At 46.0% G+C, this 72,089-nt stretch overlaps 2 protein-coding genes across 2 annotated transcripts; both read left to right on the forward strand.

Annotated features, from left to right (window-relative positions):
- Positions 1-20,061: 20,061 nt before the first annotated feature.
- LOC122932120 (protein ALP1-like) lies at positions 20,062-22,536 on the forward strand. Its single transcript, XM_044286364.1, has 2 exons — positions 20,062-20,152; positions 21,649-22,536. Exons 1-2 carry the CDS (start codon positions 20,106-20,108, stop codon positions 22,526-22,528), a joined length of 927 nt encoding a protein of 308 aa, XP_044142299.1. The 5' UTR covers positions 20,062-20,105; the 3' UTR covers positions 22,529-22,536.
- Positions 22,537-35,928: 13,392 nt separating this feature from the next.
- Positions 35,929-55,709, forward strand: LOC122932129 (thioredoxin-like). Its single transcript, XM_044286376.1, has 5 exons — positions 35,929-36,137; positions 41,185-41,289; positions 46,963-47,022; positions 49,547-49,612; positions 54,564-55,709. The coding sequence occupies exons 1-5, from the start codon at positions 36,114-36,116 to the stop codon at positions 54,639-54,641; spliced, it is 333 nt and encodes a 110-aa protein (XP_044142311.1). The 5' UTR covers positions 35,929-36,113; the 3' UTR covers positions 54,642-55,709.
- The last annotated feature ends 16,380 nt before the right edge of the window (positions 55,710-72,089 follow it).

The raw sequence follows: 72,089 nt of genomic DNA on the forward strand, positions 1-72,089 counted from the left end.
AGGAAGACCAAGAGTCACCTCTGCTGCGGAGGATAAGTTCATCCGAGTCACCAGCCTCAGAAATCGCAGGTCAACAGAAGCTCAGATTAGAGACCAGGTCAATGCTACACAGAGTTCTAGCAGCAGACACATCTCTAGAACAACTGTTAAGAGGAGACTGTGTGAATAAGGCCTTCATGGTAGAATATCTGCTAGGAAACCACTGCTAAGGACAGGCAACAAGCAGAAGAGACTTGTTTGGGCTAAAGAACACAAGGAATGGACATTAGACCAGTGGAAATCTGTGCTTTAGTCTGATGAGTCCAAATTTGAGATCTTTGGTTCCAACCACCGTGTCTTTGTGCGACGCAGAAAAGGTGAACGGATGGACTCTACATGCCTGGTTCCCACCGTGAAGCATGGAGGAGGAGGTGTGGGGGTGCTTTGCTTGTGACACTGTTGGGGATTTATTCAAAATTGAAGGCATACTGAACCAGCATGGCTACCACGGCATCTTGCAGCGGCATGCTATTCCATCCGGTTTGCGTTTAGTTGGACCATCATTTATTTTTCAACAGGACAATGACCCCAAACACACCTCCAGGCTGTGTAAGGGCTATTTACCATGAAGGAGAGTGATGGGGTGCTGCGCCAGATGACCTGGCCTCCACAGTCACCGGACCTGAACCCAATCGAGATGGTTTGGGGTGAGCTGGACCGCAGAATTTAGGCAAAAGGGCCAACAAGTGCTAAGCATCTCTGGGAACTCCTTCAAGATTGTTGGAAGACCATTTCAGGTGACTACCTCTTGAAGCTCATCAAGAGAATGCCAAGAGTGTGCAAAGCAATAATCAAAGCAAAAGGTGGCTACTTTGAAGAACCTAGAATATTACATATTTTCAGTTGTTTCACACTTTTTTGTTATGTATATAATTTCACATGTGTTAATTCATAGTTTTAATGCCTTCAGTGTGAATCTACATTTTTCATAGTCATGAAAATAAAGAAAACTCTTTGAATGAGAAGGTGTGTCCAAACTTTTGGTCTGTACTGTATATTGTCAAATTATTTAGTTTTGTAGACAATTGACATATCAATTGTGACACAGTAAAGTTACAGTGTTAACGTATTAAACATATAAATGTATTAAACATATTAAAATAACAAACAGTGTACTGTCCTTAAGCCACATCTTGTCCAATCAATTATTCAGTGTTTACATGAGGAGTGTGTTGTCCACAGTTGCCACATTTTTGTCTACTTTAGTATTGTATAATACCCTGTAGGATAGTATTTTTTCATAGGCGTGTGTAGTATTGAGTACCACCTCTACCTCTTTCAAATCTGGAGGTTTTGGTTCCCTCCAGTGCCGCACCACTACCAGTTTTGCAATCAAAAACACATAACCTATTATGGTTTGAGCAGGCACTAGAAAGGAGTCAATTCCCAGGAACAGGAGAGCCAAACCCGGAGAAGGTTCCACTTTGTAACGCAACACCTCAGACAATAAGGAGAAGACCGCATCCCAGTATGGGAGGAGGACAGGGCATGACCATAAGGTGTGGAGTAGTGTTCCTCTATGGCCGCAAAGGCGCCAGCAGTTGGGCGAGGAATTTGGAAAAATCATATGCAGCCTATCAGGCATGTAGTACCAGCGCAGAAGAGTTTTCATAGCCGTCTCATAGTGGGTTGTGCACCTAAATGTACTAGAGGAAAAGAGGATGGTCTTACTCCAGGATTTAGCAGTGTGCTCCTTACCCATCTCCCTTTCCCAAGTTATGATAGGAGTTATTTTCACAAATGTTGTGGCTTGTGATAAAGTATCATATATTGGTCTCAGTATTTTAACCCCGGGAGAGGTAAGTTTAAAAAGGGTTATGATATCAGTATTAAAGGAAGGAGGGGTCTTATGTTAAGCGTTAAGCAGGTGTCTCAACCTCAGGTTTTTGTAAAAATCCCTATTTGGGATTCCATAAGTCTCATGCAGATCTGTAAAAGGACCTCAGCGTCTGTTGAGAATACAATTGTTGTATTGTGTCTATCCCTTTATGTGTCCAGTCAGCGAGAGATATGTTGTCTATTAATGTTTCTAGGGATTCCAAAGGAGCTATTGGCATGAAGTCCCATGATGAGTTCGCTATCAAGGAGTGGAATTTGCGCCATAGCTCTATTGAGTGTTGTACTACATATGACTCGTTAATTTTCAGATTTGGATCTAGCACCAAGCCAAACAGTAAGGCTTTGAAGTTTCGGGTCGGAATTACATTTTGTTCAATGTGAACCCAGTGTTTGTCGGTAGTTCCTGTCCACTAGTCTTTCAAAATGGATAGGTTGGCAGCTGCATAATAGTGATATAAACACAGCAGTCCCATCCCTCCCCTCCCTCTTCTCCGGGTCATCAAAGTGTAAATGATCCTCGGCTTCCTACTCCCCCAAATAAACCTATTAACTGTTCTACAGTTTTCAACAGCAGTTTGTAGTTATGGGGGTAAAGTATCGACCAAGTTTTAGTAAGGTGAATACCTAGGTATTTTATCTCTTTATCTTGCCAATCCAACTGGAAGGCAGATTAAATTGATTGGAGAATCTCTTGGGGGAGATTTAGAGGCAGAACCTGGGACTTAGATGCATTAAATCTTATAATATGACAAAGATCCATACCTAGAAATTATATCTAAAGCTCGCTGTAGCGAATTAGTTTGTTCGGTCAGGGTAAGGATGATGTCGTCCGCATATAGAGATATAAGGTGTTCCCTGCCCCTTATATTGATTCCCTTGATATTTTCATCAAAACGGAGGTGCTGGGCCAAAGGTTTAACAGTCAGCACAAATATCAGCGGAGACAAAGGGCACCCCTGGCGCGTCCCATTCCAATTTGAAAAGGTTCCGAAAGAGCTCCATTAGAAAAAACTCTGGCTGTTTGGTTATTGTATAGGTTTTGAATCGCCGAGAGTATAGTCCCCTTAAAGCCCATGTGACGTAATACCGAGAAGACGAAGGACCATTTAATACGGTCAAACTCCTTCTCAGTGTCCAGCGTAACCACCACCATGAGGACGCTATTTCTCCCCATGTAGTCCAAGATGTTCAAGACACGCCTAGTATCATCAAAGGCCTGTCAGACTTCACCAAAAAAGGTATGACATGTGACAATCTGGAGGCCAGTATCTTTGCATATAGTTTAATATACACGTTTAAAAGGGATATAGGTCTAAAGTTCTGGGGAGTATCGATTAGCTTCCCCGGTTTGGGCAATGTGACTTTTAATGCCAACGACATCTCAGACAGGAAGGGGACACCCTGAGCGGCCTGCTGAAACACAGATTCCAGGCATGGGGTTATCAATGTGGAGAATCTTTTATAAAATTCGCTTGAAACGCTGGGCCTGGGGATTTCCCAGGGGGCAGTGTTCTGATGGTGCAGAGAATTTCTGCTGTGGTGATGGGGGCACAAAGAGAGGCCAATTGTTGATTAGTTAAGATCGGTAGGTGTGCATTATCTAAGAAATGTTGTGTCAACGTGGTCATAATATCGAGAGGAAGTTGTTGGTTCTCTATATTATAAAGGGTGTGTTAATATTCTTTAAATTGGACAGTTATGTCTCTAGGGTCTGTAAGTTTAGCTCCAGTGGTCGGATGCTTAATGTAAGGGATTCTAGACCGCGTATGCTGGAGCTTTAATTTGGAGGCTAAAAGTTTGCCAGCGTTATTGTTTTGTGCATAGTGTTTAGCTTTAGTCTTAGCTAGGACCCGTTCATAATTATGAAGGAGCAAGTTTCTTAATTGGTTGCGAGTGTTCATTATGGATTGGGAAGTGGCGAAAGTGGGGTTTTACTTATTTATTCTCTCAAGCTTATGGAGTTCGCCCAATAGTGCATTTTGCTTTTGTTCCCTAGATTTCCTTTCTTTGTGGCTGATCATCATCAGCATTCCCCGTAAAAAAATGCTTTGTAAGCCAGCCATTCAAAATACACATTAGATGCTGTGCCTCTGTTAAACCCAAAGAACTTTGTGGTGGGATTTTCTATTTCCTTCCCCTATGTAGAATGACCCAAGAGAAAGGCGTCATTTCTCCATATTTTCTCTGGGTTGCCGTCGGCGCATGATCTGACCACTTGATTAAATCAATGCAAGATTTGCAACTTTTGTACAGTAATGCACAATCTATTAAAAATAAGTTCATGTGAGAATATGTTCTATGAAATTCTGAAAAAAAAAAAGTAAAATCTCTTTCTGTGCTATGTTGGGCTCTCCATACATCAAAGAGTTCCTCTGAGTGTATAAATAATGATAAGCCATTATCTACAGATCTAGTGGAGTTGCTAGTGTCTATTGAGGGGTCCGGTATGCAATTAAAATCTCTGCATAGTAACAGGCTATCCTGTTTTAACTTTGTTGACTTTCCTCATAAGCCTATGTAGGAATGAAATTTGTCTGCGGTTAGGCGCATACAAATTGGCGATAGTGTAGATGTTATTATACAGGGAACACACCAGAATCACATATCGACCTCTGTGAAGGTAACTGTATTTATGATAGTGATTAAAACTCCTCTTCCCTTTTTTTTCAGAGTGTGATTGTAGGATTGTTGGAAAGGAATGGGTGTTTCAATCTATGTGCATCTTTTCCCATAATATGTGTTTCTTGTGCACACAAGATATCGGTGTAATGTAACATCGCCTCCTTCCACAGATAAGCTCTTTTCTGTGGATAATTTAGACCCTTCACATTAAGTAATATAAAGTCGAACCCCATTAGGTCGGTATAAGGACACTTGGGAGAATATCAGCACAGGACAGTACATACAACTGTAAGCAAACATAAAAAAAACTGTGTAAACTGCAGAACATAGGGGATCATCTTAACTAAGAGTCCCTGGGGAGTGTAGGAGTAGAAAGGATACAGGACGCAGCTCTAGGCTGCTATCAGCAGTGTGGGGGTATAGTCCCGGTGTGTTACCAGAAGGAGGGTGTACGGCTTTTCCTTTGCACCCAGTTATCTAGCAGGAGCTAGATAGTGAAGTCAGCCCAGTGGATAGGTTGTAGATAAGTTTCGCTGCCGGTCTGTGTTCCTCCGAGGTGATTTCTGAGGTTGAGTCGGTTCAATTGACGCTGGATTCAAGTTCCAAGAAAGTAGTAGTTTTCTCCCGTCTTCTAAGGTTTTGATTGGTCGTGAAGTGCCATCTTTAGTTATTAGGATCTTCACTGAGTATCCCGTACGGTAAGGAACGTTGTTTTATTTCAGCGTGATAGTAATGGGAGCCAGCGATTTCCTCTGGCAGAGAGTTGTAGCTGAAAGCTCTGTATAGAGCTTGACGGTTTGAAAAGGGTCTGGTAGGACTGGCATTTTCCGGGCAGCTGGCAGTATGGCCTCTTTAGCATGAAAGAAGTGCACTCTAGCTAGTGTGTCCCTAGGGATTGTTTCTGTCAGATGAGTAGGTCTAGGGACCCTGTGTGCTCGGTCTATAATCACGTCTTGAGCTGATAAAGTGGGTAATAAAGACAGGCTGCAATCAATCTGTACGGCTCTATTAACACAACCTTATGGCTGAAGTACCCTGGATGCGGACCGAAAACAGCAGGTCCAAAATACACGGGCACTGGCAGTGTGACCTCCGTGCTGCTGTGCAGACCTATTAACATGAATAGGTACATGATTCACAAGATAGGCCATGTTGTATATTTTGCTATCTTTTGCCTTGTGCGGAGGTACGGATATGAAACCCTTCCGCAAAAGATAGGACATGGCCTATCTTTTGCCGTATGTTGCGATCGAAGATCTATTAAAGTCAATGGGTCCAAACTGCAGCACAGAGTTGACATGGCACAACAGCCATACGTCATCTAAATTGGGCCTAATTGTAAGATATTTTTTTGCTAATCTACTGGGTAGAGACCAGCTGAGATCAAGACTACCCAGATACAAGACATGGATAGACAATGAATCCAGCTTGCTAGCCGTCTACAGCATAACCTCAGAAGCATTGGGAGGTGCTGACTAACCCCTTGTTCTGTGCAGATTTACAGCGCTGGAGGTGTGGCACTCCGGCAAGTCGTGCACTCCTGATTAGCCTGTCTGCCCCATAGGCTGATTTTAATTAGTTTCAGTATAAAGCTGTGGCCTGCTCTCACTACATTCATTGGAAGCTGTCTGGCACAAGGAAAAGGTATGGAGTGGGATCGGCGTGCCTGTTGGTACCTGCATCCCTTGTAAAGTAATGGAGGTCATTTTGTCACCAAAAATTGTAAAAGGCAGAGTGGACCCAGCATGCATGTGCATCAAACACTCCCTGAATTTTATGGCAGCCATTATGGCACATAACAGGTATTATTTAGTGTTAGGACCGGTCTTACAGAGATCGCCTTGACGACCGGCAGACGGGCTCAGATAATTATCTACAAAATGTATTTGCCAAGCACAGGGGCGTACATAGAAATCACTGGGCCCCATAGCAAGAATCGAAATTCGTCCCTCATTCCCCGTTTAAAGCCCCTCCCACTACCCATTCCAGGCCTCTCTCTTTGTTCCATGAACTATTCTTGCTGCTGCGTTTTATAATTTATGCCTTCAGGGCCGGATTGTTACAAAACAGCCCTGGCATTACAAAATGGGTATAATAGATGCAGTGTGTACAGATGTATAGAGTATACAGCAGTGTACTGTTATGTGAGGTATGAGGTATAACAGATGCAGTGTGCACAGGTATATACAGCAGTGTACTGATATGTGAGGTAAGGGGTATAATATATGCAGTGTGTACAGGTATATAGTATATACAGCAGTAGACTGATATATGAGGTATGACCTGTAATTTATACCTCATACCTCATGTCAATACACTGCTGTATTTACTCTATACCTGTACACACTGCATCTATTATACCTCGTACCTCACATATTACACTACCGTATATACTATATACCTGTACACACTGCATATATTATACCTCGTACCTCACATATCAGTACTCTGCTGTATATACTATATATCTGTACACACTGCATCTATTATACCTCGTACCTCACTCACATATCAGTACACACTGCATCTATTATACCTCCTACCTCACATATCAGTATACTGCTGTAGATACTATATATCTGTACACACTGCATCTATTATACCTCATACCTCACATATCAGTACACTGCTGGATATACTATATATCTGTACATATTGCATCTATAATACTGTGTAATATATGCAGTGTATGTGTATATACACACTATATATATATATATATATATATATATATATATATATATATATATACACACACACACACACACACACACACACACGTCCTATTAAAAAAAATTAGCATATTGTGATAAAGTTCATTATTTTCTGTAATGTACTGATAAACATTAGACTTTCATATATTTTAGATTCATTACACACCAACTGAAGTAGTTCAAGCCTTTTATTGTTTTAATATTGATGATTTTGGCATACAGCTCATGAAAACCCAAAATTCATATCTCAAAAAATTAGCATATCATGAAAAGGTTCTCTAAACAAGCTATTAACCTAATCATCTGAATCAACTAATTAACTCTAAACACCTGCAAAAGGATCCTGAGGCTTTTAAAAACTCCCAGCCTGGTTCATTACTCAAAACCGCAATCATGGGTAAGACTGCCGACCTGACTGCTGTCCAGAAGGCCATCATTGACACCCTCAAGCAAGAGGGTAAGACACAGAAAGAAATTTCTGAACGAATAGGCTGTTCCCAGAGTGCTGTATCAAGGCACCTCAGTGGGAAGTCTGTGGAAAGGAAAAAGTGTGGCAGAAAACGCTGCACAACGAGAAGAGCTGACCGGACCCTGAGGAAGATTGTGGAGGAGGACCGATTCCAGACCTTGGGGGACCTGCGGAAGCAGTGGAGTGAGTCTGGAGTAGAAACACAGGCGTGTGCAGGAAATGGGCTACAGGTGCCGCATTCCCCAGGTCAAGCCACTTTTGAACCAGAAACAGCGGCGGAAGCGCCTGACCTGGGCTACAGAGAAGCAGCACTGGACTGTTGCATGTCATTTGGAAATCAAGGTGCCAGAGTCTGGAGGAAGACTGGGGAGAGGGAAATGCCAAAATGCCTGAAGTCCAGTGTCAAGTACCCACAGTCAGTGATGGTCTGGGGTGCCATGTCAGCTGCTGGTGTTGGTCCACTGTGTTTTATCAAGGGCAGGGTCAATGCAGCTAGCTATCAGGAGATTTTGGAGCACTTCATGCTTCCATCTGCTGAAAAGCTTTATGGAGATGAAGATTTCATTTTTCAGCACGACCTGGCACCTGCTCACAGTGCCAAAACCACTGGTAAATGGTTTACTGACCATGGTATTACTGTGCTCAATTGGCCTGCCAACTCTCCTGACCTGAACCCCATAGAGAATCTGTGGGATATTGGGAAGAGAAAGTTGAGAGACGCAAGACCCAACACTCTGGATGAGCTTAAGGCCGCTATCGAAGCATCCTGGGCCTCCATAACACCTCAGCAGTGCCACAGGCTGATTGCCTCCATGCCACGCCGCATTGAAGCATCCTGGGCCTCCATAACACCTCAGCAGTGCCACAGGCTGATTGCCTCCATGCCACGCCGCATTGAAGCAGTCATTTCTGCAAAAGGATTCCCGACCAAGTATTGAGTGCATAACTGAACATAATTATTTGAAGGTTGACTTTTTTTGTATTAAAAACACTTCTTTTATTGGTCGGATGAAATATGCTAATTTTTTTAGATAGGAAATTTGGGTTTTCATGAGCTGTATGCCAAAATCATCAATATTAAAACAATAAAAGGCTTGAACTACTTCAGTTGGTGTGTAATGAATCTAAAATATATGAAAGTCTAATGTTTATCAGTACATTACAGAAAATAATGAACTTTATCACAATATGCTAATTTTTTTTAGAAGGACCTGTATGTATGTATGTATATACATACATACATATACACAGCAGTGTATTGATGTGAGACATACAAGGTAAAATACTATAGATGCATTGTTTACAGAAATATGTGGTCAGTTATACATTATGGTCACTGTGTGTGTGAGGTACATGAGGTAGTGGTCACTGTATCTGTCTGAAGTATTATACATGAGTGAGCAATGAGTAAAAACAGGACATAGAGGGGGGGGGGGGGGGGTAAATGATGAGAAGTGGAGGGCCTCTCTTACCATTCCATTCCAGTCTGTATGGATCAATGCAGAGCTGATTGTGAACTTCTAATACTCGCTGTTAGGGGTTGAAGGACCTGTGATGATGTCATCATAGGTCCTGGCAGATGCACTGTTCTAACCTGGGAACTACACTTTACACTGTGCAGTCCCCTTACAGGACCTGTGATGACATCAAAGGTCAATTAGCTTTAGAAAGATAGACAGAAGTAATTAGGGGGCGGGCCCCTCTTCCTCACGGGCCCCATAGCAGCTGCGTGGTCTGCCTATATGGTAGGTACGCCACTGGCCAAGCATCTCACTTTATAAATAAGCATAGCATTAGCACTATAATATTTTTTGTGACTATGGCATTATTATACTTTATCTGGTTTGCAGGGTGCTGCTGCCTTGTCCTTTTTTCCCAGCCCAAAAAAAGGGAACAATATAAAATAGCTTGGAAATGTTGAATAAAATCTAATTTTCACAAGTCACCAGATTTGACAGGTGGTCCAGCTTTATTCAGAACCTGCCAAATATGTTATATAGACGTGTTCTTTAAGGGAATCTGTCAACAGTTTTATGCTGCCCGATGCAGCAATGGCAAAGCTAAAGAGAACCCCTTATGGCTCATTGTGATGAGCGATGTTATAATTGTCCATGTTCTGTCCGCTAAGAACTGATTTTCCTTCCATGCTGAATCAAAACTGTATTTTCGTTCAAGTGGCATCAGTACATCATCTGTTTTTTAACATCTGTCAAAAAAAAACAGAAGACTGCTTACCCAACGTCTCCTAGCAACCATCCGTGAAAAACGGACTATCTGAACTAGATGATGTTCGAAAGTTTGCAATTTTAGACGGACCTATTGGCTTGAATGAGTCTACTGTGAAAATCCTAAATAGTGCATGCTGCAAGTTTCTCTGATTGGACCAATGGCTCATGAATAAAATTGGACATGTGAATTGGACTATTGACTTTAATGTGTCAGTGTTCAGTCTGTGTGCTGTCCGTTCTAAACATGGATACCTTTCAGTATGGGGTCTTTGTTCCCACCACAGGGTGGCAGATCGCTGTCCTCACATCGCAGCACCATGGGTCCCAGTACTGGCTTACCTTGCAGGAGACGCATCCGTCCTCACTGCCAGGTGTCATCTGATGCGCTATAGCATGCACGCACGTTCCTCTCCCTTTCTTATAGGAGTAGGCAGTTGGTTCCTGATTACCGTCCCCACCCGGAGACGGGACTATTTGTATTTAAGGCACCTTGACTCATCATTAAGTGCTTGTTGCGTGGTTGTTGTACCTCTTGACTCCCGCTGAAGTGGCCCACTGTGTCTGGATTTCCTGGATTCTGACCTCTGCTTCATTTGACTACGCATCTGCCTGCCGTCTGTTTATTGGATCACCTGGATTATAGACCTCTGCACTGTCTGACTACGCATCTGCCCATCGCCTCCTGTAAGTCCGCCCGAATCCTGACTCGGGACTGCCTGACAACGTGACTGTTTATATCTGCATGCTGTATTGCTCTGAACTTTGTGTTGCCTGCATCTGTCAAGTGACTTTTGAATACTGTCTGCCAGTAAAGACCATATGTTCCTTTACTCCGCCTTTGTTGGACTCTGTTCACACTACTGCAGGTAGCTGCATTCTGGGTAACTGGTGCAGACACCAAGGTCCTGACTCAGCAATATTCCCAGTCCTCTATCAGCTGACAGAGGATCCACATCCTCTGGTCGTAACAATACCCCATGTATGTGATAATTACTTGCCTGAAGGAGCCCCAAGTCCTAAAGACACAAAATTGGCTGGACCTTAAGAAGTTAAAGAAGACAGGCAGGATTATGATTAGCAGTGTCAAATGGTCTTGGTTTACATTTTAATAAGCAGCAATAATTAAACTCTATAATCTCATACAATAATGATAGTAACATACTTGATTATCACATAAATGAAGCAAAGCAGAACAATTATGCAAATATAAAATAACCCTACTCACCATTACACAGCAGTTCTTGTAACACTCATTAGCTTTATGTTTCCTCCCAACATATACTGGTAAATCTTATCTTATATAGTGTTTATAGTCAACCTACTCTGCTACTACTGACTTCCATGTTATGCAAGTTTCAGTACTAGTTTCTGCTTTTAAAAGGGTTCTCCTGGCTTTTAAAGGGCTAATTCACAGGACCATATGATTAGGTCTGCACCTGTTCTGCAATTTTGCAGAACCATTCATTTCAACTGGGGCTGCAAAAGATGCAGACAGCACACCATGTGTACTTCCATTCCGTGTTCCCATAAAAAATATAGAGCATATAGTATCCTTGTCCGCAATAATAGGCATCTTCAGTCCTGTGGAATAAAGATTGAGATCTTATTTAACCGCCTCCGGACCGCCTAACGCAGGATCGCGCTCCGGAGCCGGCTCACTCAGGCACAGTCACACATCTACGCGTCATATCGCGAGATTTCCTGTGAACGCGCGCACACAGGCACGCGCGTTCACAGGAACTGCAGGTAAGCGAGTGGATCTACAGCCTGCCAGCGGCGATCGTTCGCTGGCAGGCTGTAGATGCGATTTTTCTTTTAACCCCTAACAGGTATATTAGACGCTGTTTTGATAACAGCGTCTAATATACCTGCTACCTGGTCCTCTGGTGGTCCCTTTTGCTTGGATCGACCACCAGAGGACACAGGCAGCTCTGTAAAGTAGCACCAAACACCACACTACACTACACTACACCCCCCGTCACTAATTAACCCCTGATCACCCCATATAGACTCCCTGATCACCCCCCCTGTCATTCATCACCCCCCTGTAAGGCTCCATTCAGAGGTCCGTATGTGTTTTGCGGATCCACGGATCGGATCCGCAAAACACATACGGACGTCTGAATGGAGCCTTACAGGAGGGGTGATCACCCCATATAGACTCCCTGATCACCCCCCTGTCATTGATCACCCCCCTGTAAGGCTCCATTCAGACGTCTGTATGTGTTCTGCGGATCCAATCCGTGGATCCGCAAACACATACGATACTGTATAGAAGCGATATGGATCGCTTCTATACAGCGATCCAAACCATTGAAATGAATGGGACGGCTTGGGTGCAATTACACCTGCTCACCGCTGCAGATGCAACGGCTAGAAGGTAAACAGTGAGGAGGAGGCAGCGCTGGCACGGCACACGCCTTCTCTTCAAACAGCTGATCGTGGGGGTGCCGGGTGTCGGACGCCAACCGATCTCATATTGATGACCTATCCTGAGGATAGGTCATCAATAAATATAACTTGGACAACCCCTTTAATCGTCTTTCACTCTGCCGATGCCACCATCTCTGCTGTACTCACACAGGCTGAGGGCTCTTCCATTTGGGTGACCACTAAATGTGTGCGCTTCTTTTACTGTTCATCTGCATTTACTGTTGTGAAACTCATCAGTAACTGAAGCGTACACATTTAGTCGGATCCAACAAGAAGAGCCATCAGCCTGTGTAAGTGCAGCGTAGACAGCGACATCGGCAGAGCAAGGGGCAGTTAAGTACTTATTAACCCATAGGATCCCAGTGCCATACATGTACGGCATTACAGGACGTGACTTAAAGGGGTATTTCCATCTCTGACATCTTATTCAATATGAAAGGTATTGTAATAATATTGATTTCAACAAATTAATTCATTTTTCAAAAATGTACCGTCTTTTAGATATCCTGTCCTTTACACCCAGGATTCCCCTCCTTGTTCATCCACAGTTGCCCATGGTTACGGCCACTGCTGCACTTCAGCAGGGGTGGCCGCGCTTGCTCTGCTCTGCCAAGACAATCCACACGGGGAACCCGGGTTCTCATAAGCATACAGGCTGGAGCATGTGCAGTAGCTCACAGCCTGGTCACCTCTCTGCATCTCCTAAGAGCTGAATAGGACAGCACTAGCGCACGCTCAGTAGCATGTGAGCATCCTATTCTGCTCTAATGTATTAGCAGGCACAGGCTACCAGAGCACATATCAGGGCTGTCATGGAGCGTGCGTGTAGCAGGCGCAGCACTATAAAGTGCTTTTTGCTCTGTGACATTAGAAGAATTTTGATATCTCTGACTTTTAGTCTAACCAGATTGTCTATTACTCTGTAATTCCTTTAGCACCGTTCTATGGAAACAGTAGGTTTAAAGAGCACACCAAATGCTTCAAATAACTTCTTTATTAACTTCAACTTTTCTTCAAATAACACTGCCGCCTCTTTAGCAGATAGTCCATGTACAAAACATGTGTTGAAAAGATATCACAAAATGTCAATATGCATAAGGCTACTTTCACACTTGCGTTTGATCGGATCCGTTCTGAACGGATCCGATCATATTAATGCAGACGGAGGCTCCGTTCAGTACGGATCCGTCTGCATTAATAACTTAGAAAAATTTCTAAGTGCGAAAGTGGCCTGAGCGGATCCGTTCAGACTTTCAATGTAAAGTCAATGGGGGACGGATCCGCTTGAAGATTGAGCCATATGGTGTCATCTTCAAGCGGATCCGTTCCCATTGACTTACATTGTAAGTCTGGACGGATCCGCACGCCTCCGCACGGCCAGGCGGACAGCTGAACGCTGCAAGCAGCGTTCAGCTGTCCGCCTGGCCGTGCGGATGCGAGCGGAGCGGAGGCTGAACGCCGCCAGACTGATGCAGTCTGAGCGGATCCGCATCCATTCAGACTGCATCAGGGCTGGACGGAAGCGTTCTGCTCCGCTCGTGAGCGCCTTCAAACGGAGCTCACGAGCGGACAGCAGAACGCTAGTGTGAAAGTAGCCTAAGATGGTGGTTCAACTGTTCAAGCTTGTCATTTAACATAAAATGGTCGATATATTTCTCTCTTCAGTATCTGTACTCTCACTTTAAGTTATTTAAGCACTTTATGATCTCTCTGAGAGGAATATCTGAGGTCTAATAGTTCACTTGCAGTATGCATTGACTATTTGCAGATTGGTTGAGTATCATATGGTATGGTTGTATGCAATTTGGAATCTGAATGCTTGCAATTGTAGCTTGCAATTTGAAACTTGTAATTGAATTTGTATGGTTGCAATTGAATTTGTGAACGTTGTGGTTTGCAATTGGTGGAACTGTAAGTAAACACATATATATCTAGTTCAATATATAGTTCTAAACACAATACTAACAATATGAACATTATATAACTTGTTTTAAATACCTATATTGGCCTCTTGTTCCCATAAAACTCAGCTCTCAGTGGAGTGAATGTCTCTTCACCTCCTGTCTCTGGTGAATAATGATTCTAGCAGCAGGAGCTAGGGGAATTCCCACACAGGCTGTCTGTGATTGGTGAAAACTTTGTATGCTGTATGAGAAGCTGGCTGTGATTGGTCTAGACTTTTGCCCAGTAACAACAGATTAACACTATGTTTTCTGTTGTGTCACGGAGTTTACCTTACTTTACAAAATGAATCTTAAAGGCATATTATTTTTTCTGCTTCTGTGAACACAAAATATAACAGATATATGACATCCAAAACATGATGTCACAGTAAATAACTCTGCTTTTGTCTCTAACACATAAACATAGGAACTGTATTAAGGCTATTGGCAGGTTTAGCTGTATACACATATAAGCTATACTAGCAATCCGGGACAGGTCTTAGCTGGACAGCTACAGCGATTGCTCCAAAGCACACAGTTATTTCTGTGGTCTGTGTTCTTTGGAACATGAAAGTCTTGGAGTAAGGCTACTTTCACACTAGCATTTTAGTTTTCTGGTATTGAGATCCAACATAGGGGCTCAATACCGGAAAAAAAAGCTTAAGTTTTGTCCCCATTTATTGTCAATGGGAACAAAACGTAACTGAACAGAACGGAATGCTCCAAAATGCATTCTATTCTGTTTAGTTGTGTTCCCATTTAGGATGCAGAGAAAGACGGATCCGTCATGACCCCCAATGCAAGTCAATGGGGACGGATCCGTTCTCTCAATTGACTTTCTATGGAGTTCATGACGGATCCGTCTTGGCAATGTTAAAGATAATACAACGGGATCTGTTCACAATGGATGCAGATGGTTGTACTATCCGTAATGGAAGCGTTTTTGCTGAACCCTGCCGGATCCAGTAAAAGGGCTAGTGTGAAAGTAGCCTAAGGGAGATGGGAGCCTAATGCACAGTGCGATGTTTAGTTCCTCATACAGCGGCTAGGGCATGGAGGCAGTGGCGTCGCCAAGAGGGGGCCACGCCCCCCCCCCCACATCACGCTGTGGCCCCCCAACTGAAATGCCCCCCAACTGAGCAGCTTGTGGGGGGCGGCGGCCGCAGGGCACAGGGAGATGAGCGCAATGGAAGCGCTTATCTCCATAGTCATCTGGTATCGCCGTCCTCAGGACAGCGATACAGATGCCTGTGCTAGTGTGGCGGGGCAGAGGAGGGAGAGGAGTGTCTCTTCCCCTTCCTCTAATAGGTTGCAGGCCTAGTGCCTGCAACCTATCAGAGGCCGGCGTGATACAGCCATACAGCGCGGGACACAGGCCTGCATCGCATTGCTGACATGGAGGTAAGCATTAGTTATTTTTTTTGTTTTTTTTGATATGTACAATAGTTTTACAGGCACATTAGGGGGGCTCTTGTTACTGGCACATTAGGGGAGCTCTAAGCTCTTGTTACTGGGCTGGCACATGGGGGGCTTATTACTGGCACATGATGAGGGGGGCTTATTACTGGGACATGATGGGGGCTCTTATTACTGGCACATGATGGAAGCTTATTACTGGCACATAATGGGGGGCTCTTATTACTAGATGATGGGGGGCCATTATTACTGGCACATGATGGAAGCTTATTACTGCCACATTATTGGTGGGCACTATAGGGGCATATACTGAGGACACAAAGAAGGAGTATTTTATATGGGGGGCTCTGTACAGTAGCATTTTATACTAGGACACATAATGGTCGGTACTATAGGGAAGGGGGGAGAGGAGTACTATGGGGTCATCTACGGGGGGCACTAAGAAGGGGTATTTTATACTTGCAAATTATGCGGGACACTGAGGGCATCTACTGGGGCACTATATATGGGGCATTTTATACTGGTACATTATGGGGGGCACTAGGAGGAATTGGGGAGAGGAGCACTATGGGGGCACTATATAGGGGTATTTTATACTGGCACATTATGGGGGCACTATGGGGACATTAGCTCAACTGGGGGCTCCGCCGAGCACCCCAGCCAAGTGTTAACCACCTCCCGACCGCCTAACGCACCGATGCGTCCGGGAGGTGGTTGATTTGTTCCTCCTGGACGCATCATCTCGCGAGACGCGAGATTACATCACAGCCGGCCCGCGCATGCGCATCACGGGCCGGCATTTCGCAGCAGAGTATTTCGTCAGCAGCCTGCCGGCCACGATCATTGGCTGGCAGGTTGCTGATTTTTTAAAAATCCAATCAGCAGCCATTTAACCCATCATATTAGTAAATATGATGGGGTTATATGGCTGCTGTGCTCCTCTGCTCCTTTTGGTCGGTTGGTTCCAGCAGAGGAGCAGAGGAGCACACATCACTGTGAGTACCCACTACACCACACTTAGCCCCCAGATCACCCCTATTAACCCTTTGATCACCCCTTCTTGCCCCTGTCAATCACTAGTGAAAGGAAAAAAGTGATCAGTGCAAACTGTCACTTTTTTTTTTCACTGGTATTGACCGTTAGGTTTCAGTATAGTTTAGGCCCCTTGGTTAGGTAGTTTAGGGATCGGTTAGCGCCCAGCCCACCGCACCGCAGTCCGTTATTTGCTGATTAGCGTATCGCTAATCAGCATTTGTACTTTTATAGTATCTGGAAGTGATCAAAACTGATCACGGTCAGATCTATAATTGTATTAGTGTCACTTTAGTTCTCCCTCCACCCAAAACGCCGTGTTTGCCCGATCAGGCCTGATCGGTCGCCCACACGTGCGTTCGCCCACGCCCGCCCCACCGCAGTGACAAAAAATTTTTTTAGTTTTGATCGCTGCACATTCACTTTACACGCACTGCGGCGATAAAATCTGTTTTTATATTTTTTATCAACCGCAGCAGCCTCCAGTACTTCGCTAGCCTCCCATTTGTAAGACAGGCTTGCTTTTTTTTTCTTGGGTAGTCTCAGGGAATACCCCTAAATTTAGTTGCCCACATGTCAAACAGGGGGTATTCCTCTGAAGAGGCCTACAGGCTTCTGACCCAGTCGGATGAGGAGTGGGAACCCTCATCTGATGAATCCAGCGGGTCAGAATACGAACCTGTAGAAAGCAGTGGCTCTCTGACCCAAAGTTCGGACGAGGAGGCTGAGGTCCCTGATAGCAGCAGGCGTACCCGGCCCCGTGTCGCTAGACCGCAGGTTGCGCAGTATCCGCTTCAAGAGCAGCAGAGTGGGGCTGGTGCTGTCGGATTACGTGGTGAGGCATACACCAGCAGCCCAGCCCTTCCTGGACCTAGTACCAGCACTGCCGTAGAACATGGTGAAGTAGCGAGCACCAGAAGGGCAGTTGAAGCTGGTACGGTGGCACGTGAAGTAGTGACCCCGTCGCAGCCACCGCAAAGACGTGCCCGTAGAGCCCCTAGAATCCCAGAGGTGCTGGCAAACCCTGATTGGCAGTCCCCAACTTCAGCCGCACCTGTAGTTCCCCCTTTCACCGCCCAGTCTGGAGTTCGGGTTGAGACAGCTCAGATCGGTTTGGCCCTGGGATTTTTTGAGCTGTTCTTGACTGCGGAGCTCTTAGACTTAGTTGTGGCAGAGACAAACAGGTATGCCACACAATTTATAACCGCTAACCCGGGAAGCTTTTATGCCCAGCCTTTCCGGTGGAAACCAGTCCAAGTTTCCGAAATTAAAACTTTTCTGGGCCTCCTCCTCAACATGGGCCTGACAAAAAAGCATGAATTGCGGTCATATTGGTCCACGAACCCGATTCATCACATGCCCATGTTCTCTGCTGCTATGTCCAGGACACGATTTGAGACCATCCTGCGTTTCCTGCACTTTAGTGATAACAGCACCTCCCGTCCCAGAGGCCACCCTGCTTTTGACCGGCTCCACAAAATTCGGCCCCTCATAGACCATTTCAACCTGAAATTTGCAGATATGTATACCCCAGAGCAAAACATCTGCGTAGACGAGTCCCTTATACATTTTACCGGGCGCCTTGGCTTCAAACAATACAATTTTTACACAAGTGTGGCCCTCTTTAGGCATTTGTTTCTAGAACGGATTGGCGCCTGTGGTACCGCGCAAACTAGTCGCGCGGGCTTCCCCCAACGGCTCGTTAGCACCCGTCTTGCAAGGGGGCAGAGGGCCGCACTGTGTAACGAAGAACTGCTCGCGGTGAAATGGAGACAAGCGTGACGTTTACATGCTCTCCTCCATTCACGCAGACACGACAATACAAATTGAGCGAGCAACCCGTGTCATTGAAAAGCCCCTCTCAGTCCACGACTATAACCTTCACATGGGAGGGGTGGACTTCAATGACCAGATGTTGTCTCCGTATTTAGTTTCCCGCAGAACCAGACGCTGGTATAAGAAGGTGTCTGTATTAGGGCTGCAGCTAACGATTATTTGAATAATCGATTAGTTGCCGATTAATTTCTACGATTAATCGATTAATCGGGAAAAACGACAAAATTACAAAACAGAGAGGTTTATATGATCTTACTTGAAAAATTATGTTCAAAGGCCATATTAAAACAAATTGTGGACGACACTATTATGGGGGATCTGTGGACGACACTATTATGGGGGATCTGTGGACGACACTATTATGGGGGATCTGTGGACGACACTATTATGGGGGATCTGTGGACGACACTATTATGCTGGGTGAGAGAAATATCTTGGTCAAATGCCAACTTTATACAAAGTTGGCATTTGACCAAGATATTTCTCTCACCCAGCATGGGTATATGTAAAATGACACCCCAAAACACATTCCCCAACTTCTCCTGAGTACGGCGATACCAGATGTGTCACACTTTTTTGATGCCAAGGTGGGCAAAGGGGCACATATTCCAAAGTGCACCTTTCGGATTTCACCGGTCATGTTTTACAGATTTTGATTGCAAAGTTCTTCTCACAAATTTGGGCCCCTAAATTGCCAGGGCAGTATAACTACCCCACAAGTGACCCCATTTTGGAAAGAAGACACCCCAAGGTATTCTGTGAGGGGCATGGTGAGTTCCTAGAATTTTAAAAAAAATTCGCAAGTTAGTGGAATATTAGACTTTGTAAGAAAAAAATAAAATAAAAAAATCATTTTCCGCTAACTTGTGACAAAAAATAAAAAGTTCTATGAACTCACTATGCCCATCAGCGAATACCTAAGGCTGGGTTCACACTTGAGCGTTTTGGATATGCGCGTTTTCTGCGCGACAACATGCGCGTTTTCTGCGCGTTTTTGTTGCACGTTTTTGTCCTTAGTAAACGCGCGTCGAACGCGCGTTTGTGTGATTGACAGTATTGCTGTCCAATGAAAAAACAGGCCCGTCTATATGAAAGGTGTCTAATGATAGTGCAATGGAGGTGATCAATTTCATGTGTTTGGAGAGAGTGGATTGGATTGTTTGCGACCATGGAATACTCCAGAAGGCGACCATTTGCGGCTATTGTGTCTGCAATCCTTCTCCTACGTTTGAGGCGTAGGAGAGAGAGCAGGCGACGCTTCTGGGTCCATCCTGTCATTGCCAACCGACAGGAAAGGGGACAGTTCTGGGCACTGTACGAGACCCTCCGGGCCCATGAAGACCAATTTTTTGCATACACGCGGATGTCCATCACCAGGTTAGTACAAATACAATAGTTCTATGAGTGGGGTTACAATTGTGAAGGTCCCATTTTTTTATATTTGCTATTGTTAACCCTCACCATTTTCGTTTGCAACAGCTTTGATGAGCTCCTGGGGTTGTTGGGCACCCATTTGCAACGTCAGGACACATTCATGCGGGACAGTATCCCACCAGCGGAAAGACTGATCATAACTTTGCGGTAAGTAGGCTGTAATTGTGGCCTAATAAAGCATTTGCATTGTGTGTTGACTGTATATTAGTGTGGCCTTAGTTAGTTTTTACTTGTGGTTGTGATGTTTCAAGTGTTTTTGAGGGGGTGGGGGGGGGATTGTATGTGTATGCTTTTTACATTTTGCATATATAGATACCATACATAGTTTCCCCACATTTTTCCTTAGCAAACAATCTGTTCTAAATAAGAGTTCAAAAATGTTTGCAAAAGTTTTTATATTTTGGAAAAGTAATCACATCTTACAGTTCCTCAAACAATTTGCAAACTGGGTTTAACCCAATCAACAGAACTTTTGTAATTTATACATAAAAACTAATCGGTAATGTACCGATCTTAACAATGAAGGAAGAACACCCCTGATGCACCAAATTAAGTATGCCACTTCTCACAGGTTTTGTTATTGTGGCTCGTTATCTCGCATGGGCTCTCTCATTCCGCCTGATTGCTGGCCAGGTTGCATTTGAGTGGTGGTGGAGGTGTTGGTGCCCATGCTAGTGGAGGCATAGCTGTATGATGATTGTGGTTGTGTGTGCCACGTGTCGTGAGGGTGTGGTATGTTAGTTTGTGGGTATGTTTGTGATGTGTATGTGTGAGTGGGTGGTGGATGTTGTGGTGGATGTGGTGGTGGATGTGGTGGTGGATGTGGTGGTGGATGTGGTGGTGGATGTGGTGGTGGATGTGGTGGTGGATGTGGTGGTGGATGTGGTGGTGGATGTGGTGGTGGATGTGGTGGTGCATTGTTGGGCTGTGTGAAGTCATCATGTGGAATGAAGCTGTCTAGGGCCCTTGTTAAGGTTTCCCTCGCTTCAGTATTGCGACTTGGGGGAACTAGCAGCATTCTAGTCCCAAACTCAGTAAGAAATGGGCATCACTAGTGAGTTTGGGTGCAGGATGCGCAAGTGCATCCAGGCATGCAATTAGGCGGTCCTCCTGGCGATCGGATCTTTTCCGTTTTGAACGGTGAGGCCGAATGTTTTCGGGATCCACGACAGGTGGTGCAGGCTGTGAGGGTGTTTGGAATGTATGGGTGGGATCGGTTGGAGGTGGACTTAGTGGCCCCGTAGATGCACAGGCCTCACTGTCCCTGGTGACGTCCTCCTCTTCCTCCTCCTGCTGTTGTCTTTTCGACCAGCTACTATCGGTGCTGTGAACATGAAAATATACATAAGTATGCGCAAGATATGAAAGTGAATGCATGTCATACCACACCCTCTCCTGCATGTGTATGCCCTGGACTCACCTACGCATTTCAGTGCATGGGATAAGAAAGGCCATTTCCTCCGCATGGACATAGCTGGACCGTGCACCTGGCGAAGCTCCACTCCTCTGTTCCTTCTCTTTGCGCCGATGACGAATGAAGGCATCTTTGAGGCTCTTCCACTTGCTTTTGAGGATGTTTACTATAATACAAATAAAATTACATCCATTAATTTTATTATTTGCTTTACACTCATTTTTTACAGCTATTTAGCTACAGGCCAATCGTTGACCAGTCTGCACTACGCCTTCCAGATCGGGAAATCCACAGCCAGTGTGATTGTGAGGGAAACCTGCATCACCATTTGGCAGGTCCTTCATGCTGTTGTGATGGGCCAACCAAACAAGGAGGAGTGGCTGAAAATAGCGGATACGTTTCAAAAAACCTGCAATTTCCCGAACTGTGTCGGAGCAATTGATGGAAAACACATCCGCGTTCTGAAGCCAATGAGGAGTGGCAGTCAGTTTTTTAATTATAAAAAATACTTTTCGTTTGTTCTTTTTGCGGTATGTGATGCCAACTATTCTTTTCGTTATGTCGATGTGGGGTCCTATGGCAGCAGCTCGGACTCTGCTGTTTTTGGCCATTCTGAGTTTGGTCAATTGCTCAGTAGTAATGCCCTTGACCTTCCCGGAAACACCACACTGCCTGGCACCAGTTATCCCTCTATGCCTTTTGTTTTTGTGGGTGACGAGGCATTTGGTCTAGGTGAGCACCTTATGAGGCCATACTCCTCCAGGAATTTATCCATTACGCGGCGTGTTTTTAACTATCGCCTGACCAGAGCACGCAGGGTGGTGGAATGTGCATTTGGCATCTTAGCCAACAAATGGCGAGTTCTGCACTCTCCCATCAATCTGAAATTGGAGACCGCCATCTCGGTTGTGAAGGCAGCATGTGCTCTTCACAATTTTGTCCGAGAAAGGGATGGCTTCAATTTTGACGATTCGTTGAGCCATTCCATGGAGAGGCAGAATCGCAGAGGTGTGCGTGGGACCACACATGCTGCGGCCATTCGGGACCACTTTGCGGCTTATTTTATGTCGCCACAGGGGGAGTTACCGTGGCAAATGCAAGCCATTTAATGGTATATTATTTCGTATTTTGCATCTGCTCAAATTGTTTCTGTTACTTTGAATATTCATTTTTCGTTGGTTATTGTAATGGGTTAAATAAAATATTTGAAGAGCGAATTAGTGCAATGGCGTGTTTTCCCCCGATATCGTGCCCCTTGTAGGAGCCCCAATAGTGCCCGCCAATCCTCGTCCTTTAACAAGGGAAAACAATGTGGGCGGAATTAGGGATCCCATTTATGTGCCTAATACTCGTCCATTAAAACAAGGGAAAACAATGTGGGCGGAATTAGGGATCCCATTTATGTGCCTAATACTCGTCCATTAAAACAAGGGAAAACAATGTGGGCGGAATTAGGGATCCCATTTATGTGCCCAATACTGGTACTATATAGCAGTGTTTCCAACCAGTGTGCCTCCAGCTGTTGCAAAACTACAACACCCAGCATGCCTGGACAGCCTTTGGCTGTGCGGGCATGCTGGGAGTTGTAGTTTTGCAACAGCTGGAGGCACACTGGTTGGAAACACTGCTATATACACATACAATCACCTATCATGTGCCAGTGCTGCAATAGCCCACAAGCACAATAATGTTTCAAGGTTGACAATATCCATATCAACTTTAAAAACAAAATCCGCACCACTAATGTAGGCCAACATTTGAAGGTAAAAGAGATTTCCAGATTGGAACAAGTGCAAATTGAGCATACTGGCCGACTACATTGTGCAAGAATGTGGGTGATGGTGAAGCTGCGGCCCTCCAGCTGAAGCAAAACTGCAAAACTCCATGCATGCTTAAACAGGCTACAGCAAGTAAAATGCAGCACAGCATATTGGGAGTTGTAGTTGGACAACAGCTGGAGGGCCGCAGGTCGAGCTGGGCTGGACTATTACATAGAGATTTTACACCAGTGCACACAAGGCTTTATTTTTTTTTTACACTCAGAACACACATGTAAATACCTTTGCTTTCTTTCACAGCTTTTGAGAATGTCTTCCACTGTGGCCAAATGCTTGCTCCAATATCCTCCCATGCCTGCTGCCTGCTTCTCCGATTCTTGTACTTGGCATCTTGGATGTCATATAGGCAGCGTTTGGCCTGCACAAGCCTGATCAGTGTCTCACTATCACAGCCTGCTTCCTCCATCTTGGCCAGGCTAGACACCTGCAGATCTCTAGGGTGTGGCCTTTTATGACTGTTGCTATGTGCCAAACGCGCCTTCGGCCGCGCGTTTTTCTGGTCAAAAACGCGCAAACGAACATATTTGCGCGTTCCTATGCAATCCTATGGGCGCGAACGCGCAACAAAGCGCCTCAAAGTCGCGCAAGTACTTTTTTGAGCGTAGGGCGTTTTTCGGCGCGTTCAAACGCGCTGGAAAACGCTCAAGTGTGAACCAGGGCCATAGGGAAGCATTGATTTTCATGTGTTGAGCGTTTTGCAGCGCGTAGGAACGCGCTGTAAAACGCTTAGGTGTGAACCCAGCCTTAGGGTGTCTACTTGCAACACGCCAGACCTGCAGGGGATGACGAAGTGAGGTCACAGTTATGGGCAATCGAGGGGACTCACTATATTTGAAGAACCCTGGGCAGGCGCGTGGCAGTGAAGCAGAGGTAGACACGGTTCCTCTGGGGCACGCTCTGTAGATAGGGACCAGGCCTGATGGTAGTTGAGGTGCCCTGGATGTTACAGGTATTTTGTGTGCCTGGGGCAAGGTCCCTGTGGTATTCGTGACGCCAGTGCCTTTGGACGGTGGCACGCCGGTTGGAGGTTGGAATGACGAAGGTACACAAGTATATAGTGAACCAAACGTAAACTTTACTGGACAATCCAACTTTGTACAGCAGGGAGTAGTACAGTCTTTGTTATTACAGTTCCACAAGGGGCTCATTCACAATATGGCAGGCAATAGTCATGCAAGTTACACTGAGGGTAAATTCCACAAGCACTCAGCAGCAGGTTGTACCTTTCACAGAATCAATGTACAGTGTCCTTTCTAGAACTCCTGCTCTGGCTTTATATCTCCCAAGGCCCGGATGCCTAAAAGGGTGGCTTATATCCTTGGTTACTTTCTCACTCAGGTATTATACTGCTTGATAAGATTCCTAAGATCCTCTGCCCATCAGGGTCACTTTGCTTACCCTGGGTCGCCTCCTCCTATCAGGTGGATAACTGTAGGTTTCTCCCAGGAGGTTGGATCCTGCAACTGGGGTATCTCTTCAGAGCTAACTTAGGCTCTCTTGTTCTCAGGCAGGCTGGAGCTTCTCAACAGCCTCCTGGACATCACTAGCAGCCAGGGCTATCCAGCTGCATGTCAGGAGCAGGCTTACTGGCCTCTGTCTTCTCAGACTCCTGACTCTGCACTAACTCTCCCTGTCTGGGCCTGGACATTTATACTAGGGGCTCCCTATCTCCCTCTAGTGTCTGGGATGTCTAACTACAACCAACTAGGCCTGCTGCTGCATTAGACAGGGGTACATTGCATATAACAACAGAATTAAATATGACATTTCTGTTCCTTGTGAGTAGGAGTAACGCGCACACCAATTGACCCTTGTGTAGTGCCCACCCATACCTAGTGGGACACTACATACTTTCCGAAATGGGGTCATTTGTGGGGTTTTTCTACTGTTTGGGCATTGTAGAACCTCAGGAATCATGACAGGTGCTCAGAAAATCAGAGCTGTTTCAAAAAGCGGAAATTCACATTTTTGTACCATAGTTTGTAAACACTATAACTTTTACCCAAACCATTTTTTTTTTGCCCAAACATTTTTTTTTTATCAAAGACATGTAGAACAATAAATTTGGCGAAAAATTTATATATGGATGTCGTTTTTTTTGCAAAATTTTACAGCTGAAAGTGAAAAATGTCATTTTTTTTGCAAAAAAATAGTTACATTTTGATTAACAACAAAAAAAAGTAAAAATGTCAGCAGCAATAAAATACCACCAAATGAAAGCTCTATTAGTGAGAAGAAAAGGAGGTAAAATTCATTTGGGTGGTAAGTTGCATGACCGAGCGATAAACGGTGAAAGTAGTGTAGTGCCGAAGTGTAAAAAGTGCTCTGGTCATGAAGGGGGTTTCAGCTAGCGGGGCTGAAGTGGTTAAAGTGGTGTCTGAGATCCCCAAGGGCCAAGCCAAGTAACTGTAAGTTTTCATATGAAATATGTTTATGTCATACACATATAGCATACACTGTGCCACACAATGTACAGTATACCTCTACACTGTGGAGTCTGTTCTATAAGCACCCTTGTTCTGTGGCGGCGGACAGAAAATAATCTGGAAGTGCCCCTCCCGAGACCAGGCTCTGGATCCGCCACTGGTCTGGACCGCTCACAGGAGTGTACATTTCTTCTAATCTGTAATCTGCATCCTCTGACCTGCAGAAATCAGCGCTCGCTCGGTAACAACTAACAGGCAGTACCTGTAGGCTGTAGCCTGGCCCTGTTACCGAAGCTAGCCGAGTGGTGTAAGGTTAAGGTACTAGTAGAGATGAGCGGCCGCTGAATCCTGATTTAAAGTTACTGCAGGATATGGATTACAGTTTAGAAATGTCAAATGTACACTCCTGTGAGAGGCAGGGAGGGAGATCTGTGGATAACACTGTTATATGGAGGGGGAAATGGGGATGACACTGTCATGGGGTGGATCTGTGGATGACACATATAGCATAAGATGCTATATACAGTATGTGCCATCCACAGACCCCCCCCCCCCCCCATAGCACTGTCATCCACAGATCCCCCCTATAGCAGTGTCATCCACAGATCCCCCCCATAACAGTGTCATCCACAGATCCCCCCTATAGCAGTGTCATCCACAGATCCCCCCCATAACAGTGTCATCCACAGATCCCCCCCATAACAGTGGAATACACAGATCCCCCCCATAACAGTGGAATACACAGATCCCCCCCATAACAGTGGAATACACAGATCCCCCCCATAACAGTGGAATACACAGATCCCCCCCATAACAGTGGAATACACAGATCCCCCCCATAACAGTGTCATACACAGATCACCCCCCCCCCCCCCATAGTAGTGTCATCCACAGGCAACTAGCACATGTTGAAATCTGAGTGATAGTTTTTTTTTTTTAACCACAGACAGCAGGACTTTTCTTCCCTGTTGCGGTTTTAGGTATTGGGTAAAGTATTGCAGCATTTCTAAGCGTACTTGTGTAAATGTATCTTTGTTATAGCTGCCCCCCTACTTTTGTCCTGGCCCCCAGTGTACCCCCCAAAAATGTGAAAGCTAGAGACACCACTGCATGAAGGAGGATAGTACACAGACACAAGAGGTGTGTGGAGAGAGTTATAGATGAATTAGTGTACAGATGTGAGTCCTGCAGCCTTACTGCCCTCAATTACTGCTACGCATTATGGTGAAGCTGCCCCTGCTTTGTGGTAACACTTTCCTTGCCAAATGAGTCTGAAACAGTGTTATAAAACAGCACTCACGAGAATACATGAGGGGTTTCCATAGTGTGATATGTACCTGCAGCTGCGCTGCCTCATGTACATGGCCAGAAGCAAGCAGTGAACATACTACAGTAAGAGAATGTGCCCTGTCATCACGGTGTCTGACACTCCAAATGCTGCATACATTACTGTATGTAAGCACTGACCGTGCACACAGCCAGGCCAATAGTCACAACTGTCATGTGACTCATTAGCATGGCCCCGCCCACAAAGCAAGCACAGCAGTGGAGCTAAAAGTCAAAGGTGCAAGATGGGAATAGCCCTTAAAGTCCCAGCATCGTACATGTACTGCACTCGATCAGCAGCAGGGAACCGGCTGTTCCTGGCAGCCAAGCTCCTGCTGTATACCCTGGCATTAGAGAAAAAACAGAACCCCTTGTATGCCATGGTCGGCGCTGACCACAGCATGCACAAGGTTTGCGGAGGGTACGGGCTCCCTCCTCATCCCCACTGGGTCCCTGTCACTGCCGGGTTTGCCTCCTACAGAAGCCTGAGAGATTATTTTACATAATGAAGCATTTTTGAAAAAAAATTATGTTTTTATATCTCCAGTTTCTGAAACAAAAGACCTGCTCTATATAAATAACAGTCAAGTGAATACCGTTAAAAAAAAAAAAAAAAAAACAGAGCAGCCATTTTTGGTTACCTTGCCTCACTAAAAGTGTAATATTGAGCAATCAAAAATCAAATGTACCCCAAAATAGTACCAACAAAACACCTTAGGCCTCATGCACACTAGGGTTGTTGCGGGTATCGAAATTTCGATACCCAATCGATACGTTTGTCCCGGTATCGATACGATACCGGGATTTCCGTTTTTTCGATACTGGGCTGCGCTTCTGCGCAGTCTAGTATCTCTGAACATGAGCGCGCTGCTATCGGCGCGCTCATGTTCTCTCAGCAGCACGGGGAGAAGGAAGCTGTCCTCCCTCCCCCTGTGCTGCTGCCGCTGCCACCAATGAGAAGCGAGGGGCGGCAATGAGAAGCGAGGGGCGGCAATGAGAAGCGAGGGGCGGCAATGAGAAGAGAGGGGCGGCAATGAGAAGAGAGGGGCGGCAATGAGAAGAGAGGGGCGGGCGCACTGCGCCACCAATGAGGAGAGAGGGGCGGAGGAGGGGCGGGCGCACTGCGCCACCAATGATAGGATTATTTCCACACAGAGCGGCGCCCAGCGATGCCCCAGCACTCACCATTAGTCCTGGGCGCCGCTCCGTTCGCCCGCAGTGCCCCATTACTGTCTCCTCTCCTGCTCCACATGCTGCTGATTACTATCGGAGCGATGGGAGGAGACATCAGCTTCACTAGTGGGCGTTCCTTCTCCCTGCGCTGCGATTGGACAGCGCTACAGCCAGGGAGAAGGAACGCCCACTAGTGAATCTGATGTCTCCTCCCATCGCTCCGATAGTAATCAGCAGCATGTGGAGCAGGAGAGGAGACAGTAATGGGGCACTGCGGGCGAACGGAGCGGCGCCCAGGACTAAGGGTCCATTCACACGTCCTGTTTTTTTTCATCCTGAAAAACGGTCCGTTTTTTGCGGATCCGTTGTTCCTGAAAATGTTTCCGTATGTCATCCGTTTTTTGCGGATCCGCAAAAAACGGGAACATGTATACATTTCAATAATCAAATAAAGTTGTTTGGATTTCTTTGAAAAAAAATTGAAAAAAAAAATAAAAAATAAATTATGTGTTTCCAGGAACGGAATCCGCAAAAAACGGATGACATACGGAATGACATCCGAATGTCATCCGTTTTTGCGGATCCATTGACTTTGTATTGTACCAGGATCCGATTTTTCAGGACAAGAATAGGACATGTTTTATATTTAAACGGACATGTGGAACGGAACAACGGAAACGGACAGCACACATTGTGCTGTCCGATTTTTTTTCCAGGACCCATTGAAAATAAATGGATCCAGATCTGGTCCTGATCTGTTCCTGAAAAAAACGGAACAGATCAGGAAAGAAAAAACGGACGTGTGAATGGACCCTAATGGTGAGTACTGAGACATCGCTGGGCGCCGCTCTGTGTGGAAATAATCCTATCATTGGTGGCGCAGTGCGCCCGCCCCTCTCTTCTCATTGCCGCCCCTCCTCCGCCCCTCTCCCCCTGCTGTGAATTTCACACTTTGCAGCGCAAATGGTAAAATCAGCGGTGGGTTTTGCTGCCGGTTTCCATGGGTTTCGCTGCAGAAATGCAGTAAGATTCACAGCAGACTTACCCTTGAGTGCGCCCAAAGCAGCGGAAATTGAGCAGATTTGCTTTTGGGTTTCGGCTCCAGCTCCTGGTGAACATGAAGCAGTATACCCCTCCTCTGTCACTACCTGACATACTGTACCAGGTCCTGTGCCAGTCTTTGTATAACCAGGCTGTCTGCAATGTCCTCTCAGGAAATCAGGTTGTACAGAGACTGGCATGGGATGAAGGGAGGGCAGTATAGCCATTTTTATTTATTTAGGACTTTTGCTGTGGCTGCATGGGTAATTCAGCAAAATGTGAAACATTTTAGGATTGCTGAGGATATGCCACCTACTTCTAAAACGGGGCTCACAAAATGAACGAAAGCGAAGCGGACAGGTGCAGCCACCCTCGATTCACTTCTGTGGAAGTTCCGAAAATATTTCCGGCAGTCCTATAGAGGTGAACGGAGGAGATGGGCATGCTTGGAGCACTCTGCTGTTCTTGGATCTCCCACAGAAGAGAGCGGAGAGCACACCGCGCAGTGCGCTCTAGTTCTCTTTGGGGGTCCCGTTCCAGAGGACATTGGTTGTATATCCTAGTGACGTGCCACCCCTTCTAATGGAGAAAAATCTGCAACAATCCTGTCAGAAATGGACAGGCTGTGGATTTAAAAATGTATGCAGATGGCTTTGCATAAATCTTACTCACTTTCTCCTACTATAATCAGCTGCATATTTTTGTATGCATATCCAAATGGAAAATCCGCAGCGCTTCAGTAAAAGGTGGTCCACAGCATATCCACCAGATCCTCAGCCATGTTTGTGGTTTTTAGCCATTGGTGGTGCAGTGGCAGCTTCTGATCGGAGCCCCAGCTGTGTAAGCCTGGGGCTCCGATCGGTTACCATGGCAGCCAGGACGCTACAGAAGCCCTGGTTGCCATGGTAACATCCCTGATGCTGTGTGTACAAAGCACAGAGCAGCAGGGACAGTGTGGAGTCCTATTCACCCTGATAGAGATCTATCAGGCTGAATAGGAAAAGGGATGAAAGATCCCAGGTTCTAGCCCCTAAGGGGGAAATAGTTATTAAATAAAAAGTGTAAAAAAAACAAACAAAAAACACTAAAATATGAAGTATAAATCACCCCCTTTTCCCAATTTCACATATAAAATATATAAATAATAAACATATTACATCGCCACGTCAGAAAAGTCCAAACTATTAAAATATATTAAAAAAATCTAGGTGGTGAATGCCGGAACAGAAAAAATAAAATAAAAACTGCGCGATTCGCCATTTTTAAAAATGAGGAATGCACGTGGCTTTTTTTGTTTCTTTTTTTCGCGTGGTATCGAATGGTATAGAGTATCGCAATACTTTTTCATGGTATCGAAACCGAATCAAAAAATTGGTATCGCAACAACTCTAATGCACACGACCGTATTTGGTTTCCGTGTCCGATCCGTTTTTGTTTTTTTTGCAGATAGGATGCGGACCCATTCATGTCAATGGGTCCGCAACAAACGCGGACAGCACACCGCGTGCTGTCCGCATCAGTATGTCCGTTCCGTTGCTCCGCAAAAACAATAGTTCATGTCCTATTTTTTTCTAGTTTGCGGACAAGGATAGGCATTATTACAATGGATCCACAAAAAAAACGGATGCCATATGGAACATCATCCGTTTTTTTGGTGGATCCGCAATTTGCGGAACGCAAAAAGCATACGGTCGTGTGCATGTATCCTTATCCTGTAGGTTCCAAAATGAGGTCACTTTTAGGGAGTTTCTACTGTAGGGGTGTATTAGGGGGTCTTCAAACGCGACATGGCAACTTAAAATTATCCCAGTGAAATGTGCCCTCCAAAAATCATCTGGTGCTCTCTCTCTCTTCTGAGCCCTGCGTTTATTTGGCTGTTAACCCTTGCTGTGTTACAGGAAAAATTGATTCAAATGGAAAATCTGCCAAAATAGGGATATTTTGAAATTTCACCTCCAATTTCCTTTCATTCTTGTGGAACACCTAAAGGGTTAATAAAAGTTTAAAAAGCAGTTTTGAATACCTTGTGAGGTGTAGTTTCTAAAATTACGGTCATTTATGGGTGGTTTCTACTATGTAGGCCTCACAAAGTGACTACATAACTGAACTGGTCCTTAAAAAGTGGGTTTTGGAAACCTTTGCAGACGAACGTTGTGCATCTGTTCCGTGCTTTGGGGACCACAATTCGCAGTCCCCAATGCACAGGCAACGTCCGTGCAGCGGCCGGGACGCATCGAGACCCATGCAACTTGGGTCTGTTTTTTTGCGCTGCGGAGGCACGGCCAGAAACACAACGGAAGCACTCCTTAGCGCTTCTGTGGGGTTCTGATCTGTGATTCCGCTCATCTCTGTGATTGCAGACCCATTCAAGTGAATGCAGGTGACCAACTGGCCTGGACGCGGCCAAGCTCCATTCTAGGGAACAGAGCTTAGCCCCTCCCAGGCCAGTTGACACAAGTCGTGATGTCACTAGGCCAGTGGGTATCGGACCCCCCCCCCGATCAGATGCTGATGATTTATCCTGAGGATAGATCATCAGTTTAAACAAAGTGCAGAACCCCTTTAATGAATAGTTTGTAAAGTGTTTGTTACATACGATGTAAATTGTAGATAAAAGGTTGATAAATACCCATAACGGGTATACAATATCACGCCCCTTGAGAAAGCTAGGCGAAACGTACGTCGGGGTGCGCTCACAGTTGACCGGTAGTTGGATCCCTGCTTTGCACCATAACCCAGGTATTATCTGTGTTTTTCTCTACATTTGCCTGTATGCCCACTTGGTTTCCTGCGGGACACTGTTTATACAGGGCACTTAGGAACATCAGATAGGATTCCAGGGCATTTCTGGTGCACAGATACTTTTTCCCTGGCACTGCTGCCTTGGCCACTGTGCCTAGTCTATTTTGTATTTTGGGATCTCTTACCATGCCGGTCAGCGAGTGAGCTACCATTTGCAACATCACCTGTATTGCTGCTTCATTACTTTGAACATTTCTTATCATGTTTTTGTAATTATTTGTATGTAATTATCTAATAAAATTTCATATTTTGTGTATGTATGTGTATCACTACAGGGGTTTCTATATGTTGACATACATCTTACCAACTGGTTGTTGGTTAAATAGGCTGTACAAATACCCATAAGGGCTACGTTCACATCTGCGTACGACATTCCGGTATTCTGTTGAAGCAGAATACCGAAATTGCCATATCTGGCAAGCCGGATACCAATCCACTATAATGGCATCTGTCAGATTTCCAACATATATTCTACGGCGCGCACGCAGCTGGTGCCCGCATATTGCGGACCCGTTTGCAGGCTGCAATACGGACACAGTCGGGCAATGGCCGTGAGCATGAGCCTTTATGTTGCGCTTCCTAGTTTTCCCTACATGTGGCCCTAATATTTGACCTGGACGTGCAGCCAGGTTCAGGAGTAAAAGAGCACCATACGCATGAGAGGCTCAATATGGTGAACTGTAGAGCTCTGGGGTGAAATAATAAATGCCACCCACAAGAAGTGAAATTAAAATTGTAAAGTCTTCCACAGAAATGGCAGTTTAGTTCCCAATATGTTGTGGTCAACTCATGCCATCCAAGATACACCCTATCATTTAGGGCTTGTTCACACAAGCGTTTTTTGCGTTCCGTATACGGGCCGTTTTTTAAGTTCCGTATATGGAACCATTCATTTCAATGGTTCTGCAAAAAATAAAAAATGTACTCCATATGCATTCAATTTCCGTTCAAAGCTAGAACATGTCCTATTATTGCCCGCAAATCACGCTCCGTGGCTCCATTCAAGTGAATGGAATGTACTCCGTATGTCTTCCGTATCCGTTCCGTTTTTGCAGAACCATCTATTGAAAATTTTGTGCCCAGACCAATTTTTCCTATGTAATAACTGTATATGCCATACGGAAAAACGGAACAGAAAAACGGAACCGGAAACACTACTGAAACAAAAAACGGAATAAAAAACAGATCCGTTAAAAACGGCCCACAAAACACTGAAAAAGCCATACGGTCGTGTGAACAAGCCCTTAAATTGTAAGACGGGTTCCACCGGTTACTGCTGTTTGGGTACACTACCTTTTGGCTTTTGCAGAGCAGTCTTGATGGATGCTGATATAGAACAGCCTCTTGGGACCAGTACAGCCATACGTTAATTTTTTTTTCTCAATAAAGCTGTATGAGGGCTTATTTTCTAGCGGGATGAGTTGCCATCATCACTGGTTCTATTTTGGGATACACACGACTTTTTGATAACTTTTTCTTTTTGTGAAGCAGGATAAAGATAAGGCAGCAATTTGGTCACTGTTGTATGAGGGCTTATTTTTTTCATGATGTCTGAATTTTTGTTAGGACCAAAATGTTTTTGAGTTGCCATTTTCTGAAAGCCATATTTTTTTTATGTTTCTGGCGATGTTGTGTGGGGGCTTGTTTTTTTGTGAGATGAGTTCATGTTTTCATTAGCATCATTTTGGGGTAAAGAGTACTTTTTGATTGCTCGATATTGCACTTTTTGTGAGGCAAAGTGACCAAAAAAGTGTAAATCATTGGGAGCAATTTCCATATACCATGTTCATCTGTTCAAATGATAAAGTGCAAGTTCAAACACCATGGAACCATGCAGCCATTATACCATTCAGGATGAAGACACACCCTGTCTCCTAGAGATGAACATACAAAATCAATCTAAGAGCAACAGCAAACAACTTTGTGTAGATATGGCAACAAAGGCTGGTCAACAAGAAAGAAGCCATTGTCCAAAAACTACAATAAAAAAGTCAGGTTACAGTGTGGAACTGCACATGGGGACAAAGATCTTACTTTTTGGAGAAATGTCCTGTGGGCTGATGAAACAAAAATGGAACTATTTGGTCATAATGATAAGGCTACTTTCACACTAGCGTTCGGGGCCCTGCTTGTGAGCTCCGTTTGAAGGCTCTCACAAGCGGCCCCGAACGCATCCGTCCAGCCCTAATGCATTCTGAGTGGATGCGGATCCGCTCAGAATGCATCAGTCTGGCACTGTCTGTCCTCCGCTCCGCTCAGCAGGCGGACACCTGAATGCTGCTTGCAGCGTTCGGGTGTCCGCCTGGCCGTGCAGAGGCAAACAGATCCGTCCAGACTTACAATGTAAGTCAATGGGGACGGATCCGTTTGAAGGTGACACAATATGGTGCAATTTTCAAACGGATCCGTCCGCCATTGACTTTCAATGTGAAGTCTGGACGGATCCGTCTGAATACAAATTACACTTAGACTTTTTTCTGAAATATAATGCAGACGGTTCCGTTCTGAACGGATACCATCGTTTGCATTATAGGAGCGGATCCGTCTGTACAGATACCAGACGGATCCGATCCGAACGCAAGTGTAAAAATAGCCTTATTTGTATAAAGGAAAAAGGCTTAAAAGCTAAAGAACACCATCCCAAGTGTAAAGCACAGGGGTGGCAGCATCATGTTGTGGGGCCGCCGCCGATCAGCTGTGAGGAGAGGAAGCGGCGCTCCACTTCCTTGTCATCACCCTACACCTAGTCTCCAAAGGAGCAGTGGAGTAGTGTAATTACAGGCAGTGATGGTCAGTTCACAGTGTTAGCCAGCGAACACCTGCGGACTGCCATCTTTAGTAAGGTAGACTCACCCATCCGCCGATGCACAGGTAAGCCCTTACCTGTGCCGCGAGCCGGTCTGAAATCAAATGCGGTAACCGGGAGCAGGCAGTTCCGAGAACAGCCGCCGGGGGCCTTCATCGGGCTGTTCTCGGAACTGCCTGCTCCCGGTGACTGCATTTTATTTCAGACCGGCTCCCGGCACAGGTAAGGGCTTACTTGTGCTTCACCGGACGGGTGAGTCTACCTTACTAAAGATGGCAGCCTGCATGTGTCCTCTGGCGAACACTGTGAACTGACCATCACTGATTACAGGCACCTGCTCTATTCACTTGAATGGAGTGGGTGCCTGCATTACACCACACTTCTGAGACATAGTGCGGTGTAATGAAGAGGAAGCAGCGCGCTGGCGGTGTGAACGCAAGGCCCTGCAGTGCGGTGCAGAGCCGTTAGGCTACGGAGCAGTGAGTGAGAAGCTTCTTCAATTCACTACCTCTCTGTGGTCATCTATTGCAATATGGCGATATAACCAAAATCTATATTGTTGCCTGAATTTATGACGATATTATCGTATATATATTTTATATTGCCCACCCGTAACGCGTTGCATACTTCATCATACATTAAGTGCATCCTCAGGCAGTCCGTGCACCTGACCTGAAATCTATATCGCCTCACGGCTGCCATAGACTTCAGTCATCATTTACGTCTGACACCCGATGATAAATGTGACTGGTATGATGGCACATCAACACTCTGCCCCCTTTTAGCAAAATGGTGAGGGAAATGTACAAGCGCCACTTGTGCACAGATTTATGTGCCACTGTATTTAAAAATGTTCCTTATTTTAACACCAGAAAAATGGCATTAGGGCTTTCATAAACTCTACACTATATTAAATTCCACATGACTGGAATACTGCCATTACACTGCCAGTGTCCTGAATCACTCCCTGCCTCAGCACAGGGTGTGTTACTGGCAGCACCAGCCCCAGCTTGCCCTCAAATATTTCCTGGCAGCGCCCTAGAAATGCCCACTCTTCACGTTAGAGAGCCATAGAGGCACTTTATCCTCTTCTATAGAAATCTATTCATAGGAATAGTGGAAACATAAGCAGAGCTCGGGGCAGCTGCATGACACTCCCAGCCGCATCTCTCACAAGGGGACGTTCTTTTCCCGCCCACACACTCCCGTGTATATGTAGACAGCAGGTCGGGGGACTAGTACTGGCTGTATAACGCAGACGTGTCCTGACGAGCCTGACATCATGGTGCACTATGTGGAGAGCTTGGTAAGTCCGGGCGTAGAGGGTGGCATAATAGTGTCAGCACTGATCGCCATGATCACATGCATGTTTAACTCCTTACCTGCTGACTGGGAGCGGGCCGGAGTGAAGGGACTGCCTATGTGCCGCAGTGTGTGGCGATTACATAGGCCTTGTTCACACCTCACGACCCCTGCTCTGTATGGATGCAGAGGTGCTGTTGGATGGGGTTCAGGCTCATATATGTCCACATACTTGTGACTGGCACTTTGCTTGGTGCAGCTGTGATGCCTGAGGGGCAGGGATGACTCAGGGATTCTCAGGTGCGTTTCCATGCAGCTTTTGCGAAAGCAAGTAGTGGAATTACAAATGAGTAATACAATTTTTTTTAACTATCCATCACTGACACTGGCTTCAAAAGGCGGCCCATAATCCGTGAGGCGTGTACCACTCCTTACATACCTCACTACTTTTGAAAAGGCAAAGGAGGATAATCTCAGCGATGCGCCAAAAGAGCCATAACCCTGCCTGTCTATACGTGCCCAATCCCCCAAACCCCCCCCCCCCCCCAGTGCCCCAAAAGCTAGTTATGACCCCCTTCATAATAGAATGCATACATAGTGCCCTTATACAGCGGTGATAGGGCTGCAGTAAACGATTATTTTAGTAATAGAGTATTCTCTCTTTTTTATTTTTTATGATTAATCGAGTATTCTAATAAGAAAAAAAAATGAATTAATAGACTGTTTTCCTTTATAAAAACTCATCCAGACCCTTGGCATCAGTCCCCAACACCCTTTGTTCCCCACTGTGCGATCAGCTCGTCCCCCACCCATAGTGCCATCATCTCTCCCCCCCCCCCACCCATAGTGCCATCATCTCTTCCCCCACCCATAGTGCCATCATCTCTGCCCCCCCCCCCCCCCCACCCATAGTGCCATCATCTCTTCCCCCCCCCCCCACCCATAGTGCCATCATCTCTTCCCCCCCCCCCCCACCCATAGTGCCATCATCTCTTCCCCCCCCCACCCATAGTGCCATCATCTCTTCCCCCCCCCCCCACCCATAGTGCCATCATCTCTTCCCCCCCCCCCACCCATAGTGCCATCATCTCTTCCCCCCCCCCCCCACCCATAGTGCCATCATCTCTTCCCCCCCCCCACCCATAGTGCCATCATCTCTTCTCCCCCCCCCCACCCATAGTGCCATCATCTCTTCCCTCCCCCCCCACCCATAGTGCCATCAGCTCTTCCCCCACCCATAGTGCCATCATCTCTTCCCCCCCCCCCCCACCCATAGTGCCATCATCTCTTCCCCCCCCCACCCATAGTGCCATCTCTTCCCCCCCCCCCACCCATAGTGCCATCATCTCTTCCCCCCCCCCCCCACCCATAGTGCCATCATCTCTTCCCCCCCCCACCCATAGTGCCATCATCTCTTCCCCCCCCCCCACCCATAGTGCCATCATCTCTTCCCCCCCCCCCACCCATAGTGCCATCATCTCTTCCCCCCCCCCCCCCCATAGTGCCATCATCTCTTCCCCCCCCCCAGTGCCCCAAAAGCTAGTTATGACCCCCTTCATAATAGAATGCATACATAGTGCCCTTATACAGCGGTGATAGGGCTGCAGTAAACGATTATTTTAGTAATAGAGTATTCTCTCTTTTTTTATTTTTATGATTAATCGAGTATTCTAATAAGAAAAAAAAAATGAATTAATAGACTGTTTTCCTTTATAAAAACTCATCAGACCCTTGGCATCAGTCCCCAACACCCTTTGTTCCCCACTGTGCGATCAGCTCTTCCCCCACCCATAGTGCCATCATCTCTCCCCCCCCCCCCCCACCCATAGTGCCATCATCTCTTCCCCCCCCCACCCATAGTGCCATCATCTCTTCCCCCCCCCCCCCCCCCACCCATAGTGCCATCATCTCTTCCCCCCCCCCCCCCCCCACCCATAGTGCCATCATCTCTTCCCCCCCCCCCACACCCATAGTGCCATCATCTCTTCCCCCCCCCCCCACCCATAGTGCCATCATCTCTCCCCCCCCCCCCCCACCCATAGTGCCATCATCTCTTCCCCCCCCCCACCCATAGTGCCATCATCTCTTCCCCCCCCCCACCCATAGTGCCATCATCTCTTCCCCCCCCCCCACCCATAGTGCCATCATCTCTTCCCCCCCCCACCCATAGTGCCATCATCTCTTCCCCCCCCCCCACCCATAGTGCCATCATCTCTTCCCCCCCCCCCACCCATAGTGCCATCATCTCTCCCCCCCCCCCCCCCATAGTGCCATCATCTCTTCCCCCCCCCAGTGCCCCAAAAGCTAGTTATGACCCTCTTCATAATAGAATGCATACATAGTGCCCTTATACAGCGGTGATAGGGCTGCAGTAAACGATTATTTTAGTAATAGAGTATTCTCTCTTTTTTTATTTTTTATGATTAATCGAGTATTCTAATAAGAAAAAAAAAATGAATTAATAGACTGTTTTCCTTTATAAAAACTCATCAGACCCTTGGCATCAGTCCCCAACACCCTTTGTTCCCCACTGTGCGATCAGCTCTTCCCCCACCCATAGTGCCATCATCTCTTCCCCCCCCCCCCCCACCCATAGTGCCATCAGCTCTTCCCCCCCCCCCCACCCATAGTGCCATCAGCTCTTCCCCCTACCCATAGTGCCATCAGCTCTCTCCCCCTCCCCCCCCCCCCCCCCCATAGTGCTCCTCCTGACACCTGGATTGCACAGCGGCATTGGTTGCTATGACGCTGTGCACTCTGGGCGCCCGGCCTAAGTCACGCCCCCACACCTTTGGTTTCACCAACTTACCTTTCCAGCAGGGGCGCCGCCGACACTCCATTGTTCCGTGCTGCTCTGCGCCTGACATTACACAGGAGGTCAGTGCAGCGCGAGACCATGGACGCGCTGTGAAGTGTCCGGAGGCCCCCTGCTGGAAAGGTGAGTATTTCAAGCACAGTGGGAGACCACGGAGCGGGAGTAATAGCAAGCGCTTCACTCCCGCTCCGTGGTCACATGCCACAAACGAATCTTCGATGCAAAAAATTTGCATCAAGGATTTTTTTGTGTCGAATGACTCGCTTTAATCGAGTAATCGTTTCAGCCCTAGTGGTGATGCCCCCATATAATAATATTGTGCTCCAAAAAGTAGTTATGCTCATACCTCCCAACTTTTGAAAAGAAGGAAGAGGGACGCTATGCGTGGTGCACCGCTACAAAAAAAATTTTCTGCACTAGGCCATGCCTCTAACTGCGCCCAAAATATAACTAAACACCAAAACCCACCCAGTCCCCTAAATGCCCCCACATAGTAATTTTTACACTTTATGCCACCACACAGTAGTTATGCCAGCTTTGTGTCTCCTTAACAGTAATTATGGCCAGATTTGTGCCCCCTCTCTTCAGCTATGGCCAGATGGGTGCCCCCTGACAGTAATATGCCCAGTAAGGTGCCACCTGTGGAGAGCTGGCAGGGGGGAGACATGATTAAGCAGTGAGCGGATGGACGGCTCTTGCTTCATCAATACAGGCAGCTGCCTATGGAAGCAAGGACAGCCGCAAGAAGCGGGTCATACCTCCCCTGTATCGGGACTGTGGGACAGCCACTGAAATACGGGACTGTTGGGAGGTATGGTTTGCTCCCTTAGTGCCCCATCTACAGTTGCATGTTCCCTCAGTGCCCCACAAAGTAGTTATGCCCACTTAGTACCCTTTCACAATAGAATTCTGACTTGGTGCCCTTATACAGTAGTCATGCCTCTTACTGCTCGACATATCATTATGTTTTATTAGTGCGCCACATTGTAGTTGCAGCCATTTAGTGTCCCCTACATAAGAGTTTGTCCTTAGGACCCCCACACAGTAGTGTTGCCCCTCTCACAGTAGTGCTGTCCCCATACTTTAAATAAAGTAATAAATAACTCCTCACCTAGCCCTGATGACCGGAGCACATCACTGCATCGTACCCTTTGGGGGGCACACAGGCTGGCGCATGGTGGACGGAGAGCTGACCGTTCCCTGCTTCACCGCTGTGTCCAACGGTATCTCCTGATGAGGCACATACGGTTAAAAATCAGGAAATACCACAGCCTTCCTTTCACTGCTCAGTGCCACCAGGGATTAAAGGGTTTCTGTCATGAGAAAAATGGTTATGTAGCTGACTGACATTAGCACATTGCTAATGTCAGCAGTACATAACTGTATGACTTGGATCTCCCTGCCTGCCGCCGTTCGCGCTAAATAATGACTTTTATAATCTAGTTGGGCGTTGCTGCAGCACCTAGAGGCTCCGTCTTCTCACCCTTTGGCACATCCTTGTAAAGTTGATTGACATCCTCTGTCTCCTTCATGCCCCGCAAATCCCGCACCGGCCGTTTTAGTATTGGGCGCAGGCGCAGTGAGTGAAGGACTGCAGCAGGCGAGCGTCCTTCACTCACTGCGCCTAATACTAAAATGGATGGTGCAGGATTTGCGGGGCACAGAGGAGACCGAGGATGTCAATCACCTTTACAAGGACGTGCCAAATGGTGAGAGGACGTTTTGCATATTATAAAAGTCATTTAGCGCACACGGCGGCAGGCAGATAGAAGTCATACAGTTATGTTCTGCTGACATTAATGTCAGCCAGCTACATAACCATTTCTCTGATGACAGAAACCCTTTAAAGTTGTCAAGTGGGGGTCCCGGATTTTCTTGGCATTTAATTGGTACAGCACAATGCGCAGCTCCACCAAAACTGCTCCAAGGGAAAGGTGATTTTGGATCCAGATTTTTTTATACTGATGATAAAATTAAAATGCTTAAAGGGGTTTTCTGTTGAACAGTGATCATCCCCTATCCTGTCAGTAAGTGTTTTATCAGGGGGGTTCAGCCGCTGATCACTAGGACGGGGTAATATGTTCCTGGTTTAAATTGAGTGGTTGCGTATGTCTGCTCAGGACTGTGGGAGGTAGCTGTACACAGCGCTCCGCTATGTCCAGCAGGGCCATAGACATGTGAAACCCCTGTTCTTGTGAGATCATGCCACTGTCTGACTACAGGTGTCTTTTAACAGGATGAATATAAGACCATTATTGAAAGTGGCGGAAATAAACTCATAGTGGTGGATTTCACCGCCACCTGGTGTGGACCTTGTCAGCATATAGCTCCTTTCTATGAGGTAAGTGGAAACCATACACTATTAGGCATTGAGAGTGGCTGCAAAGAGTCTTGGTTGGAGGACCCAGCATTGGGTGGGGGGGGTTATATGGACAGTCCATTGATTTCAGTGTGCGCTGTGTAATGATCCACTCCTCCTATGGTGGCGGGTAATCGCAGGAATTACGGAAACAAGTCTGCCCTGTGTGAATGTACCCCAAGAGACAGTTCAGACAAAAGAGAGAACATGCAAGTAGTCTAAGTTCTGAGAAATGGTGGTTTGGTGCTGCTATCAGGGCTTGGCCTGCGTCCGCAAGCCTGGGCTGAGCCAACAGGGCCCATGATTATCTGGGTAAACCTGCTGAGAGCGGGGGAGCACCACCGGATCTGTAGCTGGCCTTGTGCATGTGTCCAGCCAGAACTGGTCCCTAAAGCCCACGCCATTGTAGACTTGGGCTTTAACTAACTACCTTAGCGATTCGGTAGCTGAGTAACCGATCCATTGAGGTGAAAGTACAAAATAGAAGCAGCAGCAGGTCCTCTATTGGTCTTGGTGACCTGCCTACCTGTGACAGGAGTTCCAGTGACAATTGTCACTTTACGGGGCACACACTTTAATAAATTTGTATACTCCAGCCAGGAGATTTCTTATGGAATGTGCACCAGTTTCATCAGCAAATAACAAAAAGCTATAGTGACAAAAAACAAAATGGCTGCACACCATTAGATATACAAACAATAGAGCTAAGAAATGGGGGTCATTCTAGATAAAAGTGGCACAATACCGACTATAAATGAGTATACATGAATAATGGAAGCTCTTAGCGCACATACGTGTCGGGCCCATCTACCAGGCGTCAAGGTGGCTTCCGCAGATGGGTCCCCATCACTAAAGAAACTGCCTCACTTTGGACTTACTTAACCCTACAATATTCAGGGCAGTGTAGGAACCAGCTACATACGTACTCTGCTCAGAAGTCCCAGGTAGATGTGAGTGTCCAGTCTAAGAGGTGCTACCCTCAATATATTGCAAGAAAATTTTGACTAAATAGATATATTATATATTGAAACAAAGTAATCGCAGTGGCTAGTAACAGTTGGGGGGGTTCTGACACTGCCAGCTCCGATTAAATAGTGTCAGAGTGCAGGGACCCTCCTGAAGACTGCTGGCAATTCATTAATAAACTTTTAGTAGGAATAATAAATTAATGACAGACAGTCGCAAGATTTGTAATTACATGGGGAATGCGAGCAGTTACTAGTAAATATAATCAGTCCTCATTAAAGGGTTTCTGTCACCTGAAAAATTAGTATTAGGCTGGCTGACCTTATCGATGTGCTAATGTCATCTGAACATAACTGTATTAGTGCCATCTCACTGCCTGCCACCGTTATTGAGAAAAACAAACTTGTATAATGTGCTGGGGGGGGGGTGTTGCACCTACTCCTAGAGACTCCATTCTCCCACCTCTGGCCACGCTCTGCTACACTACTGAGTGAAGGGCGCTTGCCAGCTTACTGAACAGCGCGAGATATACATTGCAGACAGGGCCAGAGGTAGGAGACCAACTATGCCTAGCCCTGTCAATCTAGTGTAGCAGGACGTGGCCAGAGGTGGGAGAATGGAGTCTCTAGGAGCAGGTGCAACAACCCCCCCCCCTCTCGCTCCTAGCACATTATACAAGTTTGTTTTTCTCAATAACGGCGGCAGGCAGTGAGATGGCACTAATATAGTTATGTTCAGGTGATATTAGCACATCGCTAATGTCAGCCAGCCTAATACCCATTTTTCAGGTGACAGAAACCGTTAAGCACTGAGTAGTGAAGTGTCCTGTAAGGCCTCTTCCACACGAAAATAAGGGCTCCGGGCTGCAAATTTCAGTCCGCAATACACTGGCACAGACTGTGGGGCAGTCACATGTGGATCGCAGACCCATTCACTTGAATGGGGTCCGGGATTCGTCCGTTCCGCACAAAGATAGAACTTGTCCTATCTTTTTGCGGAACAGAACACCGCAGAAGCACTCCATAGTGCTTCCGTGGGGTTCTGTTCCACACCTCTGGATTTGCGGACCCATTCAAGTGTGAATGGGTCCGCATCTGTGATGTGGAATGCACACGGCTGGTGACCCTTGTATTTTGGAACCACCTTATTCTGCCAGCAGCACAGGCACGGAGCCCTTATGTTCGTGTGAAAGAGGCCTAAATGTGACCCTAGGGCTCGTTCCCACAATAATTGGGGCTCATTCTGCTGCAAGGACTTTCTGCATTTGCTAAGCCATATGTGACTCTGGTGGAGCAGTCATTGGATCAGAGATAATCAGCTTCCGGCACTTCAATTGTTCTGAAATTACAACTCCCAGAACTATGGGAGCAAGTATGCAGGCTGAGAGTTGTAGTTTCACAGCAGGTGGAGTGCCGAAGGTTGCTGACCTCTGCCCTAGAAGCTGCATAGCATGGTTATATACTGTACATGACACAACTGAGGAAAGACACAGGTCTGTCAATTCCAGTTTATAATCCTATGGTGTTAAAGGGGTTATCCAACATTATACAACAGCCCCCCCCATGTACCGTGCCCCTCAGAGGGAATATACTTACCTGGCTCCCCACTCCCGGTGCAGCTCCTGGTCCCCCACCGCTGCTGCTGCTTTTCCCTGTACACGGATGAAAACATCCGGTGTTGGGGGAGAGCAGCCAATGGCAGATGGGGAATAGCCTCCCTAGCTTCGCCAATGATGCTAGGGAGGCTCGTCCCTGCCTGCCATTGGCCGGATGTTTTCATCCATGTACAGGGAGAAGCAGCGGCGCTGGGAGCAGGGTAAATATATCCCCTCTGAGGCCCGGAACATGGATATTCCCTCTGAGGGACTTGGCACATGGCGCATGAAATTGGATAACCCCTTTAATCTAGAGGAAGGCAAAAACACACATCTCAATTACAGAGAAAATTCCTTCAAGGCTCCAAATATGAGAATTAACCATTATCTAGTAATCTGGTAGACATTACTTGTGAGATCATATATTTCAAAGGACATCCAGGCTCCTCTTGAACTCTGTCAACAAATGAAAAACCACAACCTCTTCTGGCAGAGGCTTCCATAGTCCCTGCTCTTACAGTAAAGAATCCCCATCTGGATTGCTCCAGACATAAGTGACTTCTTGTTGTAGTTACAGGCCTATCATTAGACAGATCTGGAATATTCATACATTTGTATGTTGTAAGGGTAGGTTCACACCTGTGTCTCAGGGCTTATGCACACATGGGTACGCAAAAAAAACTGAAGTTACTCTGTGTGCATTCTGTTTCCGTATTTCCGTTCCACCAAAAAAAAAAAAAAATAGAACATGTCCTATTATTGTCCGCATTACGGATAAGGATAGTACTGTTGTATGAAGGGACAGCTGTTCCATTCCCCAAAACACGGACGTCATCATTTTTTGCGGACCGCAAAATACATACAGTTGTGTGCCTAACTGATTCTGCAGAGGAACAGCTTGCCAGAGTTCACCGTATCTGGCCTAGCCAGATGCTTCTGTTCATCACGGGATCCCATTTACTATAATAGGATCTGGCTGCTTACCTGTATGAGTCCCCGGTTTCGGACAGATAAAAACTTCTGCATCCGCTGTTTGTCCAGCCGAAATACGGCACGCGTGCTGGAAAGTGTCTGGATCCCCGCCAGATCTCATTATAGTCAAAGGGGTCCGCCAGTGGACAACAGTATCTGCCTAGCCACATCCGGTGAACTCCGCCAGGCTGTTCTCTGCTGGAACAACCTGCTGGATCCGATAAAGGCAAGTATGAACCTACCCTAATTAGATCTGCAAGGTGAATAATGCCCAGTTTGCTCATTTCTCTTGGTACTGCCATTACTTCGGTCACACTGTGTATGTCCTCTGAGCCCATCTGAGTGAAGCTGTATAGAGCAGGGCACGGGCTTTTTCTTCAGATCCGGTGACATGCCGGGCAATGCTAGGTGGAGGTTTCCTCCTGGCAGTGTTCCCGGTGACATCATCGGCACTAATGGGCCGCCCGTTAGTGCAGGTAACGTCACCGGGAACATTGCCTCCGTCTACCAGTGTAATAATCTATACCAAACAGCCCTTGCCCTGCGATTATGCAGAGCAAGGGGAAGCATGAAATGAATGAGTGACCCTTTCATCCTTTTAGTTTACTGTGCAAATGTCATCAGCCAACAATTAGGGAAACACTATTGCAAAAATATACGCCAGCAGCCATGTGGTTTGACCAGCGTTAGACTTTTTGTAGCGCTTTTGAGTGACCGCTGTAGTCCAAAGCAGTAAACTAATGGTCCTGTTACATCACCCTACAATCTATCCTGTTATTGGGGATAAATGCTTGTAGAAGTACTCATTCCCTATACTTGACCTGTATGGAAGCTGTTGGCAAACGCACGATGAGCAAATGCTCTTTCATTGGGTGATTGTCTGTCTTTCTTAAGCACCTAAAACAATTGTTTCTGACAGCCAGTCGGGCACTACACGTGGGAATCTGCTGCCCAGAAACAATGAAACTGTGTGGGGACAAGCAGTCACTGTAGCAATCGTCCCCCTACAAAGGAGATAATTGCTGCATGTTAATGTAGCTGTCATTGCCCTGAAGTTGAGGCATTGATTGGGAACATTTTGTTCATTCCTGATCATTTTTCAGCTAAATCAGTCCATATAAAAAGTACCTTAAGGCCCCATGCACACGGCCGTTGTTCACGGCCGTGTGCGGGCCGTGGAACCGCGGCCTGGATCCCTCCTGAGAGCAGGAGCGCACGGCGTCACTGGTTGCTATGACGCCGTGCGCTCCCTGCTGCAATACAGTAATACACTGGTATGATCTATACCAGTGTATTACTGTACTGTGCCGGCAGCAGGGAGCGCACGGCGTCATAGCAACCAGTGACGCCGTGCGCTCCTGCTCTCAGGAGGGATCCAGGCCGCGGTTCCACGGCCCGCACACGGCCGTGAACAACGGCCGTGTGCATGGGGCCTAACTTGTATGCCATGTTATGCACTGCATCTGTTACTCAATAGTTGAAGAAGCATTCCCACAAAAATAGTTGTTCTGACCTGTTAGAAAGGTACATGATGTAAACTGTAGTGAATATAATATTCTTACCAGTGACTGTTAGATATATCCTCCCTTCTGATCCTCAGCTGTGTCATATGACTAACACTCGACTCCTAATCTAATGAGGAAGCCAGTTTCTCCGAATGAATAGAGAAGTAACTGACTTCCTGTCCTATTTCAGTTAGAGATCAGAGAGATGGTTACATGACACAGCTAAGGATCAGAAGGGAGGAGATAACTCACAAATACAGTCACTGGTAAGAAGATTACTACCTTCACTACCGTTTACATCATGTACCCTCCTAACAGGTCAGAGAATACAAATTTTTGTGGAAGTGCTTCTTTAAAATCAATCAAAAGAGCTACAAAAAGTCTGGCTGTAGCCCCAGCCTTAGAGCTGCTTCTAACCATTGAATGAGTGGTAAAGGCTCATTGTGCAAACAGTTTAGTCCATGTTGTTCAAACCGGCCAGCAGGCCAAAGTTTCAAGAATGGCCTACTTCTTTTCACCTGACAGATGGTTTTTATCTCAACTTTAATATGTATGGCTGCCTTTTATAGTGGATTCATTTTTTTTCATCATTGCCCAAACCATTTGTTTGTTTTCCAGTCACTTGCCACTAAGTACCCAGGAATTCTCTTGTACAAGGTTGATGTGGACGAGGCGGGGGTAAGTTACAGTGCACACATACAGTAGTTGTCATAGATATTTCAGTGCACCAGATCTGTTTCCATCTATGCCCAGCTTTGCATTGCATCTCCCTGTACACAAGCCAGGTGGAGCTACAGTATTTGACTAGTTTGGACCTTCTAGAAATGAAGGAGGAATGCTGGTTGTAGAGTCATCTTGGAAGTGTTTATCAATATATTGGTCAGCATTATTTTTGCAATGACCTTTTGGCCTTTAGTATACAGCAATGTTTTGTGCACATGGCTGTATGTCTAGACTGGACTAAAGCTCCTAAGCTACAGATCTGATGAGAAATGCCTAAAAAAAATATGACAATCATTTGTGCATCTATCCAATTCTCCCCCCCCCCCCCCCCCCCCCCCATAGATTCTGTGAATAAAGCCGCCATGTGCCTTAGTTTAAAGTCTGAGACGCATATAGGCTCAGAATTAGGTTGTTAGCAGAAGACCTTAGGCTACCTGCATACTTCATGGATTACATGTGATTACTCTTCACAGATGTTCATGCAGATTTCTCTGTTTCCCCAGCAAAATCTGCATGTGTTACTTAGATTTTGATGCGATTTTGCCCCAATCACACCCTTTGCAATGCAAATCTGCACCAAAAATCCAGAGAAAGAATTGACATGCTGCCGAAACCAAAATATGCATGGCCGGGCCATTTCTGCACTGAAAAAAATCTGCAGAGTGTACATAACACTTGTAGAATCTCATTCACTTTACTGTTACCCTCTAAGAGCTCATTCACATGACCACAAAACACAGTGTGCGTTCCGCCATGATAGAAATGCCTATTCTTGTCAGCAACGGGAAGTACGGGGCAACAGAAGTACGGATGCAGATTGCACATGGCGTGCTGTCTGCATCTTTTGTGGCCCCATTGAAATGAGTCTGCATCCCATCCACAAAATTGCAGTACAGATGTAGACAGAAAAATAGTCGTGTGATTGGGCTCTTACGCTGAGGTTTTTCTGCGCGTGGAAAGAAACATATAATTCACAATGTTTGCGGTAGCCTTAGAGTTTCTGCACATGGCTGTATTACGGATATGTGGATATATTCAGTGCCTAGAATGAAATTTGATCCCATGCTTTTCAGATCACCAATCTTATTCTGCCCCTGACAGCCCATGCACAATGGGCAATGATAAATTTGAATTCCCTACAGCTCTGCATTTTCCTACCATATGCTTTAAAAAGGAGTTGTTCATGACTTAAAGTGGGACTCCCACAATTTTTTTTTTTTTTTTAGAAAGGTACATGATGTAATCTGTAGTGAATGTAATTGTCTTACCAGACTGTATTTTTCAGTTATAACCTCTCTTCTGCTTCTCAGCTGTGTCAAGTGGCCAGCACTCTGACTTTCCAAATAACACAGCATCTTATGTGTGGACAGGAATTTTATTTCTCTATGTATTCCTATGGGAGTCTCAATGTCTGTCTCTTAGGAATGAATAGAGAAGTAACTGACTCTTTGTCCTGTGTCAGTTGGAGATCAGAGAGTTGGTCACATAACACAGCTGAGGATCAGAAAGGAGGTTATAACTCATATATAGAGTCTCTTGTAAGATTACCTTAAAAGGAACCTGTCATCAACTTTCTGCTGACCTTCCTGAGGGCAGTGTAAATTTGTGACAGAAATGCGGATTTCAGCGGTGTCACTCATGAGCTAAAAGTAAGTGGTTGCTGAGAACCAACATCATAATCATTGAAGCCCAGGCCTTGAAAAGAGTCACGGCCACCTGAGAAGAGTCCTGGTTATCCATAATGTCCTGCTCATCTGCTGATGATTGGCAGTTCTCTCCTAGAGAGAAAGGGAGAAAACTAGGTAGAAGACTGTCAGTCATCAGCAGGTGGGCAGGAGAGCAGGAATTCGTGAGTAACCAGGACTCTTCTCAGGTGGTCGTGACTCTTTTCCAGGCCCAGTCTACAAAGATTGATGTTGGTTGTCAGCAACCACTTACTTTTAGCTCATGAGTGACAGACCGCTGAAATCAACTCACCTGTCTCTACTTTATTCTGCCGTTAGTATGGACAGCATCAAGTTGATGACGGGTTCCCTTTAACTATTTACGTCAATGTACCTTTCTAATGGGCCAGAGACTAACCATTTTTGTGGGAACGTTAATGATGATCCATCCTCAGGATAGGCTATGACTCCCAGCACCTAGGAGTAGGCCAGGACGCTTTGGCGAGCACCGTGGCTTTTTCCTCAGTCTGTAATACCACATCTGTTGGTCGCATGGCCTTTGTTCGGCTCCCATTCAAATCAGTGGGAGTGAGCTGCAGCTATATAGTGTACGGTGCTCTCTTTGGTATACTATGAGAGACTGAAACTCTTGTCCAAGTACTGTAGTCTAGTCAAACAGCTGAAGGGGCTCGGACCTCCCTCCCTGAAGGCTTATTGGTGATGAAATGCTATGTCTTTCTTAAAACTAAAGTCTAGCTTCTGTTCACACATGGTCACTCTTTTTTTATTTCTCTCAATCGTTTTATGTTTTGCAGGACATAGCATCTGCATATGGAATAAGGGCCATGCCAACGTTTCACTTTTACAAGGATGGAAAGAAGGTATGGCTAACTGTGTTGTAATGATAGAGTTGGTTACACCTTTATAATGGTGGCATTATTATTTAGGCAATTAAAGCTGATGCACAGTATTATGAAAATGTATACAGTTTCTATTGATTCCATGTCAGTTTCCTAGAATTTTTAAGGTGCCCCTCCTTCAGGATATATCAGTGTCTGCATCAATGATGAAGGTAGTAGCTGTAGTGTTGTCGTCTTTACTGTTCAGTCCTCTAACTGCACATGCCATAACACTGATATAAAGCTCTAGCCAGCACAAATTTCGCAGAATGTGTCCGCACCTGTTCCGCAATTATCCTGTGGGGCAGGAATGGATGCGGACAGTACATAGTGTGCTATCCGCATTTCCGGAGCTCGGCCCTGAACTTCCGACCCGCGGTTCCGGAAAAAAATAGAGCATGTCCTATTCTTGTCCGCAATTTCAGACCAGAATAGGCAGTTCTATGGGGGTGTCGGCCGGTTGTATTGCGGATCTAAAATACACTACGGATGTGTGAATGGACCCTAATAGTGGGTATGTAAAAATCATATATCCTTTTGAAGGAAGGGAACCTTTACGTATATGATTTTAAATGATCACTAGCTTCTCAGATTTTAGAATCTCCTGTCTCCATGTGCACTCTATGGGGAGTTTTCATAACCATAGCTAGTTTCCAGCCACCGGCTCTGGGAAAGTCTGAGCCTGCCGAGGGGAAAATCTATACATTCCAAATACAAGTTATGTACGGACCAGTTACAGTGTTATTTCTCATGTATACACTGCAGCCTATTTTCCACAATTATCTGTAGGGGCGCTTTAACCACCTCCGGACCGCCTAACGCAGATGTGCGGTCCGGAGGTGGCAGCCCTGCGCTCAACGACGCATATACGCGTCATCTCGCGAGGGCCGGGATTTCCTGTGAACGCGCGCACACAGGCGCGCGCGCTCACAGGAACGGAAGGTAAGCGAGTGGATCTCCAGCCTGCCAGCGGCGATCGCTCGCTGGCAGGCTGGAGATCCAAATTTTTTAACCCCTAACAGGTATATTAGACGCTGTTTTCATAACAGCGTCTAATATACCTCCTACCTGGTCCTCTGGTGGTCCCTTTTGTTAGGATCGACCACCAGAGGACTCGGGTAGGTCAGTACAGTCGCACCAAACACCACACTACACTACACTACACCCCCCCCCGTCACTTATTAACCCCTTATAAACCCATGATCACCCCCCTGTCATTGATCACCCCCCTGTCAGGCTCCATTCAGACGTCCGCATGATTTTTACGGATCCATGGATACATGGATCGGATCCGCAAAACACATGCGGACGTCTGAATGGAGCCTTACAGGGGGGGGGTGAAATCCGAAAGGTGCACTTTGGAATATGTGCCCCTTTGCCCACCTTGGCAGCAAAAAAGTGTCACACATCTGGTATCGCCGTACTCAGGAGAAGTTGGGGAATGTGTTTTGGGGTGTCCTTTTACATATACCCATGCTGGGTGAGAGAAATATCTTGGCAAAAGACAACTTTTCCCATTTTTTTTTTATACAAAGTTGGCATTTGACCAAGATATTTCTCTCACCCAGCATGGGTATATGTAAAATGACCCCCCAAAACACATTGCCCAACTTCTCCTGAGTACGGCGATACCACATGTGTGACACTTTTTTGCAGCCAAGGTGGGCAAAGGGGCACACATTCCAAAGAGCACCTTTCGGATTTTGCAGGGCATTTTTTACACATTTTGATTGCAAAGTTCTTCTCACACATTTGGGCCCCTAAATTGCCAGGGCAGTATAACTACGCCACAAGTGACCCCATTTTGGAAAGAAGACACCCCAAGGTATTCCGTGAGGGGCACGGCGAGTTCCTCGAATTTTTTATTTTTTGTCACAAGTTAGCGGAAAATGATGATTTTTCTTTTTTCCTTACAAAGTCTCATATTCCACTAACTTGCGACAAAAAATTCTAGGAACTCGCTATGCCCCTCACGGAATACCTTGGGGTGTCTGCTTTCCAAAATGGGGTCACTTGTGGCGTAGTTATACTGCCCTGGCAATTTAGGGGCCCAAATGTGTGAGAAGAACCTTGCAATCAAAATGTGTAAAAAATGCCATGCAAAATCCGAAGGGTGCACTTTGGAATATGTGCCCCTTTGCCCACCTTGGCAGCAAAAAAGTGTGACACATCTGGTATCGCCGTACTCAGGAGAAGTTGGGCAATGTGTTTTGGGGTGTCATTTTACATATACCCATGCTGGGTGAGAAAAATATCTTGGTCAAATGCCAACTTTGTATAAAAAAAATGGGAAAAGTTGTCTTTTGCCAAGATATTTCTCTCACCCAGCATGAGTATATGTAAAATGACACCCCAAAACACATTCCCCAACTTCTCCTGAGTACGGCGATACCAGATGTGTGACACTTTTTTGCTGCCAAGGTGGGCAAAGGGGCACATATTCCAAAGTGCACCTTTCGGATTTCACCCCCCCCCCTGTAAGGCTCCATTCAGACGTCCGCATGTGTTTTGCGGATCCGATCCATGTATCCATGGATCCGTAAAAATCATGCGGACGTCTGAATGGAGCCTGACAGGGGGGTGATCAATGACAGGGGGGTGATCATGGGTTTATAAGGGGTTAATAAGTGACGGGGGGGGGGTGTAGTGTAGTGTAGTGTGGTGTTTGGTGCGACTGTACTGACCTACCCGAGTCCTCTGGTGGTCGATCCTAACAAAAGGGACCACCAGAGGACCAGGTAGGAGGTATATTAGACGCTGTTATGAAGACAGCGTCTAATATACCTGTTAGGGGTTAAAAAATTCGGATCTCCAGCCTGCCAGCGAGCGATCGCCGCTGGCAGGCTGGAGATCCACTCGCTTACCTTCCGTTCCTGTGAGCGCGCGCGCCTGTGTGCGCGCGTTCACAGGAAATCCCGGCCCTCGCGAGATGACGCGTATATGCGTCGTTGAGGCAAAGGGGCACATATTCCAAAGTGCACCTTTCGGATTTCACCGGTCATTTTTCACACATTTTGATTGCAAAGTTCTTCTCATACATTTGGGCCCCTAAATTGCCAGGGCAGTATAACTACCCCACAAGTGACCCCATTTTGGAAAGAAGACACCCCAAGGTATTCCGTGAGGGGCATGGCAAGTTCCTAGAATTTTTTATTTTTTGTCGCAAGTTAGTGGAATATGAGACTTTGTAAGAAAAAATAAAAAAAATAAAATCATCCATCATTTTCCGCTAACTTGTGACAAAAAATAAAAAGTTCTATGAACTCACTATGCCCATCAGCGAATACCTTAGGGTGTCTACTTTCCGAAATGGGGTCATTTGTGGGGGTTTTCTACTGTTTGGGCATTGTAGAACCTCAGGAATCATGACAGGTGCTCAGAAAGTCAGAGCTGCTTCAAAAAGCGGAAATTCACATTTTTGTACCATAGTTTGTAAATGCTATAACTTTTACCCAAACCATTTTTTTTTTTGCCCAAACATTTTTTTTTTTTTATCAAAGACATGTAGAACAATAAATTTGGCGAAAAATTTATATATGGATGTCGTTTTTTTTTGCAAAATTTTACAACTGAAAGTGAAAAATGTCATTTTTTTGCAAAAAAATCGTTACATTTTGATTAATAACAAAAAAAGTAAAAATGTCAGCAGCAATAAAATACCACCAAATGAAAGCTCTATTAGTGAGAAGAAAAGGAGGTAAAATTCATTTGGGTGGTAAGTTGCATGACCGAGCGATAAACGGTGAAAGGAGTGTAGTGCCGAAGTGTAAAGTGCTCTGGTCATGAAGGGGGTTTCACCTAGCGGGGCTGAAGTGGTTAAAGAGGACCTTTCACTAGAATAAAACATCTAAACTAACTATACAGACCTGGAGAGCGGCGCCCAGGGATCTCCCTGCACTTACTGTTATACCTGGGCGCCGCTCCGTTCTCCCGGTATAGCCTCCGGTATCTTCATAGTTAGGCTCCACCCAGGGGAACCTGCCGGCGTCTCATTCTCCCATGCTGTAGCGCTGGCCAATCGCAGCGCTCAGCTCATAGCCTGAGAGGTTTTTTTTTTCTCTCAGTCAATGGCCAGTTCACCCCCTGTATGTATTGTAGCCTCTGAGAATAGTCAGTTCTGGCAGCAGAAAATAACGTATGGCTGCCACTCAGTTTCAATGTATCTTATCATTCCTTGGTAAAGGACTGCAACTAATACAATTCTCAGGAACCATCAAAACTGCTTTTTGTTTTTCTGAGGAGCACTGAGACTGATGACTAGTTGTCTACAGGAATAGTCAGTAACCTACTTGCCCCAATGATCATTCTGATGGCACTGGTGTCATGTCTCCCCTTCATCTATGATTACACACCTTGGGGAACCCCTTATTCTAAAGAGTAATTTTGAAGGGGCTGTAGGAGAAACCTTTTCAGTGTTCTGGTCATGAAGAAAAGCTAGAGCAAACAGACGTCCATTGCATCACTTTGCTATTGACTAGGTGTAGCATTGAATTGCTGTGAAATTCTACCAGCTGGATCAAGTTGGATTAAAGTGCCAAATGTTTGTATTGATATTACTGCCTTTGTACTACTGGAGTCTAATGCTGGACCTACACGACCCGATCATTTATGAAGTACAGATCCCTGTTCCCAATAATTGGCGTGTGGAAAGGTGCAGCATGTTCAGTGATCTTTCATGTGGACACCTCAAAACATCTGCCCAGAAATGATGATTGAGAACATTGATCTGCTGCCCAGAAACAATGAATCTGTACGAGGACAAGCGATGGAAGTAGCTATTCCTCATCTCTATACAGTGGAGGAGATCATTTCATCCACTAACAAGCAGGCAGTTAGGAAGGAACAGTTGGGACTTCTAAATCCAACTAAAGTAAATTCAGTGTTTCCATTTTTGTTTGGCACTTAAGCAATTGTTTGTTCTTAAATCCTACAGGTTGATGAACTATGTGGTGCTGATAAGGATAAGCTTGAATCTCTGGTCCATAAGTGGTCGGGACATGGCTCCTCATGAAGAAATTGTCTAAGTCTTTCATGTGCAGACACTATTATTTGCCTTAAGATTTGGAACAACCCCATCCTCATGCATCTCCTGTATTCCTGCAGACATCTCAGACATCCATATACTAGGACCATGTAAAAGTGATGGAGGCGGTGGGTTTTTATGAAATGGTGCTTGGCTATGATCACTGTACAGGAGGGGTGCATGTAAATAGTGACTCATGGCGCTTTGTCTCTACCGTTCACGCATGCACATGCATCTTAAAGGGGTTGTCTCACTTAGCAAGTGGCATTTATCTTGTAGAGAGAGTCAATACAAGGCACTTACTAATATACTGTTATTATCCATAATGCCTGTTATTATCCTTTCCTGGCTGGATTAATTTTTCCATCACATTATACACTGCTAATTTCCATGGTTACAGACCACCATGCAATCCATCAGTGGTGGTCGTGCTTGCACAATAAAAATGAAAAAGCGCCAGCCTGTGTGCGTTCCCCATGGTCCTGTCCACCAGAAAGTTTGACACTTTTTTCCTATAGTGTGCAAGCACGACCACCACTGATGGATTACAGGGTGGTCTGTAACCATGGAAACAGTGTACAATGTGATGGAAAAAATGAATCCAGCCAGCAAAGGAGGCAATATGGATAATAACAATACATTAGTAAGTGCCTTGTATTATCTTCCTCTACATGATAAATGCCACTTACTGAAGTGAGACAACCCCTTTAAGGGCTTGGCCAAATTAATATTCCAAAGCGCTTCAATGTGTAATCTATGCAAACATGGTATCTTTAAGTAGTGGCATACATTATAATTTCATAGCAGTTGAGCACCATTTATTGAAATCAGACAAAAACCCATTTACTTTTTTGGGCCAAATGCCTTGCCATCCATTTTTGAGCTGTAACAACATCTAAGAGTTTTCAAATAGTCAAAAAAAAAATTAAAATGTAGACAGCTATCTTCATAAAGGGTGGTTCAGTTACTCCTTGGCATGATAAGTTATCCTGGAAAATGAACAACAGGCACTATAATGCATTGATTTTAAAAAAATAAATATGGAAATAAAGCTTATCTGATTAAGATTTCTGTCAGTAAAACTGAGAACACTTTGCTGATGGTATGTGTGCGTGTGGCCTAGTTCAATGCAGCAACACTCTAGTGTTTCCTAAAGAGTAAAACAACCTTTTTTTGCACCAAGGACCGGTTTCATGCAAGACAATTCTCCCAGGGCCCGGAAGGGGTGGGGGTGGGCGGGGCTGACTGATTCACGTGCATAGCAAAACACAAGGTGCATATTAAAATATATAACGACTATATAAACTGACTATGGTCTCTGCTGCACTGTACCGTATTTTTCGCCCTATAAGATGCACCTAGTTTTAGAGGAGAATAATAAGAAAAAAAAATATATTTTTATTTACACCTCAGGTCAGACCAGCAACCGGACCTCAGATCAGACCCCCCAATGTCAGCCATCACCCCCAGTGGAAAAAAAAAAAAAATTGCTATCCTCTTCATTCTGCTGTCGGCTGGCTGTGTATAGCGGTGCACAGTGTGAGGTCACAGAGAGACCTCACGCTGTGCGCAGCCCTGCACAGCCGAGGACCAGGAAGTGGTGAGTACAGATCCTTCACCGCTTCCTGGTCCTTCTGTACTAATGAAGTGCTTACATAATGGAAGCGCTTCATTAGTACAGCGTTAAAGACTGCCCTGATCGCTGCGGCCCGGCAAACCATCTTCCAGGGCCCGGCGGTTGGGGACCACTGCCCTAAAGGATTGGTCGGGTCATACTAGCAGCTTGTGGAAGAGCAGGAGGAGCTGAGCAGACAGACATAGAAAGGGAGAAAACATTCAGTAAGTATTTACTTATTGTGGGCTAAGGATTCTAGGCGGAGGTCCTACTCAGTGACTGAGGATTATGTCAGACAGCACACTCTTGCAAGGAAGGTTGTTGTTCCGACCACAGTGAAAATAAATACATGTACTGGCTTTATATATAATTAATTTGATCAGTTCCTGCTTAACATTACACAATATGTTCGGTGTCACTGGTTCCCTTTTAAGCACCAATGATCTAGCAACTTCTGTGCTTTGAAATGATTATAGCACATTTTCAACTGATCTTGGAAAATAAATTGTGTGTCACACCATTGACAATAAAAACCCTAGGTATTTGCTTTGAGATCATGCAGCTTGTGACAGTATCCTAACAGACACCTTCAGTAATCTCTTATGCTTACCCTCTGAGCAAAACAAATATGTACAACTGGCGTAAGTACTCATGTCATTTCTTAACTATTGGTGTTCTTAACTAAGGATGCTATTTCTGACTTTTAGTATTCTGCTACTGAGACTTTTAAATTAGTCCGAGACCAATCCTGCACCACACACTGTACAATCAGAATGGAAGATATTATTAATTCTGTTTCCACATATGTGCTTATATTATCTGCAGTCCATGCTAATTGCATAAGAGATTATAAAGACAATGGCCCTGATTTTTATCTTGCCTTTCCTCCAGAATTATGACATCAAAAAGTCGCAAAACGAGGGCTTTTGCTAATTTTTGCACACTCACCAAATTTGGCGACTTTTTGCATTTCTACACGACTCACATCAGTTTTGTAATGTGGGTGTGGTTAGCTATGTTACTGAGTTTCACTCCACATTTATCATTGAAACTTTTTGAAAAAGTCTCAAAAAAGTCACTGACTCCAGCAGTATGGTGGAGAAGAAAAACTGGAGTAGCTTAGGGTGGACTTGTTAGGTTTAAGTATAAGACAAAAAAAATTTAACAACCATGACATTTGATAAATGTTGCATATGGTAAACCAATGTAGACTCAAGCAAAACTGACTTCAAATATATCCTTTATAATAAATTCCCCCCAATGTCTGACTTTTTCACTAGACATGGGTAATAGTTAGGGCTTATGCACACGGCTGTATCCGCAATACATGGGGCACCGGCCGTGTGCACCCCTCATCCCGGATGCGGCCCCATTCACTTGAATGGGTCTGCAATCCGGGAGGTGCGGTGCAGAACGGAGGCTTGGATAGGAAGCACTACGAAGGGCTTCCGTGGGTTTTCTGTGCATGCCTCTGCACCGCAAAAAAGTAGCGCATACTCTACTTTTTTGTGGTGCGGATAGTTGGATGTAGATCGCGGGCCCCATTCAAGTAAATGGGTCCGCGATCCACATGCGTGCCTGGCCGGCGCACGTTCATATGCATGAAGCCTTATACTGAATGTATTAGCTAGCCAGGTTTCACACCACAAATTTATAAAATATAACTTTCACATCTCACTTTCTTCACCGGTCACAGTTTCAGATACTGTATTTGCTAACTCGGTACATACATAACTGTTGCTAGTGGTTGAGCATGTGACTCAATTGCTAAGGTATCTGCTTCACATAAAGTTGGTCTTGGTTTCAAGACCTGCAGCAGAACATCTGAAAAAAATACTTTTAAATATGCTGGCTAGATTACAAATATAAATGTTTGACTTTGATATCTTCCTTCACTGGTCAAGGTCAAAGTCACAATATCTGAAACTTAATGCATTTGCTAACTAGATCAAATAGAGAAAATACTCCCATTGACAGCAGTTGAGCCAATTGCTAAGGCATCTGCCTCGCATACAGCAAGTCTTGGGTTCAGACAAACAGGAATAATTTTTTTTTTTTAAATATGCTAGCTAGATCACAAATTCAAATAATGTTTAATTTGACATCTGACTTTCCTCACTGGTCAGCGTCAGTTAGTATTAAATACACTAGATACTATTTTCTTGCTAACTCTTTGGCCGCTCTTTTAGTGCATCATTCGCTGGCCCAACTTCTCTTGCTGTTGGGGTTCCTCAGAGTTCAGACCTAGGCCCCTACTCTTATCGCTCTACACAGCCCCAATTGGAAAGACCATCGGCAGATTTGTTTTCCACTGCCATCTCTATGCTGACACCCAAATATACACTTCATCCCCCAACATCACCCCTGCTGTATTACAGAACACCAGTGACTGTCTCTCCGCTATCTCTAACACCATGTCCTCTCTATCTGAAACGGAATCTTTTAAAAACGGAACTACTTCAGTCTACTAACCTACCAAAACCTGATATCTCCTCCATCAGCACACCCGCTGTCTTGGTGTTACGTTTGACACTGATCTTTTCTTCACGCCCTGTATTCAGTCTCTCATCTGCCTATTTCGCCTACACCTCAAAATATCTCTAGAATCCACCCCTTTGTCACTATGGAAACACAAACGCTCATTATTGCCCTGATCCATTCCCGCCTCAATTACTGTAACTCGCGTAATTTGCCTCCCCCGTAACCAGACTTTCGTCTCTCCAATCTATCCTAAATGCAGCATTCAGCATCATCTATGTGTCTAACCGTTACGCCGATGCCTCCACTCTGTGCCAGTCACTGCACTGGTTGCCCATACAGTACAGGATTCAATTTAAGGTCTTCATTCTCACCCACAAAGCTCTCCACAGTGCTCCCCCCTACATCTCTGTCTACCACCCTACCCCTTTTCTACGCTCTGCAAATGATTTACGACTGACATGCACCATAATCCAAACCTCTAACTCCAGGCTCCAAGACTTCTCCCGAGCTTCGCAATATACAGAGTTTTTGGTGCTCCCTAAAAACACATCTTTTTAGGGTGTCCTTTTACATCCCCTGACCTAACTCCTCTCCATATGTAGCCCATTTATCATCAAACTGTCCACTGCACTCATGAACCCAGAAGCACTACAGATATCTGCTGGTGACTGGCTCATGCAGATTTATATCTGTTCCCATATTTTCCAAATATGTCTGGACCATTGTACAAAACAAGCACTGTAAACTTTGTGTCACCCCTTTCCCCTGATAGATTGTAAGCTCTTACGAGCAGCAAGATGTGCCAAAAATTTGCCTCTGTCATAAAGTAAGCCAGCTAATTGAATGGTATATACTAAGGGGTTATTAGCCTTACACATCTAAAGGGAACCTGTCAGTGGGATTTTGTGTATGGAGCTCAGGACATGGGTTGCTAGATGGCCGCTAGCACATCCGCAATACCCAGTCCCCATAGCTCTGTGTGCGAGATTACAGTACTCTGGCTTTCTGACGTCGGGGAGCAAGGAAGAAGATTCAGAGGATGCGGGGCAGTGCTGGGCTCCTTCACGCTGGACTCATCTCACGTACAGGACACATCTCAGATGAATTTGCATATGGATCAAATGTTTTTTTTTTACACAATAAAAGCACACAGAGCTATGGGGACTGGGTATTGCGGATGTGCTAGCGGCCATCTAGCAGCCCATGTCCTCAGCTCTATACACAAAATCCCGGTGACAGGTTCCCTTTAACATCTTTAATGCTTTAACCCCTTTAAGCTCAGGCTAATTTGGGTCTTCAGGACATTTTGTTTTTAACCAAAGCCTCTTGAGAACCATTACTTTGTTACTTTCAGTGTCAGCAGACAATGCTATATTTTTTTTTCAATACTATTTGGAGGTACAAATCATTAATTGATTAACCACTTGCTGACTGCCCATAGACTTTAAACATCTAGGGGTTCAGCATTTATTTACAGTTGTGTTCAAAATAATAGCAGTCAGACATCACTAACATGATCAATCACTGTTTTTGGTAGAAATGATATTTCTACATGGCAAATAATTTACTAGCAGGTGTAGTAGAGTAATAGAAACCCAAAAGTCATGACATGTATGCTGCTGATTCTCTGTAATTCAATCACTTATTGAAAGGGGCATGTTCAAAATAATAGCAGTGTGAAGTTCAATGAGTGAGGTCATTCCTTCTTTGAAAAACAGGTGTTGATTATTGCCCTTATTTAAAGGGGTTCTGCACTTTCATTTAACTGATGATCTATCCTCTGGATAAATCATCAGCTTCTGATCGGCTAGGGTCCGACACTGGGGACCCCCGACGATCAGCTGTTTCAGAAGGCAGTGGCGCTCCAGCAGAGCTGCGGCCTTCTCACTGTTTACCGCCGGGCCACCTGCCCACTGACGTCACCACTAGTATCAACTAGCGTGGGGGGGCTAAGCTCCATTCAAGTGAACAGAGCTTAGCCCCGCCCACGCTAGTTGATACTAGTCGTGACGTCAGTGGGCCAGCGGTAAACGGTGAGAAGGCCGCGGCGCTGCTGGAGCACCGCTGCCTTCTCAAACAGCTGATCGGTGGGGGTCCCGGGTGTCGGACCCCCGCCGATCATAAGCTGATGATCTATCCAGAGAATAGATCATCAGTTAAATTAAAGTGGAGAAAGCCCTTTAAGGAAGGAGGCAAATGTTTTACATGCTGGTTACAGTGCATTTCTCTCTAAAATTCAGAAGAAAATGGATCGTTACAGACATTGTTCAGAAGAACAGTGTACCTTGATTAAAAAGTTGATTGGAGAAGGGAAAACATAAACAAGTGCAGAAAATTATAGGCATAATCGCAAATGCTTTAAAATGGCTTCAAAACCTGAAAGACGTGGAAGAAAGCGGGAAAACTACCATTCGAATGGATAGAAGAATAGCCAAAATGGCAAGGACTCAGCCAACAATCAGCTCCAGGAAGATCAAAGAGGGTCTAAAGTTACCTGTGAGTATTGTTACAATTAGAAGATGCCTATGTGAAGCCAAGCTATCTGCAAGAAGCCCCCGCAAAGTCCCACTGTTGAAAAAAAAAAAGACGTGCTGAAGAGGTTACAATTTGCCAAAGAGCACATTGACTGGCTAAGGGCCCTTTCACACTTGCGTTGGCCGGTTCCGGCATAGAGTTCTGTCGTCGGGGCTCTATGCCGGAACAATCCTGATCAGGATTATCCTAATGCATTCTGAATGGAGAGAAATCCGTTCAGGATGCATCAGGATGTCTTCCGTTACTGAACGTTTTTTGGCCGGAGAAAATACCGCAGCATGCAGTACTTTTTGCTCCGGCCAAAAATCCTGAACACTTGCCGCAAGGCCGGATCCGGAATGAATGCCCATTGAAAGGCATTGATCCGGATCCGGCCTTAAGCTAAACGTCGTTTCGGCGCATTGCCGGATACGACGTTTAGCTTTTTCTGAATGGTTGCCATGGCTGCCGGGACGCTAAAGTCCTGGCAGCCATGGTAAAGGGGAGCGGGGGAGCAGCATACTTACCATCCGTGCAGCTCCCAGGGCGCTCCAGAGTGACGTCAGGGCGCCCCAGGCGCATGGATGATGTGATCGCATGTACACGTCATCCATGCGCCTGGAGCGCTCTGACGTCACTCTGGAGCGCCCCGGGAGACGCACGGATGGCAAGTATACCGCTCCCCTGCTCCCCGCTCCTACTATGGCAACCAGGACTTTAATAGCGTCCTGGCTGCCATAGTAACACTGAAAGCATTTTGAAGACGGATCCGTTTTCAAATGCTTTCCGTACACTTGCGTTTTTCCGGATCCGGCGTGTACCTCCGGCAAGTGGAGGACACGCCGGATCCGGACAACGCAAGTGTGAAAGGGCCCTTAAAGAGACATTTTGTGGACTGATGAAAGTAAGATTGTTCTTTTTGGGTCTAGTGGCCGGAGACAGTTTGTCAGACGACCCCCAAACACTGAATTCAAGCCACAGTACACTGAAGACAGTAAAACATGGTGGTGCAAGCATCATGATCTGAGGACGTTTCTCATACTAAGTAGAGATGTCCCGAACTAGTCGCTGGCGAACATAGCTTGTTCGCGTTTGCCGCGGTAGGTGAACATATGCGATGTTCGGTCCGCCCCCTATACATCATTGAATAAACATTGACCCTGTACCTCACAGTCAGCATACACATTCCAGCCAATCAGCAGCAGACCCTCCCTCCCAGACCCTCCCACCTCCTGGACAGCATCCATTTTAGATTCATTCGGAAGCTGCATTCTTAGTGAGAGGAGGGACAGTGTAGCTGCTGCTGATTTAATAGGGAAATCGATAGCTAGGCTAGTGTATTCAGTGTCCACTACAGTCCTGAAAGACTCATCTGATCTCTGCTGTAAGGACAGCACCCCAAAAAGCCCTTTTTAGGGCCAGAACATCAGTCTGCTTTTTTTTTTTTTTTTTTCTTCTGTGTAATCAAATTGCAGTTGCCTGCCAGCGTGTGTGTAAGGCAAGTGCATAGTGTCACCAGTGCAACTCATATCTGGTGTCGCATTAGATTACGTTTAAAGAAAAACTATTTTGACTGTAAATAACTAGTAGTCAGTTGCACACACGTGTTTGTGTGTTTAAGGCCCAGCTGCAAGTCCATAGTGTCACTTAAGCTCCATTCATATCTGGTGTCACATTCGATTACATTTAAAGAACAACAATTTTGACTGAATAACTAGCAGTCAGTTACACAAGTGTTTGTGTGTCTAAGGCCCAGTGCATAGTGTCACTTAAGCGCCATTCATATCTGGTGTCACATTTGATTATATTTAAAGAAAAACAACAATTTTGACTGAATAACTAGCAGTCAGTTGCACAAGTGTTTGTGTGTCTAAGGCCCAGTGCCAGTGCATAGTGTCACTTCAGAGCCATTCATATCTGGTGTCACAGTAGCTTGCACGCATAGTACAACTTAACTAATCTAAAAAAAAAAAAAAAAATGACAGGCAGAGGCAGGCCACCCCGCAGTGGTCATGGTGCTGTGATTCCCTTTGGCCGTAGAATAATGCCCAGTATTCAGAGGCCACGTACCCTGAACTCGAAAAGTTCTGAGGACATAGTTGGGTGTCCTGTGTTAGCCAGTCAATCTTCAACAGCTTCCGCTCGGAACCTTGACGCACCATCCTCCTCCAGCTCAGCTTCGGGCACCTCTCAAGTTACCACTCGCCCGCCTGCTGCCACTACCAACACTAGCACCACATCCGCTTCACTTGATCTGTCAGAGGAGTTATTTTATACATCAGTTGGAAGAAATGAATGATACGCAACCATTATTGCAAGAGGATGTAGATAACAGGGATATGTCTCAGTCAGACAGCATTACCCAGATGGATGTACGGTATGATGATGTTGTACCCGCTTCTGCTTCCTTTGCTGAGTTGTCAGATACAAGTGAAGCGGTTGATGATGACAATGTGTCCGTGGATGCCCACTCGAAGAGAATTAGAACAGGGGGAAAGTTCAGATGGGGAGACAGAGAGGAGGAGGAGACGAGTTGGAAGCAGGGGGAGGTCGTTGCAAGAAGCTTGTGGCACAGTCAGACAGCATGCCAATCAACGCATGCTGTTGCCACCACCAGAATGCAGTCATTGCAAAGCTCAGCAGTGTGGCATTTTGTTGTGTGTCTGCCTCTGATAACAGCGATGCCATTTGCAACCTGTGCCAAAAGAAACGGAGTCGTGGGAAGTCCAACACCCAACTAGGTACAACTGCTTTGCAAAGGCACATGATCTCACATCAAACACCTATGGGATCAACACATAAGTAAAAGCAGCACACAAACTCAAAGCCACCATCCTCCTCCTGGTCCAGCATCTTCAGCCACGTCAACCACTGCTGTCCTCCTTGCCCCCTCTCAACCACCTGCCACTCCACCTCTCGTCTTGAGGAGTTCCTGCTTATCTGCCCACAGTCAGGTGTCTGTCAAGGACATGTTTGAGCGTAAGAAGCCAATGTCACAAAGTCACCCCCTTGCCCGGCGTCTGACAGCTGGCTTGTCTGAACTCTTAGCCCGCCAGCTTTTACCATACAAGCTGGTGGAGTCTGTGGCCTTCAAAAAATTTGTAGCTATTGGGACACCGCAGTGGAATGTACCCTGCCGAAATTTCTTTGCACAAAAGGCAATCCCCAACCTGTACTCGATTGTGCAAAAGGAAGTCATGGCAATTCTGGCACACAGTGTTGGAGCAAGGGTCCATCTGACCACTGATACCTGGTCTGCAAAGCACGGTCAGGGCAGGTATATCACCTACACTGCGCATTCTGTAAACCTGCTCACGGCTGCCAAGCATGAAATGCGTGGCTCTGCAGAGCAGTTGGTGACACCGCCATGACTTGCAGGCAGGCCTTCTGCCACCTCCTCTACTCCTATTCCATCCTCTTCCATAACCTCCTCGGCTGAGTCCTCTTCTGCTGCTGCATCTTGTTCCACATCAACGCCCCCCCCCCCCCCCAGCTCCCCAGGCGCTATTCCACATCCCGGATATGACAGTGTCACGCCGTCTTGGGGTTCACTTGCCTGAAAGCAGAGAGTCAGACCGGACCAGCACTCCTGTCCGCCCTGAACGCACAGGTGAATTAGTGGCTGACTTCGCACCAACTGGAGATCGGCAAAGTGGTGTGTGACAACGGAAGCAATTTGTTGGTGGCATTGAATTTGGGCAAGTTGACACATGTGCCGTGCATGGCACATGTGGGTAATCTGATCGTACAACGCTTTGTGCATAAGTACCCAGGCTTACAGGACGTCCTCAAGCAGGCCAGGAAGGTGTGTGGCAATTTCAGGGCGTTCCTACACGGCCATGGCACACTTTTCAGACATTCAGCGCCTAAACATGCCAGTGAGGCGCCTGATTTGCTACAGCCCGACATGTTGGAATTCAACACTCCTAATGTTCGACCGCCTGCTCCAACAAGAAAAAGCTGTCAACGAGCATTTGTATGACCGGGGTGCTAGGACAGCCTCTGTGGAGCTGGGAATTTTTTTGCCACGTTACTAGACGCTCATGCGCAATGCCTGTAGGCTCATTCGTCCTTTTGAGGAGGTGACAAACCTAGTCAGTTGCACCGAAGGCACCATCATTCCATTTGTTTTCTTCCTGGAGTGTGCCCTGCAAAGAGTGCTGGATCAGGCTGTAGATGAGCGTGAAGAAGAAGAGTTGTGGTCACCATCATCACCACCAGAAACAGCCTTATAAGCATTGCTTGCTGGACCTGCGGCAACGCTGGAAGAGGAGTGTAAGGAAGAGGAGTCAGAGGAGGAATGTGGCTTTGAGGAGGAGGAGGAAGACCAACCACAACAGGCATCCCAGGGTGCTCGTTGTCACCTATCTGGTACCCGTGGTGTTGTACGTGGCTGGGGGGGGGGGGGGGAACAGACCTTCAGTGAGATTACTGAGGACGAGGAACGGGACATGAGTAGCTCGGCATCCAACCTTGTGCAAATAGGGTCTTTCATGCTGTCGTGCCTGTTGAGGGACCCTCGTATAAAAAGGCTGAAGGAGAACGACCTGTACTGGTGTCCACACTACTAGACCCCCGGTATAAGCAGAAAGTGCCTGAAATGTTACCGAATTACCGGAAGTCGGAAAGGATGCAGCAGTTCCAAAATAAATTTAAAAAGTATGCTTTACACAGCGTATAAGGGTGATGTCACAGCATAACGGGAATCCTACAGGGGAAGAGGTGAAAGTAATCCTCCCACGACCACGCTGGCAAGGACAGGATGCTTTACAGACGTGTTGATGGAGGACATGCGTAGCTTTTAAAGTCCTACGCATGGCCCCAGCCCTTCGGGGTCCACCCTCAGAGAACGACTCGACTGACAGGTAGCAGACTACCTCGCCTTAACTGCAGATATCGACACTGAGGAGCGATGAACCCCTTGACTACTGGGTGTGCAGGCTTGACCTGTGGCCTGAGCTATCCCAATTTGCGATAGAACTTCTGGCCTGCCCCGCTTCAAGTGTCCTGTCAGAAAGGACGTTCAGTGCAGCAGGAGGGATTTTCACTGAGAAGAGAAGTCGCCTAGGTCAAAAAAGTCTAGATTACCTCACCTTTATTAAGATGAATGAAGGGTGGATCCTGAAAGGACTAACAGTGGGCAATACATTCGACTAAAAAAGGCCTGATGACTAAGATGAGCTGCCTTGGGCTAAAAATGTTCCACATGGTGCTGTATTTTATCTCTGAATGCCAGATGACTTGCATGACTTATCTGCCACCAACTAGGGTTCAAGCCGCAATGTTTTAGGGCACTTTCTGCCTGTGAAACATCAATTTTTCTGGCCGCTGCTACAGCGGCCAGAAAGATGCCTGGTTTTTCAGGTATGTGTACATGCCTCATTTTTCTGGCCTCTGGTGCTGCACTGTGGCTTCAAAAACCAAACAAAACCATACCCCTTCCAGTGAATCAGGTACTGCAAGGAATTACGCACCTTCCTGACATCCACTATTTTAGACACCACATACTCAACAGCATCATCAACAAGAACCGGTGGAGGCGAGGCTTTCGATGGTACTACCGGTTCAACATATTTTTTAAGTAAAGATTTATGGAACACATTATGAATGTGGAATGACTCGGGCAGCTCCAACCTAAATTATACCGGGTTAATCACCTCCGTGATCGTATATGGTCCAATAAAACGAGGAGTAAACCTTTTAGAATCTACCTTAAGAGAGAGATTCTTGGAGGACAACCATACCTTATCCCCAATCTGAAAATTCACCCCCCTTGAACGTCTATCGGCCTTCAGTTTCTGAGAACTTTGAGCCTTTTCTAAGTTCGACTGAACCCGTGCACAGTTCAGAGGAGAGCCTATCCACCTCAGGGTTAGAGGAGGAGGCCGATGACCCAGAACGGGGATGGAAACCATGGTTACAAAAGAAAGGTAAAACCCCAGCAGAAGAATTGACAGTTATTCAAAGCAAATTCAGCCAATGGAAGAAATTTCACCCATAATTGCTGGTCATCAGCCACATACAACCTCAAGAATTGTTCCACATACTGATTAAGGTGTTCAGTCTGCCCATTACTCTCAGGGTGGTAGGCAGAAGAAAAAGACAATGAGATTTGACATTTTTTACAGAAGGCCCTCCAGAATTTGGACACAAACTGCACACCCCTATCAGAAACAATATTTTCTTGGATACCATGCAATCGAACAATTTCTTTAAAAAAAATAGACGCCAGGGTTTTGGCATTCGGAAGTTTAGCCAGGGGAATGAAATGGACCATCTTGCTAAACCTATCGACCACTACCCAAACTACAGTCTTACCCTCCGCCGGCGGTAGGTCAGTTATAAAGTCCATCGAGATATGGGACCAGGGTCTACTGGGAATGGGTAGGGGTCGTGGGTTACCAGCAGGGCGAGACCTAGGTGTCTTGGACCTGGCACAAACCTCACAGGCTGACACGTAGGACTTGACATCCCTAGTTAGAGTGGGCCACCAATAAGATCTAGAAACCAGATCCTTAGTGCCCTCAAAACCCGGATGTCCACAAAAGGCAGAATTGTGACACTCACCCAACAGCTGGAGACGAAATTGTACGGGAACAAACAACTTATCTGTTGGGGTGGATACCAGTGCCGGATGTTGTTCAGACCTAATGCGAGCTGAGATATCCTGGGTTAGAGCTGCTATGAAGATTTTTCTCTAGTAGGATGGATTCAGGTGGTACCTCAGTAGGTTGAAAAGCATGGAGCTCTGAGATAATGCGTCCGCCTTCACATTTTTACTTCCTGGCCTGAACGTAATGGAAAAATCAAAACGAGTAAAAAAAAAAACTGAGCCCATCTGGCTTGAAGGGGATTCAACCTCTTAGCAGACTCGAGAAACATAAGGTTTTTATGGTCAGTGACAAGTTACACAATGCCTTGCCCCCTCCCAAAAATGCCTCCACTCCTCAAATGCCCATTTAATGGCCAGCAGCTCCCTATTCCCTACGTCGTAGTTTCTCTCTGTGGGAGAGAATTTCCTGGAGAAGAAGGCACATGGTCTCAGGTTAGTGAGGTTAGCAGGACCTTGAGAAAGGACTGCTCCTGCGCCGTCCTCGGACGCATCCACCTCCACAATAAAAGGTCTCTCCTGATCAGGCTGGATCAGAATAGGAGCACTACTGAATGCTTTTTTTTAATTTTTCAAATGAAGAAATGGCCTCAATAGACCAATTCTCCAAATCCGTCCCTTTCTTAGTAAGGTCGGTCAACGGTTTAGCAATTACGGAAAACTTCATAATAAATTTACGATAATAATTGGCGAAACCTAAGAACGCCTTTAAGGATGAAGGTCTTACCCATTCCTTAATTGCTAGCACCTTATCAGGATCCATCTTGAAGGCGTGAGGAGTCAGAACATGCCCTAGAAACAGAATCTTTTGTACACCAAAGACACATTTTTCTTGCTTAGCGGATAGCTGATTCTCCCTCAACACCTCTAATACTTGTTTAACATGAGACACATGGGATTCGAAGTCAGGAGAGAATATCAAAATGTCGTCAAGATAGAAAATAACAAATTTACCTAAGAACTCCCTAAGAATGTCGTTCATGAAGTTTTGGAACACAGCTGGGGCATTGCTGAGCCCAAAAGGCATCACCTGATATTCAAAGTGTCCTACCGGAGTAATGAACGCCGTCTTCCATTCGTCTCCCTCCTTGATTCGGATTAGATTGTATGCCCCTTTCAGGTCAATTTTGGAAAACCAGGTTGCCCCCAGAACCTGGTTAAATAAATCTGGAATCAATGGGAGGGAGTATCTATTCTGGACAGTGATTTTATTTATTCTCCGGTAATCGATACATGGCCTAAGACCACCATCTTTTTTCTTAATGAAGAAAAACCCCACCCCCATAGGAGAGACAGAAGGTCTAATATGCCCTTTACTAAGGCTCTCCTTAATATAATCTTCTATGGCCTTGCGTTCGGGCTTAGAAAGATTATAAATTCGCCCCTTAGGAAACTTGACCCCCCTCTACTAGCTCTATAGTACAATCATAAGGTCTATGGGGGGGGGGGGTAGAACCACCGGGGTTGGTGATGAGAATACATCAGAATACTCCCTAACAACAGTGGGTAAAGTATCTGACTTTACTGAGACCCCAGCCTGTACCACGGACAAGCATGAGTCACACTTAGGCCCCCATCTCACCAACTCCCCATTAGACCAATCTATAGTGGGGTTATGTAGTCGGAGCCAAGGCAACCCTAATACCACCTCAGCCGGTAGGTTCTCCAGGACAAAAAGGGAACATCTCTGAGTGACACATCCACGGTTAGAGAAATCTCTTAGGTACATGAGCTCACCTTACCACCAATAAGAGGAGTAGCATCAATTGCCATGACATGGATAGGAGTTGGTAAAGCAAACATTGGAATACCCAATCTTACAGCATACTCAGAGTCAAAAAAAGCTGGCCGCTGAGCCAGAATCGATAAAGGCCTTACCCGGCCATTTATCTACTCCCAGAGAAATCGTAATGGGTACCAAAAGCTTATATTTAGAAAAAAAAAAATCAGTGTACCTGGTCTTTAGGTTGCCTTGTCTTAGGAGACTTGACAGAGAGGACCTTCTTAGGACACTGGTTGATCCAATGGTCAGGATCTCCACAGTAAAAGCATTCTCCACGTCTGCGGCGAAGATTCCCTCGGTTCATGCCAACCTGCATGGGTTCCTCGGTGGAGACCTCAGCATTGTCTCTGGGATAGGTCTCTGGCTGGACCACCATCTGGGAAGAAAACTGTTGTTCCTGTCGTCTCTATCCAACCCGTCGATCAAGTCGGACAACAAGGGTCATCATCTCCTCTAAGGTCTCTGGAGGTTGATAACTGATCAGCAGATCCTTTAAATTATCAGACAGGCCTGACCTGAACTGACTCTTCAGGGCTGGTTCATTCCACCTTGAGGGGACACACCACCTTCTGAATTGGGTGCAATAATCCTCTGCATGTAGATTGTCCTGAACCAGTGCCTTTAGAGCCGTCTCGGCTACTAGAGCCCCGTCTGGTTCATCATAGAGGGTACCCAGGGCCTGAAAGAACCCCTCCACAGAAGATAAACAACTGGCGCCAGCAGGTAAAGAGAACACCCAGTCCTGGGGACCACCCTGTAGTCGGGAAATTATAATGCCCATTCGTTGACTCTTGGGGCCAGAGGACATGGGATGCAAATGGAAGTAAAGTTTGCAACTCTCCTTAAAGGAGAGAAACTTACTCCGGTCTCCAGAAAAGGGTTCTGGGAGCTTAATCTGGGGCTCAAAATGCGGAGTGGAGGCCTGAGGAGTGGAAGAACCTTGCCCTAACTCAAAAGAACTGAGTTTTTCCCCCTAACTCCTGCACCATCTGCGTCAGATTAGAGACATGGTCAGTCAGGGTCACCAGAGGATTCATAATACAGTGGTTATTGGGCCTGTTAATCTGTAACGGTCGTGTACACACACACACGGGGGAGGGAAGTGACCACTGCGCTCCACCCTTACCCCTGGCCCTGCCTACTTGCTTTGCAAGTCCTAATGACAGGGGACAACTGGACGGCAATCCCTAGATTGAACTAAGTGCAGAGATGACAGACAGACAACAGAACGTGAACGGACCGAGTCAATACCAGGAAAGCTACAAAGTACAAATGGAGCAAGCAGAGAATAGTCAGGAGAAGCCGGGGTCATAAATACCAGGAGAGTCGTGAAGTACCAAAGGAGTAAGCAGAGGATCATCAGGAGGAGGCCAGGGTCAGAATACCAGGAGAGCAGCAAAGTACACAAGGAGCAGGCAGAGGATCGTCAGGAAAGACCGAGTGCACCTTCGGAACCCCGTTACAAATGCAAAAGACACCGGTCTCCTACTGTCCTCCCCTGCCCTTAACCTACACCAACCCTTCAGTGCCCGAATGACCAGTAACGACTTAGTAAAGTCTGTCATTTTCCTCAACTTAAACCCAAACGCCAGCCCCATTATATAGCTATTTATTTTGCTTACCGACCAGCCCTCATCCCTACAATGACCTCTAAACATTAACAAAGAAAAGTCTAAATCCTCATTCCCCACCTCCAGCCTACTACACCAATCCTCCCAACACTGCCAAGCTGTCAAATAAGTAGCCCACGTTCTGGGCGCCAATGAAGCCTGAATAAGGAGTGCTACAGTCCCTCCAGGAGATCCCACAGACAAGTCGGGCAAGGCAGCCCGAATTCCTCCGCCTCCGGACCAGCTGCCGAAATCTCTCCCACTGTGAACGAGAGAGAGCATCAGCAACGCAATTATCAACCCCCGGCACATGCACCGCCATCACCCAGGTATTGAGCAACAAGCACTCCAAAACCAGCCGCTGTAGCAGCCATACCACTAATGACAAGGCCGACAATCTGTTTATTGCCTGAACCCCCCCCCCCCCCAATTATCACAGTGAAAGCGAATCTTCCTATCCCGAAAAACTTCCCCCATAACATAATCGCCACTACTATAGGAAAGAGTTCCAGCAATGCCAAATTCTTCACCCAGCCCTTTTCAACTCAACTAACTGGCCAACTGCCAGCACACCATTGGCCCCTGAAGAAAAAAAATAAAAATGCAACTCCCCGCCGTGTCAGTAAACAGCTCGAAATCAAATGAGTCCACCACCTCCCCCATGAATAACAAGTGACCGTTGTACTTCCCCAAAAAGGTCCGCTCGCAGTTCTTTACCCAAATGAATGTATTGGTGTGGTGCAACTACGCCCGCCGTCGCACCTTCCGATCTCCTGCAAAAAACCCTCCCCATGGGCATTATCCGGCACGCAAAATTACGTTT

The sequence above is a fragment of the Bufo gargarizans genome, chromosome 1, assembly GCF_014858855.1.
Source record: "Bufo gargarizans isolate SCDJY-AF-19 chromosome 1, ASM1485885v1, whole genome shotgun sequence".
Taxonomy (NCBI): Eukaryota; Metazoa; Chordata; class Amphibia; order Anura; family Bufonidae; genus Bufo; species Bufo gargarizans.

Coding starts and splice junctions, on each gene's coding strand:
- LOC122932120 (XM_044286364.1), top strand. CDS start 20,106: ATGCGGGACAGTATCCCACCAGCGGAAAGACTGATCATAACTTTGCG. Junction 20,153..21,648: donor AGACTGATCATAACTTTGCG/GTAAGTAGGCTG, acceptor CATTTTTTACAG/CTATTTAGCTACAGGCCAAT.
- LOC122932129 (XM_044286376.1), top strand. CDS start 36,114: ATGGTGCACTATGTGGAGAGCTTG. Junction 47,023..49,546: donor TTGATGTGGACGAGGCGGGG/GTAAGTTACAGT, acceptor TATGTTTTGCAG/GACATAGCATCTGCATATGG. Junction 49,613..54,563: donor TTTACAAGGATGGAAAGAAG/GTATGGCTAACT, acceptor TAAATCCTACAG/GTTGATGAACTATGTGGTGC.